The sequence below is a fragment of the Lactuca virosa genome, chromosome 5, assembly GCF_052849685.1.
Source record: "Lactuca virosa cultivar CGN04683 chromosome 5, Lactuca_virosa_CGN04683_v6, whole genome shotgun sequence".
In the NCBI taxonomy this organism is placed as follows: Eukaryota; Viridiplantae; Streptophyta; class Magnoliopsida; order Asterales; family Asteraceae; genus Lactuca; species Lactuca virosa.
Window position 1 is genome coordinate 379,098,526 of NC_136430.1, and position 72,089 is coordinate 379,170,614.

Genomic DNA, 72,089 nt, shown 5'->3' on the forward strand with positions numbered 1-72,089 from the left:
TTGTTGATAACCTTAATAATGGATGCAATAATAGGCTCAAATCTTGTCCATTTCTTTCAGTTTCAGAGGAAACAACAGATCCATTGGTTTCTATAAGTTGTTGTTCATCGTCAAGTGATTCATAGCTAGTGAGTGTATTACCTATGTCATCTTGTTGGCATTCATATTTGTAATCAACTATGTCATCTTGTTGCCTTTTGGATACTCTACCTAATTTTAGCAATCTCACATTGTGAATCTACACTATGCTAATAAGAAAAAAAATTTGAAATATATATTAGCAACAAAAAATCTACATTTATTGAAAATAATAAGAAGAATTAATCAATTAATTACTTGATTTAATGGAGTTCACATGTAAATGATTCTCAATTTAATGGAGTTCACCTATAAATGATCCCCAATCATAACAATTGTTTGTCCAAAACTAGCACTGAAAGACATTATGAAGGGAGTGTACGGACAATGTTGTATGTCATTTATATGCGAGATACTTTGTGACAACTGGCAAATTTGGAGTCGAGCAAAGTCTAAACGTGTATTATGTAATAGCAAAACCACATCTTAACTTTGTTGCAATAAATCATTTATAACCAAAAGGCATCATTTGTATAAGTATTTATATATGTTGAAAATCATGTTTGTAATGAAACTTTGAAAGCCAATCAAATTAAAACAAGTCAACATAAGGCAACACAAGATAACACAAGTCAACATAAGTCAAATAGTTAAGACTTAAGGCATGATTTATGCTTTGCTTGGAGAGTTATCGGTTTTAGGACCCCTACACTATGAGATTTTGGTTCGATTGGACTGAAATCCCTTGCCTAGGCCGAAAACACACCTAGGCCGAAATCCCTAATGAGTGGAAACCTTGCTAGGACCGAAATCAACAATTATGAGTGGTGTACAAGGTGATTTCGGTCATGCCTTGACCGAAATCACGCTTGGTTTGGCCGAAAACTCCATAAAAATCTAAATATTATATGCCACTTGATTGGTGGATTAATTTCCCAAGAAGATAATTACACATATCAAGGCAAATGTCACTTCACCTTACCTCTTATCCTCCTATATAAACCACGATTAGAACTCCTTCAACACCTTCATCAGTCAAACATTGTCACATTTTAAGTTTTCTCTCCAAACTCAAGATCAAATATCCCCAGGAAGTTATCTTCTTCAAAGTTAGTCTTAAGAAATTTAATTGTAAGTTCCTTTGTGAATCTAGTGTTTAAAACACTTTCATGTTATTTCAATTAATTTACACACATTACTATGTGTTTAAAATTCATACGATTCGAACACCATCAGGTACTCTAACTCGAAGATCATCGTTTATACCTCGTTATCTAGCCGCAAACACACATAAGGTGAGTTCATACCCCTACATTTTTCAAGACTTTTTCTATATTTTAGGGGGAGAGGGGAATACAAGTAAAACACAAGAAAATTTACGTTAAAACGCAAACATTTAAATACGTTTATTTCCTATTTTTACGAAAAGTGATAATGTAACGCCCCGATTGTCAGGTATTAATATTGCAGTTTTAGGCCTTCAAGTTTTAAGGCCCACTCGACGAGTTAGATGCTCTACTCGTCGAGTAGCAGCGGGTTTGGGCCACATCATTAAGTGACCGACTCGCCGAGTCGGAAAGGTGACTCGACGAGTAGGAGCTGGCAGAGGAAACCCTAATTTACGGGGTTTTGCACCCTATTTAATGGACCATTAGTGCCTCCCTCAGTTCCCTACAGCCCCTGAGAACCCAGAAAACCCTATTTCGTGTGTGAGCCTCATTTGAGTGTGTTTGAGCTTTTGGAAGGTGAAGCTTGTGAGGGGAGCTTGAAGATTAAGAAGCTAGCAGCAAGAACTTGTGTGAACCTACAAAACCTACCTCCTCTAGTTTCATTTTGAGGTATCAATTCGTGATCTTAGCTTTATTTTCATTCTAGATCTCATTGGGTGAAGTTAGGGCTTTTTGCCTTGATTATGGAGCTATATTGGGTGCATGAGCTAGATCTGAAGTTGAAACTTCAGATCTGGACCCTTCTTGGGTTCCAAGTTGATAAAGTTCCGAGCCTTGCAATGTATGAGCCCTTCCTTAGGAATTAAACCTCATTTCAAGCTTGAAAAGTGCCTTTTAGCCTATAAAGCCATGCAAGCACGTAAAGGTGGCAACTTTACGTTGAAAACACACCCTAGGAACTCAGATCTACTGTTTGGAACGATGGGTTAGCTTGGGATCGGTTTGATTATGGGCATAGATCGCATGGACTCGGCGAGTCGAATAATCCGACTCGACGAGTCAATGTAGGGTTTACAGGACAGGGGTTACGATTGAACTCGACGAGTCTGGGAGATGACTCGGCGAGTCTTCTGGGGTTTTTCCCGATTGGATTGACGCACTGGACTCGACGAGTTGGAAGCTACACTCGACGAGTCAGGTCAACAGGGAGGGTTGATCGTTGACTTTGACCAAAGGAAGGACCAGTACCTTGAGAGGGCAGTTTGAGTAAATTGGAATTTATGATGGGAACTATTGGTGGAATAGGTGTTGGTGTTCGGGAGCGTGGTTTGGAGGAGTTCGATATTGTATCATCGATCCACTTGTCAGGTGAGTTATCCTCACTATACTAAGGGGTCGAAGGCACCAAGTGTGACAACCATCAAATTTTAAAGTCAAACAAAGTCAACTAGTCAAACCGGTCAACTCCATTAACCCTTGTATGATAGGGTTTACGTTATGTAATCACTGTACAATTCGCTATTTTAATGAGAAAACATCATTTGGAAAGTTCATGTGTTTGATTTTCCTTAGCCTTAACAGTGCTAAACAATGAACCAAAGCGATAAAACACTATTGCACAATCATCGGGATTGTGTAGGACACTAAATCATGGCTTAACGGGGTCTATGGACCTTGCGTTGCGAAGCCGGACACTCAAAAAGATCACAAACGAAACCTCTCGCAATCTCATTCAAACCCTACTCAAGATTACTTGACGCTAATAGGATCGAAACTCATACACTACGATATAAATTGACGTTAATAGCAACATAGTATAGTACAACGTTATAACTATAATCAAATTAAATTATGATACCATATTAAAATCAAATCAAAGTATAATGCTCTAATTAAATTTAAAAGAATCAAACTTGAATGCTATAATTAAATTTCAAATCAAAGTAGATTGTTATAATCAAATAATAACTCATCTTTTATAAAACTCCATTTTTATAAACTTTACATTAAATTTTATAAAACTCTATTTTTATAAACTTTACATTAAATTTTATAAAACTCTTATATTAATTATGTAAAAGATGCTTGTGTTAGTGGGAAATTATGAAGACCACAAAAAGCAAAAAGATTATTCCCATGGTCTCCCACTCACACCTCCCATCCACTTTCCTTTCCTTTTTCTCCCAACACATTATTCTCTTCACCACTTAAACCTTCTCTATTCTTTCTCTCACTCTCAATCTCGAAATTTCCTCCAAGAACAATCTATTATACTCAAATCTTCATCCCTCTTGAAGCATTCATCAAGGTATGTTGTTAAAAGTTTCATATTCATACAAGAAACAAATTAAATCCACCAAAATATCTAAAACTCATTTTGTGCATAAACCTGATTTTTCTCAGAATCCCATCAATAAAATAAGAAGTTCTAGAAATTTTCAGAAATTAACTTATTTTTATTGAATTACTATAATTATTGCAATAAAGTAGGGCAATAATTCACATAAAATACTTTTTGCATTCAATAAATTTTGAGAAAATTCTGGGATGACCAATATATTGATTAAACATAAGTTATGAAGTTTCATGCATTTATATTACTGTTTACTATTATTTATGATTTTATTGACTAATTAATAATGAAATATATAAAAAATACTTCCCATAGTCACAAATATCTGAAACTTCTACACTGAGCTCTACATCATGTTATAAAACTATGGTTAATTTTACAGATTTTTTGAGAATCATTTACTATTTTTCCCGAATTTTGTGTTGTTTAATCATTAAAATATTAAATAAATACTAAAACAGTTCAGAAAAATATACAAATTTTACAGTAATTCATATTGTATGAAATAATCATTTCCTAATAATTTCATAATTTTTCAATACTGTTTACTATTTAAAACTATTTTCCTAAGTATTTAAGCATGTAAAAATGCATTTTAATGATTATTTCATATAAATAATTGTTAAAATCTGTAAATAATTATAATTGGACAAGTTATTATTTTAATAAGAAATTATTAAAATCTGGCCTAAATTGAAAATATAAATTAATTATGCAAAGTAAGTAATTCAATTTAAAATTCATTTAACAAATAAATACCTTAATATTATAATCAAAATGAATTATTGTTAATTCATCTAATATAAGAATATGTGTCTAATTATTTGTATTAATACTCCATTCTCGTTTAGCAGTTCCTAAACCAAAACTATTAATTATATTAGGTTCTACGCCATTTTGACTCGAATCGTCTATCGTACGACACACGCATTTCGTTTTGTGACTAATGTGAGTAATCTACCCCATACTTTATAATTTTCAATACTTTTGGGGTGTATCATGTGGTTCTAATATATTCCAACTTCATTTTATTGTTTTATCACAATTGAGACATTGTTGGGACATTTATACGTGAGTCATTAATTGTATAACTATTGTTTGTTTACGCTACATGTACTTGTAGTGCATTACTATTTTTAGTCTAATCTCCATGACTATGCCCGTATTCTTGAGGTACGTTATGGACAATACTAGCGCTATTGGGTTGACCACCCCGCCTTGGGACGCTAAGGTGATTGATCGCACGTGGTTGAGTGTGTATGTTGATTAGATGCTCCATCCTATATATATTTATATATATATACATATGTATATATAGGGTGAGGACTTATTGTTGTTGTTATCATTTGTTAATCAATTTTTGATTTATAAACCGTTATCTCAAATACAAGTGTTTGCCGACTTCAAAAGAAAACAAATTTCAAATTATAAATGTTTCAACTTCACAATTTTCTCTACTAAAATTAGATTACTCACCAACTCTCGTAGTTGACCTGTTTTTACCCATGATGCAGATTTGAAGAATGAAGTTGATGAAAAATAGGTTGTGCCTTAGAAATCCACAAGACTATTTAAATTTGATGTAATAAATGTTGTTCGTATTTGGATTTGTATTTATATGTTATGGATCTTGTTTGCATACTTAGTACTTAATTGAATCTAATCATATTATAACATAGTTGTCATGAGACTTTGAACAATATATCACGCCTTGATCGATTCCGACAAGGATCGGGGTGTGACAGATTGGTATCAGAGCCCTTGACTATAGGGAATTAGGTTAATTGCCTTGACCTAGTCTATAGCCTCTAGGGTCCTCTCGTATGCTAGTTTATAAAATACACACACAACTGCATGCAATTTACACTTAGAAAATCCTAGGAATACCTTTGTGTGTTAATTGCTCCCTTAAGTGCATACGTATTACTCCTGACACTTATATGTGTGCATACACTGGTGAATATTCTCCTCTTTCTCTAAAAATCACACACATATTCAAGTGGTTTAAAAAAAATGTATATACATATATATTCCTTAGAGCTCATAGGAAATTCAAAGTCATCCACTCTAGTCGGGTAGGATCATAGTAATTGACGCGTAGTAACTGGAAGGGGGAGGTGTCGGTAGCCCGAAAGTCCTGACTAGGTAAGCATTCGTATACATCCCAATCAACCGAGGGACCAGTTTGCTTATCTGGGGACCAAAGGCGAGAGTTCCCAAACCTATAGGCCAAAGCGCGTCATTCACATTACTTTTGAGCCATCAAAATACCCGACCTTATCAAACGTATCCGAAAGGATACACTCCAAAATGGCCAACTCATTGGACTATTAAGTTCCCTAATGGGCCTAGAAGTGGGAAAGAAATGTGAAAACTTAGTTTTGTGGGGGCCCACGCAAGTGCTACATGTTTCACATTTAGTAACCATGGAAAGCCCAAAAGGTGCCCAACACTCCTAACAATGGCCCAACAAGTGTTTTACAATTATTTTACCCAACAATGTCTAAAAAAAAAACTTTATTTCCATAATCAATTTACAAATAACTCACAAGTCCATATGCGCGTTTCTCATAGTTGACATGTTCCTTGTTTGGTTGTGGACTTAGGGTAGACTCATTAGGATCAACAGTCTAATAAAATTTTAATTACACATAACTGGGGGCATGTCGAGTGAAGCTTAGGAGTGGATCAGACATGGAACAAATCACAAGATTATAATCAAGTTATTCCTACTAAATTCATAAGTCTATTTATATAGACCTCTGGTATAGAGTCGTCAGCGTAGTCGTGTCGGCAATCTAGAATATAGCTAAATACATAATACAAACTATAATACCCAAATTGTACAAAATTTTCTGCATTAAAAATCAATAGACAAACACAATGAAACTAAAAAGGGTATCAATCTATCAAGAGAAAAACACATACAATGTAGATTAAAATCCACTAATTATAACAAAATGGCTAAAAGAAAAGGTAAAGACTAAGGATTGTTAAGTCCTCTCTTCTTATAAATAGCTTTGAAGCAAGCTTGCCTAAGCTTCTTTGTTCTTTCTGTCAATTCCATACCTGGCAATTTCTCCATCATCTTCTTGTGCCCTGCTAACGTCTCTACCTCCTCCTTTAATCCCAACTCCTAGTTTTTTTAGGTAGATGCAATATATTTTTCGTGTGAGTTCACAAAATTTACAATGAGTTAAGTTTATGTAAATATAAATCAGAAATCGTAGTAAAATAATTGATTCGATGTGGGATATGCCTAGGGTCTATGTTTATGTTCTAAAGAATCTAATAATTAAAATTTTAGAAAATACCAAAACTACTTTGGTTACCAAGTGCATGCATACATGCATGAGTAATGTATAGAAGGTTATTATCGTAGTTTACCTTGGCATTTTGAATGAGGGATTGAAGGCTCTTAAGTTTTCTATGAGGCCATCTGTTTATGTTTAGCTCTCTGCATGTTTTCTTCAACAATGTTAACCCTATCCCTAGTTCCTTTGCTGCCATGATTATCGGCATCTCAAAGTACTTCGCTATCTCTTCAAACTCCAATGGTCTCAATCTATTTGCCACCTTCCGGCCACCGTGATCAGTGGTGGCAGCACTAGAACTACCTGTAGCCTCACCACCGGATTTACAGTCTTCACTGAAACTAACCAATGGTAAATTACCATCCTCCCAACAATCCCATAAGCTTATGTCTTTAAGGGGATCCAAATCGTGAAACTCATTTCTAGAAATGATGTTTTGATCTTTGTTAAGTACTGTGGAAACGTTCTGATCGAGCACTTCATGCAATTTTTCCGACAACTCGTAATCATGATGGTCGAGCATGTCACCACTGCAAAAATCCAAAAAAAAAAAAAAAAAAAAAAACTCAAGATAATCAAATCCAACACGATGAAAGACTCTTTTTGATCACTACAAATCCAAACCATGTTTTGATCAATATAGACAAAATCACTTTTCTGTGCGAAAGATGGGGTAATGAGTGACGTTTATATATACCTGAAAAGATCTTGATGATCAAAGTACTGGAACCAATCGAGGTCATCTATGGGGTTTTGATGATCTGCAGGTGGATCCATTTGTGAGGGAGAAGTTAAAAGTTGCGGTAAGAATGTGATGATTTATATAAGTGAAGTGGGAGAAGTAATTAATAACAAATAAAGAGGAAATGAATATATATGGTCTTTGAACTGTAACCTTCTTCTTCAATTCACACACATATACGTATATGTTGCCGCAAATTATGACTTATGTGCCTCATGCATTTAATACATCACATGCCTACCGCATATTCTTGACTTTGAAGCTACGTACCAGTTTCAAATTTCCCCAGTAGCACACTTTTCATTAGAAAGTACTCCAAGTCTTCACACATGAACCAGTTAGAAAGTACTCCAAGTCTTCACACACGAACCAATTAGAAAGTACTCCAAGTCTTCACACATGCAAATTATGACTTGTGTGTCGCTATAGGTAACTAATAAAATTTTATTTTTTAACCCCTTAAATATCAGTACAAGCTTCTAACCTCGACGTTTAAATTCAAATTTTCTTTTTATTACTAAAACTAGCATCGATTCAAGTATATAAACCATGAATCTTGAGAACACGGCAAAACCCAAATAAGTCTTATCATCTATGTAAAAAAAAACTCAGGGTTTTTACTAGTAAATCTATCAGTGGCGGAGCTTGAACAATTAACTTGGGGGGGGGGGGGCGAAAATATTATAAACTGAAATTAAAATTTAAAAAAAACAGATTGTTTTCTACAAATAAACATCAAAAACACCTAGAAAAAGAATTACAACTCAGCCCGACAGCCTTTAATGTCTTTAAAAACAGATTATGAATGATATATTAGTAAGCAGACAACAATTTCTCTTTCAATGTTTTCATCTTTCCCATGATTATATCTAGAAAAATCAAAATGAAGGAACAATTGATCCAATCAAAACAAAATCAAATTCAAAATTAGAACAATAACCAATAACTCATTTAACAATAACCAAATCAATCTTTGTTGTCACTTTTCAGTTTTGTTTGAAGCTGACAAGCTGTTAAGCATAACCAAATCAATAACCAAATCTATAAGTTCATAACTTATAAATCAAATTGGCAAATCGCCAAATCGCAAATGACAGCCAAATTAAAAGGAAACTCAGTAAGACAGTAGTAACGCATAAATAGGCAACAAATTGACAGAAAACAGCAGCAGCAGTGCAATACGCCAACACCAACAATCAACAATCTTACAATCAGAAAAGAAAGAACATCTGAACAGGATTTGGGTCTCGGGATTACATACCTGATTTCTGTGAAGTGAGAATGGGGACTTGGGCACTTGGCGATGGCGATTGGCGAGAGTGAGACCAGGCGACTGACTTGGCGAGACAGCGACAAACGAACAGCAGGCGAGATAGGCAGCGAATTGGGAAAATGGGGATGAATCGATTTTAATTTCTTGATACCGCTTGGTCGTTTGGAGAATTGGGAGTATTGGACCATTCTGATTAGGAATCGGGAGGGGCCAAAGCCCAAGTTTGAAGATAGCAGTCTTATAACTATTTTATTTTGAACTACAATTCCTACTTCTAGCCCAATAATACTACGCCCCTGGAATCTATGAGGGCTAGTGTAAACATTATGGTCATATATCATTAAGATTCTATGGACTTAGAATGTGTGATTCCGCCTCATTCCCTGTTCCTTGTTTGGTTGTGGGCTTAAGGCGGGGTCACCCATCCAAAATGCCGTTGCAATCTTAATGATATACGACTAGTTTACGTCAATCGACTATAAAAGAACTTGTAGGACTTATAATGCAAATTTCGTCAAAATTTGTTGAAACATTCGTAATGATGGAACTCGCTAACTACGTTATAAAATATTCATAGTGATAATACCAAGGATAAAACAGGGAGTATAAAAGCACACATAGAATACTCTATCATCCCAAAACAATAAACTCCTTTTAAATTGACTCAGTTCAAGTTACAATAAGAAATTTCCAAGGTCATCATGTGACATCAGGAGGGTTGTTCCTCACCATAATCAATTTCTTGTACTACGAAAAGTTTTCCACATCTTTTTCCAAACTCTTGAAGTCCCAATCAAAATGCAAATTTCGGGACGAAATTCCCTCTAACGGGGGGATGATGTGACAACCATCAAATTTCAAAGTCAAACAAAGTCAACTAGTCAAATCGGTTAACTCCATTAACCCTTGTATGATAGGGTTTACGTTATGTAATCACTGTACAATTCGCTATTTTAATGAGAAAACATCATTTGGAAAGTTCATGTGTTTGATTTTCCTTAGCCTTAACAGTGCTAAACAATGAACCAAAGCGATAAAACACTATTGCACAATCATCGGGATTGTGTAGGACACTAAATCATGGCTTAACGGGGTCTATGGACCTTGCGTTGCGAAGCCGGACACTCAAAAAGATCACAAACGAAACCTCTCGCAATCTCATTCAAACCCTACTCAAGATTACTTGACGCTAATAGGATCGAAACTCATACACTACGATATAAATTGACGTTAATAGCAACATAGTATAGTACAACGTTATAACTATAATCAAATTAAATTATGATACCATATTAAAATCAAATCAAAGTATAATGCTCTAATTAAATTTAAAAGAATCAAACTTGAATGCTATAATTAAACTTCAAATCAAAGTAGATTGTTATAATCAAATAATAACTCATCTTTTATAAAACTCCATTTTTATAAACTTTACATTAAATTTTATAAAACTCTATTTTTATAAACTTTACATTAAATTTTATAAAACTCTTATATTAATTATGTAAAAGATGCTTGTGTTAGTGGGAAATTATGAAGACCACAAAAAGCAAAAAGATTATTCTCATGGTCTCCCACTCACACCTCCCATCCACTTTCCTTTCCTTTTTCTCCCAACACATTATTCTCTTCACCATTTAAACTTTCTCTATTCTTTCTCTCACTCTCAATCTCGAAATTTCCTCCAAGAATACTCATATTCCATCCAAGAACAATCTATTATACTCAAATCTTCATCCCTCTTGAAGCATTCATCAAGGTATGTTGTTAAAAGTTTCATATTCATACAAGAAACAAATTAAATCCACCAAAATATCTAAAACTCATTTTGTGCATAAACCTGATTTTTCTCAGAATTCCATCAATAAAATAAGAAGTTCTGGAAATTTTCAGAAAATAACTTATTTTTATTGAATTACTATAATTATTGCAATAAAGTAGGGCAATAATTCACATAAAATACTTTTTGCATTTAATAAATTTTGAGAAAATTATGGGATGACCAATATATTGATTAAACATAATTTATGAAGTTTCATGCATTTATATTATTGTTTACTATTATTTATGATTTTATTGACTAATTAATAATGAAATATATAAAAAATACTTCCCATAGTCACAAATATCTGAAACTTATACACTGAGCTCTACATCATGTTATAAAACTATGGTTAATTTTACAGATTTTTTGAGAATCATTTACTATTTTTCCCGAATTTTGTGTTGTTTAATCATTAAAATATTAAATAAATACTAAAACAGTTCAGAAAAATATACAAATTTTACAGTAGTTCATATTGTATGAAATAATGATTTCCTAATAATTTCATAATTTTTCAATACTGTTTACTATTTAAAACTATTTTCCTAAGTATTTAAGCATGTAAAAATGCATTTTAATGATTATTTCATATAAATAATTGTTAAAATCTGTAAATAATTATAATTGGGCAAGTTATTATTTTAATAAGAAATTATTAAAATCTGGCCTAAATTGAAAATATAAATTAATTATGCAAAGTAAGTAATTCAATTTAAAATTCATTTAACAAATAAATACCTTAATATTATAATCAAAATGAATTATTGTTAATTCATCTAATATAAGAATATGTGTCTAATTATTTGTATTAATACTCCATTCTCGTTTAGCAGTTCCTAAACCAAAACTATTAATTATATTAGGTTTTACGCCATTTTGACCCGAATCGTCTATCGTACGACACACGCATTTCGTTTTGTGACTAATGTGAGTAATCTACCCCATACTTTATAATTTTCAATACTTTTGGGGTGTATCATGTGGTTCTAATATATTCCAACTTCATTTTATTGTTTTATCACAATTGAGACATTGTTGGGACATTTATACGTGAGTCATTAATTGTATAACTATTGTTTGTTTACGCTACATGTACTTGTAGTGCATTACCATTTTTAGTCTAATCTCCATGACTATGCCCGTATTCTTGAGGTACGTTATGGACAATACTAGCGCTATTGGGTTGACCACCCCGCCTTGGGACGCTAAGGTGATTGATCGCACGTGGTTGAGTGTGTATGTTGATTAGATGCTCCATCCTATATATATTTATATATATATACATATGTATATATAGGGTGAGGACTTATTGTTGTTGTTATCATTTGTTAATCAATTTTTGATTTATAAACCGTTATCTCAAATACAATTGTTTGCCGACTTCAAAAGAAAACAAATTTCAAATTATAAATGTTTCAACTTCACAATTTTCTCTACTAAAATTAGATTACTCACCAACTCTCGTAGTTGACCTGTTTTTACCCATGATGCAGATTTGAAGAATGAAGTTGATGAAAAATAGGTTGTGCCTTAGAAATCCACAAGACTATTTAAATTTGATGTAATAAATGTTGTTCGTATTTGGATTTGTATTTATATGTTGTGGATCTTGTTTGCATACTTAGTACTTAATTGAATCTAATCATATTATAACATAGTTGTCATGAGACTTTGAACAATATATCACGCCTTGATCGATTCCGACAAGGATCGGGGTGTGACACCAAGGCCGACCCATTGGCTTTGTTATCCTAGCAGTGTTAGATGTTGAGTATGAGTTAGTGCTGCATGCTAGTGATTATGTCGGTTAGGTAGATTGGTAGGACTACCTGTGTTGTTATACGATTATCTGCATGCTCAGTAATTATGATATATGTTGATATGTTATTGTTGGATTAGTGTCTAAGTCCATAACTATTGGTATGTACTTGACCCGATGGTGCATGGTCCTTTTGGGTTGCCTTCACCAAAGCAACTTGATAGGATGAATTATGGAGAGAAAGGATTAAATATGATTTATTAATATATTATGAGAATAATATATTAAAGGAGAAATCATATTGTTTAATTAATATTAGTCAAGAATTAATTAATATTAGTTTTGTGACTAAAAGAGATTAATTAAACTTAAGGGACTGGAATTGTAATTATAAGATAATTGCAATTTGGGCTATGGATTGTCTTATATTAAGGAGTGGACGAATTCTATGGGGAAACCCATTAGAAATCGTCCAAGGCCCTTAAGGAAAGGAGTCCATGGGTTGCTTAGGGCTTAAGCATCCAAATTAGGGTTTCCTTGTTAGATAACCCTAATAGCCTCACTATATATAGAGCCCTTATGCCTCAAAAACGTGGACAAGCTTCCTTCTAGGGTTTCCATACGTTTTTGAGAGCCTCCTTCTCTTCTCCTCTTCATCCTCTTGCTCTTGGTGTTTGTGAACCATTAGAGGAGTGACATTTGTGACTCTAAGCTTTCTAAAGTCAATACAAGAAGGATTTGAGATTGTTATTGCTACATAACAATTAAGGTATGATCTAAACCCTAATTTATATGTTATATTGATTATCATATTCTAGATCTAGGGTTTATAGTCTTGGATGACTTGCATGTACAATAGAGAAACCTAGATCCAAGCATTAGGGTTTGTATGAGCACATAAGATGTTCTTATGATCAAAACCCATCAGTGGTATCAGAGCCTAGATTGGTTCCTATTGTATTGATGCCTTTGTTAATTTGTTCATGCTTGAAAAAATCGTTTTTTGCCTCCTGCCTGATGTACTCGGCGAGTCCCATTGTGGACTCGGCGAGTAGGCCTCTACTCGGCGAGTCCATAAGGGGACTCGGCGAGTTTAGCTGTCAGACAGGCGGATTTTCGGGATTTTTTACCTGTTTTGACTTAGGATAATTGCCATAATTGTTTAAACTTAATAAAATTCGAATTTTGTTAATCCCTTATGATTATCCTTGTCAAAATAAAAGATTTTGGTCATCTAATTAGATAATTGTTACCTTATTTGATATATGTTAAGTTATGGAAATTATTTGATCATTATCTTGCAAGAATTTGAGCTAGATCTAATTAGATAACCACCAATTATAGTTAATTGCCTTATTTGAATTATGTGATCTAGAATATTCTTGACGAAGTTTGGAATAGTTTCAAATTAATCCCTTTAGGTTTTATAGTTTTAAATTTAAACTCAAAAGTTTAGTTTTGAAATTTAAATAGTTGAAACCCTAATGTTTTGAAAAGGTTTCAAAACTTGTCCTCAAGTTTTGGAATTTAAATTTTGATTAAAAGTTTAATTTTGATGTATATTTAAATTCTAAACCCTAATGTTTTGAAATGTTTCAAAACTTGCCCTCAAGTTTTTGGAATTTAAGAGTTGGTTAAAAGTTTAATTTAAAATGTTAAATTCTAAAACCCTAGTATTGTTTTGAAAGGTTCAAATCACACCCTTATGGTTTTATTAATTAATTAAAGTGTATAATTAAAAGAGATTTAATAAATCCATAAAGTTTTGGTTTACAATTTAATTTAAAAAATTAAACCACCTAGTATTTTAAAAGTGTAAAATACACCCTATACTATATATAACATTAAAAGTCTAATATTATATATGTATAACTTAAACTGCTAGTCTTACCGTTAGTAGGCCTCATTCACGAAGCTGGTCTATAAGGGGTGTTTAAGGAAATTACCTATAAAATGGCGATTGAATGGGTATCTACTCTTACCCACCGCACTCTTGACTGGTGGAGGGTCGTTAGCCGAACGGGTAGGATAGGGCGAACCCTCTCCTCATTAAAAGTATAATGAATAAAGTAACTAAATGTTTTTACTAAATCCCCAAATCTTAGTTACTTTAGGAAAAAGTGAAATCGATGCAATTCCATGGAATTACACTTTGTACCCTTGTCGAGACAATTAGTGGAGCGTGTGTGGCTAACCGGCACACTAAGTTGGGTTTGGCATTGGTAGCGAAGGGTGACTCGATGTTTGTCATAGATCGATGGAGCGTGTGTGGTTAACCGGCACGTCGATTAGGTGACTGTAACATTGAGGGCATCATGTACATTCGCATGGTTATTCACACCTTATTTGTGATCCTCGGCATCCCAGTCACAAATGAAGGGCATAATCGAGATTAAACATGACATTGAAAAATTCAATGAATCTCAAAAGATCTAGGAATTTTCAATACATTTAAAACTTAAATTCTTTTTCGTTTTTCATGGTGGAAAATTAGTGAATCGTCATTCACTTACCTTCAAATATTCTGCGAGTTGGATTACGGCATCCCTCTTCCAATTTGTAGGATATTGTGTTGGGTCCTAGCCTTAATATCTCATTTGGGTGTTTTATTGAGGACTCAATCAACTAAACTTGAATTTTCTCCCGTCTTATAGATGTCAAAGTCTGACAACTATGGTCTTCCTAAATCCGTTGGAAAAAGTTTTCCAAATGAAGATGATATTCCATGATTGGATTGTGGAAATAGAAATCATGCTTCTATTCCTCCACCTCCTCCAATAATTCTCCCTGAACCACATGTTCGAAGACTTGAAAAGTTCAAGGTCACTCAAGCCCTATTGGAAAAAGACATGAAAATGGAAAGTCTATATGTGCTCATGTCTTGGATAAAAGGTTACATATTGATAGATTGGGATTGTTAGGAAGTTGGCTGTTCAGTCACTTCCCGAATCATATGGTAAGTTCGTTAGAGAGTACTATATGATGGACCACGACATGACCCTTACTGATTTGACTCATTTGCTTATTGCTCCTAAATCAGAAATGATTTGGTGCACCGGTCAGCAAATATGTCTGGTTAATCAATATCCCAACCCTCTATGGGAAATGGTAACATTGGAAGTCCATAAAAGTTTTCTCTACGCAAGCGAAAGGCTGAGTCTGAGATAGTCCCTTGTACCATTCCAAGAGAATCCATATGTTTCTACTGCCAAAAGAGCGAGCATTGGTTACGAAGCTGCCCTGACTACCTGAGAGATCTAAGAGATGGGAGAGTCAAGATGTATGACTTTGCATCAGGTAAAATCCACTATCCTACTCCATTAAGTTCATTTTAGATTCTTAACACATGATTGTTTTGTAGAATCGAAGAAAAGGGAAGCTTAAAAGGAAAGAAGTGAGCTAAATCTGGTAATGAAGAAATGGATTTTGATCCCATGATTCAAAGATCAGATTGTTTGAGCTACTACTTTAGAGTTAGGATAGATTGCTAAGTAATATTTACATAGTTTTCATTTGTAATCGTGTTGTAAGGACAATATTTTCCGCAATAAAATAAATTTTGATTTATCTTATTTATATTTCCTTGCGATGGATTTTATGAGAATTGGTGTTTAAATGGTTCTACTGTTAGCAATATTATGAATGGATTTGATTCTTAGTTACGTTATTTGTGGTAATGTCAGAAATTTACCAAATGAGGAAAGTTTCTCATCACCCAAGTTTCAATTGGATAGAAACTTGGAATCATGCAACTAGTATTGTGTGATGAATGAGAACCTTCGTATTTGGGAAATTTAGACTAATTCCTTGTTCACATAAGTATGTGAGTCAAGTAAAGGACTAGAAAATCTGGTACACAATGTTGTGCACTGGTCAAATCCACCACAAAGAACGATAAGTTTATTCGTCATGATTTACTAAAAGTCTAGTAAACATGATTATGCTTACAAGATTAAGTGTAATTCTGAATTATTGAAAAGTTTCAATGAATAGCAGAACGAATAAGAAGAATCGATGAAGGCAGAAAAGATAAAGGGTTCTCCAATCTAAGAAGAAGGGAGAGTACTTTTGTATCATGTTTTATGATCGTGTTACAATTCATCCTCTAAGGATACCTTAGTTCACTAGTTTGGCTAAGAAGAGGGATGGTGAATTGTAGAAATGGTTAAGTCGATAAGATGTATCATACTTCGTTCCAATATCAAGTCTTAGAGTTATACTCTAAGATTGTGATGTAAGTGAGATAATCTTAAGTAGAAATGTTCTTATACTTGCACATTTTTGTAAGTTGTGATGTCTTGAATAAGACAAAGACCAACTAGTAACCAAATTGTAAGTAGGTTTGTCTTGATAAAGACACACACTAACTCTTGAGTATTTGTTTGTCAATAGATGTTTCTTGACAAGAGAATCTTATATGTCAAGAGGTCAGTGGGAGCCAAAGGATCTTGAAAAGTTTCAAGAACAAATCAAGAAGAAAACCTATTAAACACTAGCACACGACTCGAGGATTGTAACCTATCGTGTTGACAAAATTTTATTTCTGTGCCAATCCAGTTGAGTGATTATGCATATGAGTTCTACGAATTCTCAATTAAATGCATAAGGGCAAACACCTTGATCAATGAAAGTACATTGATTGGCATAGGTGAGCTGCTAAATAACTTGGAAGCAATGGTGGGACCCTTGATGGCAAGAAATTAAGAATGAACAAGTTCTGTCCATAAGAGGTTGAATTTGTCACGAACATTATCTTACGATTATGATTATGACAAATTTGCATGGATAGTAACACATGCACCATAAAATCTAAGTGTCATAAGGTTTTTCTCCTTCATGAAAATGATTGTGAGGAAACGCTTTCGCTAAGAGAGATTTTAAGGAGATAGCGATTATGTAAATTGCATTCTCAAATTCGATTATGATTACGGCATCCCTTTTCATAGTTCGAATTCTGAGATTTGACAATTAGTTTGAACAATCGAGACTTATTGCTAAAAGTTCTGGAATTGTTTAGACACACATGCGAGCTGTCTAAAGAAGGGTGTATGAGTTTGAGATGCTTAGATAAAAGCTTATCAAAGCATATCGTATTAGAAACAATGAACTTTGGAAGTCAATAAGTATTGTTTTCTCGAAGTTTAGCTAGTTTCTGAATACGTGTCAAAGCTAGTGGGAGCATAAATGTTATGCTAGTATGGATATAATCATCATGTTAGTGGGAGCATGATTATTATTGCAAGATAGCAATATTAATTATAGAAAACACAAATTTCACTTTGCAAAGTTGCATAGGTTGAAAAGTTGTTTTGCTATAATTAAGGGAGAGAATGTTATACTTTGTTTCAAATCTAAAGGCTTAGATCGATAAATTTTGATCAAATTTAGTCAAAAAGATATATGGATGTTATGTTGAAAGGATTCAACGTAAGAGAATTCTATATATGGAAATATTTGTTGCATTCTCACACTCGATTATAATTACGACATCCCTTTTCATAGTTCGAATCGTGAGAACATGGCAAATAGAAATATTATAGCAAAAGACTGGTAAAGTATCATGTCATTGTAATATTCGACCGTTCTAAAATTTTCCGAATGCCTAGGGCATTAAGAGGGAAAAAGGACTAGAATCGGATTTGACTGAATTAGTTAAACCACTGTCAAGGATAATCTAAGGTTCGCCAAGGATTGATCACTTGTGAACAGTTGGAAGTATAATAATGGAAGGACCATATTGACATTATTATCATTAGATATGATTCTATTAATAATGAGTTGTTATATGGGAAATATGGAAATGTTTCCAGATTGGGAGTTGGACGTTAAGAATCTATATGTCTAGATTAGAAACTTTTATGCAAGAAGGATGTTCAAAGGAATGTACTTTGAATGTGAGACTTCATGTCTATGGAATTGTCTTGTAAATAGAGCATTTTGTGATTTCATTGGCCGAGTCTTTGTGACTTTTGTGCCATGACATTACGAAAGGACTGTTGCATAAAGTGTTAGAATCCAACATGTTCTATAAGTGGCAAGAATTTGGTATTCTTACATTTGTGGTAAGGATTGGAAATTGTAAAAAGAGTGTGATTGAAAATGTTGTTCAATTATATTATTTTACAGAGTAGGGACCATAAGTAAACATGGTGTGCATGCTAAGAGCATGGGATAATTGTCGTTATAATTCAAGTAAGCAGTTGATTAACCGAAACAACAAATAATGAGTAATCAATATGGTGATTAAATAAAAGTGTTTTATTTATACTCAAATTTTGGGGCCATATAAGATTAGTATTATTCTTGTGTTTCAATTTGCATGTTTTGACTTCCTAAATAATTGAGTTATTGAGAATAATCGAATTATTTGAAAGTTCCACAATCACTCATACTTTGGGAGTAGGTATGAAAGAAGATTGTCATGAATTGGTGTGTAGATTGTCTAAAGTGTATTAGACATAGCAAAAGGTTGCTATAACGTTCATGAGTGCTTACGAATATGATTTGAGCATTGGATTAAACCCACGCTCACTTGGATCGCTTCATGGATTTTATCACGAGTGATTGGTGAGACGATAATATCTTATATTCTTGAAACCGAGATGTGTGAGTTGTATCTTGTGAGTCGGTTGCGCATTGATAATATGTAAACGCACCAGTAACTTGGTGTTATAAAACGTATTGTTGTGTGTGATTCGGTGAGTGAGTACAAGCGAGCATTGAGTCAAAGTTTATCCGTTCCTTTTACCCAATGTGGGATAAAAGCGATATCTGTGGGCCCCTCGATGATTTAGTGATGACAAAGGAAAGTGCTCGGCCGGGCCAGGGCTAATTTGATTTGTTCAATTAGTCAGTCGTCGTAAATCAGAAATCGGGAAACAACACATAGAATGAGAGAATGATTTCAATCCATGTCTCACGTCTATATGATATCTAGAATGGAGGAATATATGATCCCTTATCTAAAGGACACGCGTATCTGATAGGATCAGAGTTGACAGCGGCTTTGGAAAGCTACGATTGCAGATCAGGATCTGAAGTCATACGCAGAATAGTTATTAGACTTATCCAAGTGGGAGACTGTTGGATTAGTGTCTAAGTCCATAACTATTTTGGTATGTACTTGACCCGATGGTGCATGGTCCTTTTGGGTTGCCTTCACCAAAGCAACTTGATAGGATGAATTATGGAGAGAAAGGATTAAATATGATTTATTAATATATTATGAGAATAATATATTAAAGGAGAAATCATATTGTTTAATTAATATTAGTCAAGAATTAATTAATATTAGTTTTGTGACTAAAAGAGATTAATTAAACTTAAGGGACTGGAATTGTAATTATAAGATAATTGCAATTTGGGCTATGGATTGTCTTATATTAAGGAGTGGACGAATTCTATGGGGAAACCCATTAGAAATCGTCCAAGGCCCTTAAGGAAAGGAGTCCATGGGTTGCTTAGGGCTTAAGCATCCAAATTAGGGTTTCCTTGTTAGATAACCCTAATAGCCTCACTATATATAGAGCCCTTATGCCTCAAAAACGTGGACAAGCTTCCTTCTAGGGTTTCCATACGTTTTTGAGAGCCTCCTTCTCTTCTCCTCTTCATCCTCTTGCTCTTGGTGTTTGTGAACCATTAGAGGAGTGACATTTGTGACTCTAAGCTTTCTAAAGTCAATACAAGAAGGATTTGAGATTGTTATTGCTACATAACAATTAAGGTATGATCTAAACCCTAATTTATATGTTATATTGATTATCATATTCTAGATCTAGGGTTTATAGTCTTGGATGACTTGCATGTACAATAGAGAAACCTAGATCCAAGCATTAGGGTTTGTATGAGCACATAAGATGTTCTTATGATCAAAACCCATCAGTTATGTCGGATGGGTTGAGGATGTACTGCTTCGTGCGGTGACCAACAAACCCTAGGAGCATTCCAGATATGAGCTGTGGGCCCGGTAGGCAATCCAGACTCGTACTATGGGCTCGGGAGCATTCTAGATACGAGCTGTGGGCCCGGTAGGCAATCCAGACTCGTACTGTGGGCTCGGTGGCAATCCAGATGTGAGCTGTGGGCCCGGTAGGCAATCCAGACTCACACTGTGGGCCCAGAGGTATTCCAGTCTGTAAAGTTGTGGACCCATTACATGCTGTTACTTGTTCCTGTGTTATTGGATTGTATGTGTATCGATATTTTGGGGGTAACTCATTAAACTTTCGGGCTTACAGTTTCAGTTTATTATTTCAGGTACATCAGGGGATCGCGGCAAGGCGAAGGCGTGATCGTACAGCTCCTCACTTTTTATGACTTTGTTTCTGGGATACTCTGATATGATACATTTTGAAAACAAGTTTTGTAATGGTTAATGGTTTTGGAAATGTTTTAAAAGTTTTAAATTTGCTTGAATTTTATGGGTGTTACAGATAAATACGTGAAACGACTTTACTACCAAACTTGCATACTCTTACATGCAAAGTTTTGATAAAAACGTAATGATATGAAAAACGAGTTCGAAACGCCCCGCATTATTCTTAGAAAGATATATAAAAACATATATATTTTGGGTACAAATTTTTTATTACAATAAACTATATAAAGTATAGTTTACAAAAACTTTATCAACTTTGTAACTCGTTGAGCAAAGGGTGTAATTATATAAAGTACATATATAATTGTTTTACGCCATTCCTTAACTATCCTGGAAAAAGGGGATAATTACATATACAAACGTTTTCATTTCAAAAACACGTACTCTCGTTGAATAAATTTGTGAGACATTGTCTTCATCGTACCTAACTGAGGTATACACGACGGTCCTGTTTTATAACCGGAATCTCCCGTAAGAGAGCGTGATACTTGTGTATAGATCTATACGGAACTGATGATCCCACACCCTGATTGTTAGCTACAGTCATACCGGCGGATTATGGGTGACAAATGTCATAAACGTTTCGACGCCTGAAGAACGTCGCGGCAGGCAACTTCATTTTTAGCACGGTTATGAAAACTCGCATGGGGAAACGACAATACGTTTATTTTACACGAAAACACATTTCTTCAAACGGTTATATACGAATAAAACTACTTATTACTATTTTAAGTATGGAAAATACTGGTACATTTCGGTCTTGGAGCATTTCAGACTACAACTCATTTTATGCAAATATCGGATTTTCTGGAAACAAACACGATTACTTTATACGGAAAGGCTTACAACTATTCATACAAACTCTTATGAACTCACCAACTTAATTGTTGACACTTTTTCAAACAACTTGTATTCTCAGGGAATTAGTAAAACAGGTAACCACCAGCTTTTGAGGATGGGGCGCTAAGGCATCAAACAAATCTTTTGTCATCATATTGTAATTGACTTTTGAAACATGTAACACTTACAATGACGTAACTTTTTCAATTATATATATGATGGTCTTGTTTGCTTTGGTTACTATTATGTATGTTATGATACAATACATGAAAGTCATCCACCCCCGGACGTTTCCGTCATCCTGGTTTGGGGGTGTGACAGATTGGTATCAGAGCATTGTTTATAGTGAACTAAGTATATCAAACCACATAAGATATACAAACTATAAATACAGTAGGACTAAAACTCTCCGACGTAACATTTTCGTACAAGTATACTTTAAAATATTATGATTATTTTTATAAAAGTATAAGTACATTCATACTTACTAGTTCAGTGTCATAACAATAACAAAACCAAAAAGTATTAAGATAAGTTGAACACTACGAGTAGGCCTTGGGGTATGTAATCAAATATGGGATGAATATAGCCTAATCAACTATATTTATCCAGGATGTGACTAGCGTATGTCGAGGAATGGTCGTGGTGAACGACAAGTCTAAAACTTACCAACAAACCATACAAAGAATCTCAAAATTTAAAATACTATAGGAGTAATTTGTGATGCTATAAAACCACACACTTACATTATTTATGTGCCTCTTACCCCTATTCTCGAACATACTCTATGACAGGATTTCACCTACCTGGAGATCCCTACTTCCTTAACCAGGGAAACGGTGGCTGGATAGAGGAGGATCCTGAAGAGAATTCAGAAGAAGAAGTCGAGGAAGACATTGACTTAGAACCCGAAGTTTACTATCCACCACACGCCGCCCAAAACCCCAGACAGAACTTCCAGGGCCCGACACCCCGATGGGCAGTAGATTTGAAGAGATGGAGCCAAGAGCAGGGCCAACGCCCACCCTATGGTATGGAACGGGGTTTCTACAACCTCGATAGAGGGGGTTCAACAGACAGGGCTCTCCCTGTCATGGTCCGTCGCATCGCCCGCCATGGCGAACAAGCTAGGGCATCCGCCAACCAGATCATGGAGGTTGGTGCTACCACCGAAGTTACTGCAGTTCGTCTTCGTCGTCTAGACGAAGATCGTGGTCGAACACGGGATCATATCGAGGCCCTTCAGAAGGAAGTTATCGTAACTCGAGCTGAGATGAGAGAATATCGGGAACGTCAGACCATAATAGAGAGGCGTGTTATTGAGGCTGAGCACTGAGTGAAGGAGATGCAGACCTTCATGACTTCATTCCAGGGCTCACATGATACCATGCACCACAAGTAGTTCCTATACTACTCATGTTTTGTTATAGATTAGGTGTTTTCGAGTAAGCGTCAATGCTACTCTTTCTTGTATGTAAGTTCGACCCTATGAATAAGTGATTACACTATTCAAGGGAGTCAATATGCTGTCAAAATTTTCCCTTACATTGATGTATTGTAGACCTGCTTAAAAGGTCAATTTTTTCCCAATACTATGTACTAAAATATATCAATGAAATTGGCATGTATTTTATTTCATGGAGTGTCACTATTAAATTCATAAATTGATTGAAATCGTTTAATTTACTATGGAAGGTCTCCATCATGAATCGCTTACAAAATACACTAAAATCGGAACATAAAACGCATAGAATAATAAAAAATCTAGTCCGTTAACACCCGACTTGTGACCGCTATTGAAAACTCATCATCGTTTCATCTTTAAACTTTATGGAAGAAAAATGCCACCGTGCAAATCTAACATGCGTTACAACAACACAACAACAACGCTAACACCACCACCACTGTCGCCACCCCCACTGATGGATACTACTGTCTTTCAAGCTGCTGTAACAACCGCTGTAACCGCTGCCATAGCACATATTAGCTCCAACGGTACCAATGGGGCTGGAATTTATACTAATAGTTCTAACCATGGCGATAGCCATAATAGCTAGGAAGAAAAGTATCGACAAAACAAGTTGAAAATAAAAACAAAGAAAACTAGGCGAAATGCACAAACAATGTAAAGGAAGCTAACACCTATACTACTCATGTACTGCTATACGACCCTGATCTTATGCATCCTCACTCTCTAATCAAAGTCTGTGTCCTTGTAAACCTCATTCAAATCTAACACCACGTTATCTTCACACTTCTTTATCCTATGTTCTCGTTTCCTCGCACGATCTACAATGACTGAAACCACCATAATCTTTTTTCCGTCATTTTTTATGTGATTAGAGCTGCTTTTACTGTATTTTTAAGTGTTGTTTCTAGTACCTTATGCAATAAAGGTATATCACGCGATTACTACAACATCCTTACTTTTGTGACCTCTATATTCCCTTTGTGCTCATTCTTAATAACATATAGAACCATTTATGGGAGAATGACTTGAAATTGTAACAAATTTTTAATTTTGTTTACATTTAATCATTGAATTTTTTTCATATTTGATTTACCCTTGAATTATTTAAAATGTTCACATTTTACCCTAATGGCCGGTTTGTAATCGGTCATACGGGTAAAATAGGAACAATTTCAAATAATTCAGAAGTAAATCAAGTACGAAAAAAATTCAATGACTAAATACAAACAACGTTAAAACTTTGTTATTATCCCTCATTCTTATGTGTAAAATCTAGTTGGATCATGGATGTCCGATTATATAGCCCTTAGTATCATTGACCTTTTTATCTCTATTGAATTGGGTATTATTGCTCTTAATATTCATAATCGCGACCATTTGGTCAAAATTTTGTGCTAACATATATTCAAATTTATTATTATTATTATTATTATTATTATTATTATTATTATTATTATTATTATTATCACATGTCCTTTGCTATTTAAGATTTTGACATTTAGCAAATCTTGGAGATTATAGTTTGATTATCATCTAATTTTAGAAGGAAAAGGGATAATCCCAAACTGATTTCAAGCGAGATGTCTTTTGTTTTATTTATTTATTTATTTTATTTTATTTTACTCACTTTTGGTACATTCTGGTTCACACAAATCCTCTCACTTGTTCATCGAAATTTTTTGCAGAGTCCTCATCGAGGTCGGGTTTCTTCCCAAAATCCCCAAAACCAGAAACACAGTTTCTTCCATCGCGTCTGATCTTCCCACTTCAATACAAACACTCCAAATAATCATATAAACACCCTTGTAATCAATTCTGTCTTTATATACCTTTGTAATCCAATCTCTGTTGCGTCTGTGCAATGGCAGCTTTAGTTCGGTTGCTATCGTTCAATTCGTCCTCGTTATCTACGTCATTGAATTCTCTTCACCAAAATCAATTACTGTACAAAAGCAACAACAAGAGGGTACTGTCAGTTGATGCTAATTCTTGTTTATCTTCTGATTTTATTGTTAATTCTCGATTTGCAATCAACCCCAGAAAGCAAGCGTCGCAATTCAAGGTGAAGTTTCAGGAATCTTCGTTTTCTTTTCAGCACTTTAGGGTTTTATTGTGGGGTTTGAGAGTAATTCAAAACCCATTCGGGGATATGTTCGATTACTTTGTTTCTGTTCGAAAATTGAATGATTGGAATGACGTTAGTTCACTTCATTTCTGAATTATTTCTGGAACTCAAAAGGGGTTTAACCAATATGTGCAATGAAATTGACAAACCATGAAATACTTGGCTTCGATTTGAATGAATCTATACACAATTATGTGAATTCATCGAATTGGGAATTCAGGTTTTGATTCAATGATAAGTCTTGGCAGATTTGATTCTCAAATAGGCTAAATAGCTTTTTTCTTGGTGCTATGAGTGAGAAATTAGGTTGCATTTGCTTTTGAATTTGAGAATATTTTATCTGTTGGCTCTCCTTTACATTGTAGAAATAACATTACAATATCCCACGTTCCTGTCTATTTATCCTTTTCTTTCTATTCGTTATCTTGTTTTTTATAGCAGAATTGATATTGGGAATAAGTTGATGAAGCTATGGAGCTACTTTTTCAAGATTTGTGAAATCATCATGAAAAATTTGAATAACAGTTATGCTTGTTTGATTCATGTTTTAGATACACGCAACAATTACAGAAACTGAACAACCAAAATGGTGGGAGAGAAATGGAGGACCAAATATGATTGACATCCATTCAACACAAGAGTTTTTGAACTCCTTGAGTGAGGCTGGAGATAAATTAGTTATTGTTGAATTCTATGGGACATGGTGTGCTTCTTGTCGTGCTTTATTCCCAAAGGTAATTTTATTTTTACTTAATCTTACTTTTATTTTGCTATTAACGTTTCAGGTATTTCATAATCAGTATAGTATTAATGTAATTTATCCTAATCAACTTCCAAACACTCTCTAATTCCCGTTTTCTTTTCATTGTTGAAGAACTTGTTACACACATCTTATGTGTAAGATAAAGAAATCATGGCCCATTTTTTGTTATATTTTTTTTAATCATGGTTGATTGATGTTATTATTTGATTACTATTTTTCAGCTTTGCAAAACAGCACAAGAGCACCCTGAAATCTTGTTCTTGAAAGTCAACTTTGATGAGAACAAGCCAATGTGCAAGAACTTGAATGTGAAAGTTCTTCCTTATTTCCATTTTTATCGTGGAGCTGATGGACAACTTGAATCTTTTTCATGTTCACTTGCTAAAGTAAGCAACTTTTCGACTACATTTGGTAAAAATCTGAAAACAAGGACCAAATTTGAAAAATGTTTTAGTTTTGGATTAAATTCGATAAAGATAAGAAAAAACAAGGACCAGTTTTGTACACCCTGTGAATGCTTGTGGAATTGCATGAAAAATATTAATCAAATAATAACATCAATCAACAATGATTAAAATTTTATGTATTACTGCATTTTGCAGTTTCAGAAAATTAAGGATGCAATTCAGACACACAACACGGATCGTTGCAGCATTGGGCCAATAAAAGGTGTTGGAGATGTAAACCTTGAAACCGTGTCAGCTCCAAAGAACAAACCAGCTGTGTAACTCATTGATTCTATTATGCCATTTTTATATCATGTTTATAGCTTTTTCATCACTAATTCTGTAATGTTCATGGGAGATTATACATATATTGTTAGTATATATATATATCTTTTTGTTTCGATAAAGTCTGAGTATTTGTCGGGAAATTAAAGGGAGTTATTCTTCTGTTGACACTCAAATTTATAGCATATATGTTGATATAGGATATAGGACAACAGAAATGTGTGGTAAGTTTTCTTATATTGAATAAATCAGAAATATTTGTAATCAGCATGTGTTGAAGAATAAGGTGTTAGGATATGGATTATTCATTAACATCTTTCTCATAGCATCATTAGAATGGCAAAGCTAATAATTTGTCTATGAGAAATCAAACACTTTCAATCAATAAATGTTATTATTATATGTGACGTTGGCTGGAGGGTGTGGTGTCATTTTTACCACACTCCATCTTATTTTACCACTAATAATAATATACATTAGGCATGGTATACCATTTTTGCCATGAGAGAGAGAGAGAGAGAGCGAGAGAGAGTTGCATTCATCAAACAACATGGCACAAACCATGGACAAGACGTGGTGTTCACTGTTGTAAAACATCCCACTCTCTAGCGGTTAGGAATAATGGACCTGCATATTTCAAAGTATTAGAGAGAAGAAAAAGAATTGAATTCGTCATGTATTGATTGAATGAACAAAAAGAACATATACAAAAGATTAATGGAAGATAGCGTCAAACTAACTCTATCAATTCTAAACATATTTACATTTTTGACCATGTATAATTTACAATTACAAATTGGTCCTTCTAACAAATGACTTGTTGGTGATTTTAGGGTCACCATGTCATTTTATGTAATTGGAATGAACATGTGAACTAAGGGGCTTCATAATTTGTACTCTAATATATGTACGGGTTAGTGCGAAGTGCACACATGATAAGATCGAATTAGAAGTCGGTTCGATGACAAGTCGGGGGCAGAGCCCCTGGGTCCGGGGTTTCCAAAGGGTCGGCACCCCTTTGGCGGGGTCTAGGGGCAGCGCCCCTAGCGGGGTCCAAGGGGCAGAGCCCCTGGCTGGGGAACATAGTGGAAAATTCAGATTCTTGAGGGTGATTATGGTAAAACTAACGAAACTCGTTAGTTTTGGTAACCCTAAATCCTCATTTAAATTCGGATTACCCTGACTTGCTTCCAAAACAACTGATGACGGTCCAACCCTAATGAAATCCTAATCTCGTTTATTATATAAACAACTCTTCCTTTTGGGAAGAAAAATACACACAAAATTAACTCTCAGTTTTCATACACTCACAAAATCTTTCTAGCAATTTGGCTTACGATTTCTATTCCTAGAATTGTAAGTGTCAACTTGGATTATCCTATGCTGAATTTCTTGCAACCTAGACATAGATAGAAATATCAGTTCAGAAAGTGTTCAAACGATCCAAGTTGGTATCCAGATCTCCACTACAAACCCTATATTTTCCAACATGACTTAATATTCTTATTGCTTGCGTGGACTTTTTTTTTGATCTTGCGTTTGACTTCTCCTGATTGAAACTTTAATATCCTCCCCTCAAGATGAATTTTGATGAATGTCATCAAGATTCATCTTGGATAGAAGAAATTGAAATTGGGGTCCACAAAGGCCTTTTGTGAATAGGTCTGCTAGCTGCTTATCTGTTGGAACATGTTATGGTATAATGAATCCATGTTTGAACTGTTCCCGCACTATATGACAGTCAATATCAAGGTGTTTAGTCCTCTCGTGAAAGATTGGATTTTCTGTTATGTGTATCACAACTTTATTATCACATCATAGTGATATAGAAACCTTGAATTTTACTTTCATATCTCTAAGGATGTAGCTTATCCAAAGAAGCTCACAAATAGTAACCGTAAGACTTCTATATTCCGCCTCCAATATTTTGATTGTGGTTTCGTACTTTTAGCGTTATTTCCTTTAATTAAATTGATTTTTAGTCAACTTATAAAAAAAACAATTCAGTCATCTCTTTCTCAATCAAATATTCTAACTAGGGCTGCAAATGAGCCGATCAGAACCCGAGCACCCTCACGATCACCCTTTGATGAGTTGCGGCGATAACAAAACTCTAGAATGTAATTATATTATATATTAAAAACTTCCACCGGTTGGCCCCTATAGTTCAAAAAATTATATATTCTATCCTTTTACTTTTTAAAATATTTTGTAGAATAATATCGTATTCCCTCTACTTTTTAAAATATTACTTTGATCTCCTCTATTTTTCAGCTTTATAAAATATCATTTTCATCCCTCCTTTATTTTGTAAACTTTCCTATTTATTCCTCGTATCATGTATAATCTGATTTTTCCTTAATAACTTTTGTTCGTTAACTTAAAAAAACTAATGTTTTACGTGCTTATTTTTATGTATGTGTTGGTGCAAATTCGAGGTGGTTATCGCTTTGACGTAAATTTAGAACTTTCGGTTTTTTTTTTCTGCTTATTTTTATATACTCTTACGACGTATGAATCGTACGTTTTTTATTATTTGAACTTCCGTTCGTTAATTTTTAAAAAATAAATCGTAGTTATTTTTATGTACGTGCGAGCATAAATTTCAGTTTCTTTACGTTTTCTAGTTTATTTTTATATACATTTCCTACGTATGGATTTGGTCATATATAATACGTTTTCATTCGACGATATATATTAGAGTTAGTTAGTGGTAACAACTTTGTTTATTTATATACAAACAATGCAACGATACCTAACATTTTTCATTATAACCGTCAAAATCCAATTTACAAAACGAATCCGCCGCAACGTATGCTAGCTAAATACTAGTTTATATAAATAACAAGTATAAGTATTAATATTATGTAGTATGAACAAAGGACGATATATATGTAAAAATTGTTAATACATGATGGATTATTACAAAAAAGGATAATATATAACATGATAGACAAAAAATATAAAATGTGTTTATATCGATTATGGATTTGGTCCTAAAGGTGGAGAGTAGATCTTTTCCGGTCCATTCAACTCGTTATTACATCAGAGTTATTATTATTATTATTATTATTATTATTTTTTACTTTTCTTTTGTTTTTCTTCGACCCACAACACATGAAAATAATATATTTTTCAACTCATTCAACCCACCTGCCACATCACTATTTTTTTTAATTAAATTAAAATAGAAAATGCAAAAGGAAATAAAACATAACATTTTTTAATTAAAAAACTCTAGTATAAATAAAAAAATACATGATAAATACTACAAAAAGAGATGATTAAAAAAAACATAATAAAAAACAACATTAAAAAGAAGAAAACGACAATTAAAATTAACTAGTGGTCACGATAATTCTAAAACTCTCAACCATATTTTGTTGTAATTTGTCGTTTCCGTTTAAGCACAGTTCGTAAAAGCCCTTCGGTCAAGTGATGATGTAGCTTGAGAAAATACTGCATGTCTCTCTCCTCTATCCCCAACCGGCCAACTCCAATAATTTAGCTTTTCGTTCTTCATTTTCTCGTGTAAGTCGTAAATTTTCATCCCGGTATCATTTTTTCTCTCCTGACTCCACTTTGTTCAAAATGTGGATGCCGACAATTTCGCTGACCAAATCAACGATTTCATTTGATGTTGATGATAGGGATGCCACTTTCTTTCCTTTTAGTTGTCTCCGAGGCGGTGGGTTTATTTCTTAGTGTTGTTGGTCGAATCTGGATGAAAATTGTGCATCTGAAGATGTAGTGTGGGTGTTGGATGAAGATGTTTCGCTAGAATCTAATGACTGTTAGTTTTGAGTAGTCATTTTGTTCACGTTAACTAGTTACAGTTCCTCGTTATCTTGTTTGGGGGCGGGCCCGTCACTAGAATCTGATGATTCTGAGTTTTGAGCATCAAGATATTAAGATACCCCGGGCGAAGAACTTTGGAATTAGGTTTCATGAACCCCTTGAGAATATTGCATGTATTGAGTAAACCCATATTTTCCTATGAAATACGAAATGAGTTGTAGGCTTTTTGTACCGGGTATTGTTGATAGTTTGAGTTTTGTCGATAGTGTTGGTATTGTTGATATTGTGGATTTTGTTGGTAATTTTGGGATTTGGAAGAAGAAAATGAGATTTCTTTACTAGAATCATCTTGCTTGGATTTGTGTTTTTGGCTAGAACCGCCTTGTCTTGATTTGCCTTGGGCATCCATTGAACGAAATTGAAGAGGTATGGAATGGAATTGGATGAGGGTATTGAGAGAATTGTAAAATTAATGGATGGTTTGAATGAAAGAATGAAATTAAATATATAGGTAAATAAAGGTTTGAATATATATATATATATATATATATATATATATATATATATATATAAACCTATTTGACTGGTTATGATTAAAAAGGCCAAAAGCCTTCACACATCAAGATTCTTCATGGGTTAAGCTACCAGCCAAACGCCCCTCATGTGGTCCCATAAGTTGGTCGAAACAATTCCCCCGATGGTACCCTCAGTACCGTCAAACCCAAGGTTGAAGCTCGCTATTACTCTGTGCATCCTAATGATGTGTAGCCAAGTCAAAGGTTTTTTTTTTTTTTTTTTTTTTTTTTTTTTTTTTTTTTAACTTTTATGAATGGTTTTCACCCTGGTTTGGGTGTAAACCCCTCTTCCTCCTGTTCTTGTTGATCGATGAATTCCACCATCAAATTAAGCACCAAGGAAGAAGACTTCTTTCCTATCTAGAGGGTGTTTGGGATTTCACCAAAAAATGACTTATTAACTTATTGACTTATTGAAAAGTCAGTTAAAAAAATGTTTAGGTATATAAGAAGAACTTTTAAGGGGTGTTTGGGATAACTTTTTAAATTAAAAAGTCCTTTTTAGAAAATGACTTTTTGATTTATGTCTTTTTCCAAAAGATAGTTTTAAAATATGTTTGTATAAACTTTTGAGGGAGCAAAGGTAAAAAGACAAAAGTTGCTAAAAGTCACAGATTCATGACTTCTTAACCCCTTATTTTTCTTCTTTTCAAAAAGCTAATTTAAAAGATCTTTTGAAGTTACCAAACAACTTTTTAAACTTTTGACTTTTTGAAAAAGCCAAAAGCCTCAAAAGTCATTTAAAAAGGAAAGCCAAACACCCTCTTAAAACAACTTTTTGTAAACTCTTTGAAAATAAAATTTTAAGAAGTCGTGATTTTTAACTTCTTAAAACAACTTATAACTTATTAGGTTTGAAAATGAGATTTTAAGAGGATTTTTTTTTGTCATTTTACATGTGTAGGCTAAGTCAAACAATTTTTAAAAAACAACCTATTGACTTATTGACTTTTGTCATTATAAAAGTTAATTCAAACATTTTTTTAAAACTCTTTTCCCCTCATTCATAAGTCAATAATTTATTTTTTTTTGCCTAAAAGTCTTTTTGGAGTTCAAAATGAAATCACAAACACCCTCCTAAACTGTGAGAGTCCCGTCTAGTCAGCATCTTTGTCATTTCTTTAAGGTTCTTGCATCTTGATTTTGGTTCTCTACTATTTGTGTAAATTATCTACCTTCCTATTATAATGATTTTAAAGGATAAGTTTTAATTTATGACTCCTTATTTGTTTATGATATTTGGTTGATTTTAAGGGCCAATCATCAGAATAACCAAGGGCAGAGTTTCCTCAACATTTAACGAAGTCAAATGCATCCTAACTGGAATAGGGACCTAATCTGATGAAATTGCCGACCACATGGACTGCTGATGTCAAAATTGTAAAACTAGGACTAAAACTACAGATATGTACAAACCACAGTGACCAAAACTGTAATTTACTCTTTCTAATATTTAGGAAATAAAGATACGTTTGCAGCGAGTCGAAAAATAGCAAAGGTATCGAGCTCCGTCTTCTCAGCGGCGATCAGAGTCGCCGGTTTCTTCAGTCTTTCCGGCGGTTCGTCTTCTTTTTTCTAATAACTTCTTTAATTAACAATATGTCTTAGTTTCTATAATTCGTTGTTTTCATATACGTAACTAGTGAAAATGATAATTTGAGTGCAATAATTGGTTTTGAATTTAGTAGGGTTTTGAAGAATCCCATACGCTGAAATCAATTAGTTTCCGTGAGCTTAAAAAAGTATTGATTTGCCGATCCTTTGTGACGTTCCTGATGTCAACTTGCTGTTTCTACTTTCCCTGTCTTTACGGATCTATGTTTGTTTGTATATATGCCCACCACCTGTTTGTAGAAATGCCCAGCTAAACCAAATATCCAGTTGTCCGCACTAATAAATGCATGTGTTTTTTCGAGTCATTTGTACAACTAGAAAGTGTATAATTAGTCATCTCATTTTCATTTGGAAGGCAGCTAGCGCATGAATATTGAATAGGACACACTCTTAAAACTGTTCTGCTTTTAGTTATGTAGTTTTTGACAAACGCTTAAGCTCAATAGTCCTTTACTTGTAAGAATCTTGTATTAACATATAGATTTGAATTGGGTATCTTACTTGATGAAGTTTTCAAGTTTTGATTTTTGAAAAGCCAGGGAAACATAAGCTTCAACATCACCATTCAAATGGCTGATTCCCTTAGAAAATGAATATAATGAAACTCAAATAAATAGAAGTATAAAACTTGAGTTTAAAGTGGACTTGATTGCTTTCCATATTGTGGTGTTGTTTCTTGCTCTAATACCTTCTTGACTTGCTTTCAACTTTTCAACTTTGATCATAGGATTGTAACATATAAACTTTGGTTTCTATAAAATCAGGTAATCTTTTATAAATTTCACAAATGACAACCTATTTGTGGAGAAAATATTCTGACTACTTGCATACTAAATGGGAGAAAGAAGTCCTATGGACCATGGTTGATCCATTCAAACGCCCAAAATCATTTACTCCTCTTGTTATAATTTATGTATCTGCCTTTTATACTGGAGTCATTGGAGCTGCAATCACTGAGCAACTCTACAAGGTCAAATAGTCAACTTTGAATAATCAATTCAATATGTTATAATATATATATATATATATATATATATATATATATATTCTGAAATCTGAATGAATTTAACTTTTACAAGCAGGAAAAATACTGGGAAGATCATCCTGGTGAGGCAGTGCCAATTATGAGACCTAAATTCTATGGTGGGCCATGGAAGGTTAACAAAGGAGGTCTTCTTCCACCAAACAAGTGAAAGTTAAAAAGTAATGAAGCTTCAATTTTCTTGCATATATAATGTTCTTGATATGTTTATCTTACATGACTTGTACTAACTTCACGTAATTCTATGCTATCTTCTAATAATTTAATCTATCAATGTTGAAACGGGATCTTTTATAGTTTAATCACCATAGGATTCTATTCCATGTGTTATCGATTTTGAATCTCGTTGGATAGAACAAGACAAAACAGGACAACCTTGTATTGTGTTTGGCGTGCGTTTAACTAGGATAGTTTGTCTGGTCATGTCCTGTGTAACAAACACTGTAAAATTCTTTCGTAATTTAATTGGTGGTTTTTTGGAGAGCTTCAAGGGCTTCTCGGGTGATGCTCCGAACCCAATCACTGAATTTCTCTACCTCCGGGTCTCCACCAACCATCTCTTTAAAGCAGTCATTACACGTGTCAACATTGGTGGCAACTGCGCTAACATCAAAATTAGCCTTCATTAGGTTTAAGTTTTCGAGGCTGTCAATAGTATTCCTGATATCATCGACAGCCGCACCGAAAACCTCATCGCATTCCGTGAGACATTCTTTGGTTCCGTGTGATGTATTAGGGTTTTCCATTCGGGCCTTGAGTGATGCGTTGAACTCATCGATCTTTTTCCCAATGACTTGCATTTGTTTGGTGACCCTGTTAGCCACATCGGCGTCTGTCCCACCAGTTTCATCAGGTATTATCTCTGTGATGTCGGGCAACGGGAGGAGGTCAGATGGGTTAGGTTCTATATCTGACTCTTCGATATCAGCTGCGGCCGGTGCGCCAGCATCGGCCGCAGGCCAAGGTGCGAAACGAGCATTCACATGTATTGTAGAAATGATGTGGGCGGAAATGAAAATGATGGTTAGGGTTTGTTTTACAAGAGCCATTGTCTCTAAAAGAGACAATGGTGGAAGGTGAGAAAAGATGGTGGATGGTAGTTTTTATGGCATTATGCATTGGCAATGCTTGAAGATAGCTATCATTTCCTAAAATTAGAAAGGTCATGGTTGAAGGGATATAGACATCTCTTTTCTCACATACCATAAATCACATACCATAAAAGGAAAATAATTAAAGGGGTGTTTAGAGTTTAGACTTAAGATTTACGTTAAGACATGGTTAAATGAATTGTAATAATTAAGTTTTTAACATTTAAAAGCAAAATGATTTTGATTATTTATGGCTCAAATAGTTAGTTTCATACAAGTTGTATGAAAACTAATTATTCAAGTAAAAAACTAAAATCATTTATTCATTCCTATTATGACTATTATCTATTGTATTGTTTAATAACTTCATCACAAACAAGTAATTGTTGAAACTATAAGTGATATTTTAATAAAAAAATATTCATGTATAATAAATTTTTAGGACATAAATTTCTTCGGTTGGACTTTCAAGCTTCCAGCTTCAATAAGTTATGACATCACGTAGTGCATAGGATTGGTTTCAAAGATAAACAAGAGTAGTTGAACATATGATATAATAATTGTTAATTCGTCCACAGTTTTAAAAGGTTAAATACTTTTTTATTTAAAATTGAGCATCCATAAATTACAACTTTATATGAATAATAAATAGCACTATATCACCTTACATACGTTCGCATTAATAATTTTGCATCATAATTTGTTGTTGATTAATTTAAGTACAATAGATAACCTTCAATTCACATTTTGGTGAAACATTTTTCAACATTAACCTAGCAGTGTCCTCCTGCCTCACCATCATCCCCTCCTTCTCCACCAGCACCGCCGCCACAATCCGCTCATAGCCACCACCTCCGGCCACCATGTACGCCACCAGCGCCGCCTGTACAGGCATCATACTAGGGTTATACGCAGCTGACTCCATGTAAGATCCTTTATACACCTTCCCTTCACAGTCCATTAATGCCACTCCAGATGGACACCCACTGTATGGCGCGTGTGATGCACGCGCCGCAGACAAAGCCTCTTTCTCCAAGTTTTTTTTATTCTCTTTGACCAATTCCGTGTACCCATTTGGTAATTTCGATGATTTTTCGTTGTGGGAAGAAAGGGAATAATCGACCAACAACAATTCATTTTCATGTTTTTCAAGAATTAGAGGCATGTCGTGATCTAATAGATCAAAAGGACCAAATGCGTCTGGTAAAATCGAAGAAATGGGTTTGTAATCAGGGTTTTCTTGGGGTTGATCAGTGATTACGATCTGGGTATCGGAGATTCCCCGGAGTTCTTGGAGAAACTGGCGGCAATGGCCGCAGGGGGCAGCTGATACGGCGATGTAAAGGAGTTTTGGGCCTCCGCCGTGTGCGGCGAGGTTGGTGATCAGAAACTGCTCTGCGTGAATGGAATGGTTGAGAGGGAGACCAGGAAATTCGATGTTTCCGCCGAAGAAGATCCGGCCATCGGAGCCCAACCCGACGGCCCCGACGTGGAAGTTGGAGATCGGCACCCGGGCAATATCTTGAGCTGATTTAACTAGAAATGGGAGGAGTTGAGGGACAGTGAGACCTCTGGATTTCGCCATGGATTCAGCTTCTGAAGCAGGAATTATGTATTTTGGGATTTGTTCATTCATCGTTTTACTTTGAATGTATGATTAACAGAGAGATTAGAGAAGATGTAGGAGGGGGGAATGGAAAAGGAAGATCGGATTTATATATAGGGATTGAAAATCACTAGGGTTCGGTAAAGTTATGGCAGAAAGCGAGTTAAAAAAGTTTTTTTTTTCCTTATAAATTATACGAGTTTTAATTTTGTTACGCTCCACACTCGTTAAACAATTTATTATTTATTTATTTATTTATTTTATTTATTATTATTGTTTTTTTGAAATGGATTTTGCACGAGGATTTTCGGATCAGTGCGACTAATCATCCGATGCGAATATGAGGATATGTATTATGCCTTAAGTCATTGTAGGCAAACTTCCATGATCACATGAGCTCAGTATTTTTATTATTATTTTTCTTTTTGAAACAACCAATATATTAAAAAGAACCATCACTTGAAATCAATAATGTTAGGATTTGAACATAGGTGAATGAATTACTCATATTGTCTTCCACATACCTTACCAAGTCACCACAATTAAAGTGGTCAACTTTATTAAATTTAAATATTCACAGACGAGTTTTAAAGATTCGAAATCAAATGTAATTACATAAAACGTTTATATTAACGTTTTTACTAGATTTTTTTTCACATCACATGATTTTATATTTTACCTTTGTAGAATATGTTGGTGATTTTTGTGTTATCAACATATTTTAGAGTAGTTATTATTATTATTATTGAGACAAGTTGGGTTATATTTACTCACCGAGACTGAATGTACGGGATGTACACTCGGAGTGATAAATATAAACTCGAGAATACGGGGGGTCATGATCAGCGCCCCTGAGTACAGGATTCCAAAGGGCAGCACCCCTGGCGGGTTTAGGGGCAGCGCCACTTGTGGGGTCCAAGGGCAGAGCCCCTGGAAAACTAAACGGATTTATATATCAAGAAAGAGTCCAGCCGCATTTTCTCGCCAAAAATAGGTTGTGGCATCACTATATAAGAATCAGTTATGTCTAAATAACCATATTTCTAACCGTCATTTTGGCACCAAAATGCATGTAACCACCATTAACTACTTTCCTCTTTGTATAAGAACATTGTGATTCTTCCTGAAAAGGGTTACTTTCCATATATACGAAAAAATCACTTATCTGATTCTCTCTATCTTAGCAAGAACACAAAAAAAACAAGGTATTATTTTGTGTTTCAGATTTAGAAGTGGTCTGACTTCTAAATTGTCTATTTTGGATTATTACAAATCAGATTTCGTGATACCCTAGACATAAGGGTCAAAATCATAAATTTTGAAAAATGATTGCAATCACGATCCTAGACATTATCCAAGTAAATATTGATATTCTTAGACCCCGAAATCTAACATAATCAAATTCAAATTTATTTTATTGTATATAGATTTTATAGATATGAATGCAATATATATTTATCCCATGTAACCTTATAGCAAGGGTAATTTCTATCCCAACTCTCCTAACATGTAAAAATAAACTACAATGGAAACAATATAGAATCTATCGTTTGTACTAAATTTGAGAAAGAAAATTTTGGCAAGAAAAAAAAAATACACAATGTGTTTGTATTGAATCCGTACAAGACACCTAAAATCTACAATATAATCAATACCTAATTAGTGCTCGTATTGAATCTGAGAAAGGAGTATCGACATGGAAACAATATGCATATCTCTTCTCGATCATGCACTCATGTATGCTATCCTAGTCGTATGTAAATACTCGTCTAGAATGATCAATGGATGGCATCGTACTCCAACGATGACTAGACCGCAAACACTGAAACATATTCATTATAATGACATCTCACATCAAGTAAACTCATACCCCACAAATGATAGGAAATGACATTATATGCAACTACCATGACAACAGATAACAACCACCTAACATGGAAACTAGATAACATAAAATGCATGACATTAAACCATAAACAACCAACAATATAATCATGACGACTAGACATAATCGAATAACATCAAACAACAAACTAGTTATGACAACTAGACAACATATCCCACAAACGTCATTTTGGTACCATTACAAGTTGTGATATAGTATACTATAATTATACCACAAATTCTATGTATAGCAACAACCAACACATAACAACTTAGTGAAAATAAATTACCATATAAAGTTATGTGTTAAAAAAAATCTATGCACACACCTTGCGTGCAATAACAACGAAATCTCTCTTAATAGTTTGTAGGTTCGAGAACAGTAACAAGTACCTATATAATCAACTATATTATTTTTTGATGCTAATATATATTTTAATTGTCAAAATTAGAAATACTAATTCCGAATATTCTACAACAATTACATATCAAACCATAACGTCTAGAAACGCAAAAAGACCAGCAAATGATCGAACCCCCTAATTCTAAGAACCCCGTAATTCCAAAAAGTCGACCGACCAAGTTAGCAAACTCTGTCGAATGAACCATTAGATTGTGTTTGCCAAGTTTTGGTTTTTTACCGGATTTCGGTAAGTAATCGATGTTGTCCCCGGTGATCAAGGGGCTTCTTGTGATTTTTTACGTCCTCAAGTCGTTTCCAAGTCCGTTTTTGGTTCAAATTTGATAATAATTGGGAAATACCAAAAATGCCCTTGATATTTATCGGTTTTAGGCTAACATATATACCGGGTTTTTTGTCCATATTATAACATTCTACATTCATCAAAACATTAGACTTTTAAATAACATATTTGCATCTTACATGGATGATGACATGACACAGAAACTTGTAGTAAAGAAAAATACATTCATATTTGTTGCATTTGGCTCCAGATTGGACTAATTGTAAGGATAAAATTATTTGTATATTTGTAATCACTAAAGGCATAAAAACCTGTAAGAATGTAGTTTTTTAATCAACACTATTTTTAGTTTTGACACAGTGAAAACAGGTTTGGCTAAAAAGAGTAAGTTTTAGCAGCTGTCATGGACATGCGTTTCCCTTGAGTAGTTCTAGAGCTGTAAACAGAAACAAAACAGTTAAGTATAATGACAAAAATACCCTCAAAGAAAAACTTTGCTAACATATACAAATCAATAAGCAAAGTGACTATTATTTTTTTTATTTATTTTGGTAAACTAAAACAACTAAAGCTGATGTGAGATCAAACCTTCAACAATATCATGATTGATCATGATACTCTTTATTTCTTTAAAACTCTTTCTTTGTCAACCTCTTCTATCGCACAAATAGACATCTATCTTGCTTCCGCTTCCAAATAAGCTGGCTTTCTTTCGGGTGTGAGTGGAGCAGAATGTGTGAAAATTAGAAATCTTTGTGTCCAATTCTTCAACAATGCCATACGATTCTTAATAAAACTTTACCTGGCCGATCTGTCTTGCATTTTGGTTTTGACTGTTGACATTGGCTGCATTGCCGGTGATGTTGTCTACAAGCTAACATAGGTAAAGTTACATAGCATTCATAGTTTTACCAGTGGAATTACAAACTTGCATATCCAAGCTAATGTTAAAAAGGTGAAAGAGAGGGTTGTTATGAACCAATACAAGATAATCTAACCTTATTGACGTGGAACCATCTGTAATAAGGCAATGTTTACATATAAACCGACATGGTCCTCTAGTGCCCTCTTTCCATCTTTTAGGAATATCCTGTTTTTATATAAAACCCAAAAACCAACCATCAAATCTCATGATAATAAAAGTCAAAATGTTAAGAAAAATACTTTTCACTTAAGCATTTTATCGAATAGATGGCAGACAAAAAAATTATTCTAACCTGGCCACATCAAAATCTCAAACCCAACATTCTGATAAGCTACAACAATATGATAATCTGACATAAATTAATTCTAAAATCCAACCTTTTCATCAGTTGATTGTGGTGAGAAACATGTTTCGTTATTCATTGTTTGATCATCTCTAAATTCTAAAATCCCATCTCACTGTGCGTTCTTATTTCATTTTATTTCCTCTCCAAGCGGTAATAAGAATCTAGGAAAGTTGTAGCATCAGATACGGTAAACTTGGATTTGTTCTCTTCCTAGATTCTTGTTACCCATCATGAAATGCATCCCTTATAAACTGTATTAAAAAAAAACAACACATGAAGATATAACTTCCCTTGACATTATATCGACAACCTGGTAGACCAGAACTGGTAGCGACTTTCATCAGTGGCAACAAATAAAATCGAGAGGAGGATACCTGGGATTGGAACTTTGGGAACGATTTTCTGGTCGATTTTGTGAAGACAGTGAATCGACCGTCGTCAGTAGTTGCTTCCCCGGGGCAGCAAGCTTGAGAAACGGTGGAGAGAAGGCGCAGTGTGTAGAGTGAGCAGTGAGATGGGGTGGTGGTCTGGTGGACATGAAATTGTTGGGTTTGTGTAAGTGTTAGATCGGAAGAATGGCGTTTGAGGGATCTAGAACAAAAAAGAAGCTGCGGGATTCAGCAAATGTAGGGGTAAAATTGTAAAAGCAGACTGTAGGGACGAAAACTATCAAAGTCCCCAAAGAATGGTGACGGAAACCTAAAGTGGTAAACTATACTCTTAAAACATCCCATGTGATTTTATATATATATATATATATATATATATATATATATATATATATATATATATATATATATATATATATATAAGAGTGATCGGTATGGGCCAAAACGAGTAACGACGCGGGTGACGTGGCCGTTCTCGACGCCGTCGTAACGGGGGGAACACCCCCCCCCAACTCGTTGCATCTCGTCGTCCGCTTCTCGTTGCCATGGAAACGAAGTGTAACGCCAAAAAAATTAACCGTTGTGACTTTAGACAAACGGTCAAATTCAAACCAAAAAAAAAAAATATTTTACCTTTTTACCTATATATATATATATATATATATATATATATATATATATATATATATATATATATATATATATATATACTCATTTTATTTCAAATTTTACATCTTTTTAAACATTCTATCTACACTTTTATAAACTTTCTTACTAAAAAAATGGAGCAAAACCCAAACACCTCCCCATCATCAAACCCAAACACACAACCAAACAGAACCTCGCCTCTCGGATTTGCGGGGTATGAAGGTTATTTCAACTTTTTATCGTCTCAAGGCTCACCACAAATCTCATACCAAGGCGCAGCTTTCAATCCCGCTTCACCACCACTACAGTTTCCCAACTCACCTTACCTTCAACAAAATCAATTTGGTCAAAACCCAAATTTACAACAAAATCTTTTCCCTTCTTTTGCTTCGATGCAACAACCAACCAACCAACCATCGACTACGACACAACAATCGGGTGAAGTGGAAGCGGGAGGTAGTAGGAGAGGGAAAGGGAAAGGAAAAGGAAAATCGAAAGGGAAAGCAATAGCGGTAGAAACAGAAAATGCAGACGTTCCACAATGGTGGACACCGGAGGAGGAATACGCTTTGACGACAGCTTGGTGTGCTACTTCAAAAAACGAACTTCGCGGAAATGGAATGAAAAAATGAGCTTATTGGGGGGCGGTGCTCGACAAGTTTCACGCTATTTTAAAGAAAAATTCGTATCGCAACAATGACATGTTGAGCAGCAAATGGGGTATGATAACTAAGCGGTGCAACAAATTCAACGGTATTTACAACCGACTTGAGGCGCAACAACAAAGCGGAACCAACGACTTCGATTTGTTCAAATCTGCTAAGGAACAATATCGGGTTGAAATGGGTCATGTTTTCGACTTTGAAAAATCATGGGAATTGTTGCGAGCGGATCCAAAGTGGAATAAAACGCCTACATCGTCGGAGGTTCAATCCAAAAGGTCTCGCAATTCTAGCTCGGTCGACGTGTCAGACGCACAGACTAACATCGACCTAAACGCCGACGATGATGAGATCCCGGATGATATCCAAGAGATATCCCCACCACGACGACCGCCCGGACGCGACAAAGCGAGGCGCGCTGCAAGACATGCGGAGGAGGTGGAGACGAGAGCAAAAGATGCGGCGGAAATGAGAGCGAAATTCGACGAGCACAATTTATTAATAAAAGAAAAAAATGAGTTGAAACGTCGTCATTTGGAGTTCCTGGAAAGCCAAGCACGGGAGAAGCAGGAGCAAAAAGAGAGGGAACTAATGACACATCAGTTGTCAATTCTTCGGACGAGCGAGGAGGGTCTGATGTCTGCTGATCTAGCGGTGCTACAAGCGATGAAGGAACAAATTAGAAAGAAATATTTGGGTTAATTATGATTGTTATGTGGTTTTAGTAGTAATCTGAATGATATTTTAGTTATAATATTAGGTTGAAAATTATGTTTTTTTAATTGTAATCGTAATTTTAGATTTTAAATATTATGTCTTTTTTTTGTTTTTAAAATTTTATTTTTTATAAAAAATATATTCATGTTAGTGATTAGAAAAATGCAAAAAGAAAAAAAAACGAAAAAGAAAAAAAAAGTAAAAAAACGAAAAAGTAAAAAAAAAAACCCAATTTCGGAAAAAAAATAAAAAAGAAAACATATTTATTTTCAAAAAGTTGGTGTTGCATCTTTTTGCTCATTTCCCTACTTGGTGTTATAACACCACTTGCTTATGTGGCATGTGAGGTCGCACAACTTGGTGTTGCACCTTGTTGCCCACACCTAATGTTCTAATGGGTTTCTTTGATATTTGGATGATAACTGAAAATTGAAATCTCATGGAAATAATCTTTTGTTTTTCACCCACGGTTTACAATTCTCATTCCAAAACACACAAAAAAATAGATATCGTACGTATTTTGTATTTTCCTTCCTTCGTCCTCTATAAATGTGACCACGTCCTCTCTCCCTCCATTTCTCGATTTTTGCAACAGAAAACCCTAATAGGATTACTAATCCTTTATTTATAATGTTAAGCAAAAGCCTTTTTAAGTTAAAACTCATTAATCAAGTCCATAATCTTTTAATTCCTCACTAAGCTCATCCATGGCTTTTAATTTAATTAATTTCACCATTTTAATTAAATTAAATGATCTAGATAATAAATGAACTAAATTATAATTATCTAATATGCATGTCAACATCCAAAATTTACATCTCGCACCGAGATAGTATTTTGTCATCAAAATCTATGATGTTGATTAAATTGACAACTTTTCAATAAGCTCGAAATATCCAGCCATAAATTTACATGTATTACATTTATCTCCTACCTATAGTGATTATGGTTTTAGAACTCAACATCGACAAGTAGATAAGGGTAATATCCTTTTCATTCTTCATCTCCCAAGTCAAGTTTGGTCATGTATATTGCATTTCTCTTACCTCAAGCCAACAAGATAAAGTCCAACAGTCCTTCCTGTAAAATGTCTCATAAGATTAATCTTGATGCTCGATTGGTAACTGTTTTTATAATCAAAACTCCACGAATGGAATGGGTATCAATAGCTACCCATAGACTCCAAAGCACATGCCCCTAACATATCTTTAAAGATCACTAATGTATTCAAGTTTTCAACTTTTACATTCACAAACACTAAGACTTGTCTAAAGCCTCTTTATCATTTCTATAATCATAGATACAACCTCTATCCTCAATGATCTAACCCTTTTTCTTTTTGGGGATTACCTTTCTACTTAGTGCATCAGCTATAATGTTAACTTTACCTTGTAGGAAAACTATCTCGATATTATAGTTTTTCATCATTTATATCTAACATCTCTTCCTCATGTTATGTTCCTTATGATCATAGAGATATTGTAGAATCTTATGATCAGTGAACAACTTGCACTTGACATCATAGAAATAGTTTCGCTAAATCACCTTTGCAAACCCACTGTCGCCAACTCTAAGTTGAGATTTGGGGTAATTCAATCCATGAACCTTAAACTATTATGACATGTAAGGTATATAATCCCCCTTCTTTTTAGGGACACAATCCAATACAGATCTAACACATCACTATATACATCAAGGTTATATGTCCCCTCAAGAAGAGTGAGGATTGGTGTTGTGTATAACCGCTTCTTCAATTTCGTAAAGGTTACATTCTTCTTTTCATTCACTTATAATCATGTCTATTATCATCGTTAATAATTTATGCATTCCTCAAGATGTATCATGTAAACTTTAACTTATAACATCATAATCCCTTTCTGAAGAGAAGTATGTCCACCATATCAACACAACATCGTTCAGGTTACCATCGAAAAGAAACCTTCATGCGTCAACATTGTAAGCGATAGGATTCCTAAATTTTCATTACATCTTAAAACACATCATTGACTTCTAAATAAAAATAATTTATATAGATCAAAATACCCTAATCTTGCAAGCGGATTAAAAGTGAAAGTTTATTGGATGTTGTACACAACTCTGCGACCCTCTGAATATATCTTCCCAACATTTAACACTTTGAATAATCCCCTAGATTCTCTAGCTCTTTAAAAATCTAAAATACATCCATAAACAATCTAAGACCCCATATCAATCCGACAACGCCCCTAATGCTCACAAGGAACATGATATGAGATCTCGCACGAACTCCATAACATTGTTCATAGCTTTGGTCCTCTTATGACCGTCTTTTAGTTTATGGGCCATAACTCAAACACCCTAACTCTAATCAATCTAATTCAAAGTTACATAGAAATAGGATTTTATTACCTACAAGTTTTGTGTTTAAAGTTATATTACCATTTTGCATCGAATCTTCTCAATAGTGTGCCTAATATCAATGACATAGTTATGAATGCCTAATTTGGGATGCCGACGACAATTCTTCATTCATATAGCCCCATTACACCATCAATTCATCCAATAGAAATACATAACCACTTGCTTTCTTCTTTAAATGTAATTGGTTATATAATATCGCAAATTATTTTTTGAGTAAGTTGTGCCCTAAGGGAAATCTCACCCTAGAAAAAGTACCTCAGGATGATCCACAAAGCGTTACTAAGGATGATACAAGTGTTGAGTCATGTGAAAATGTACCAAATGTTAAGTCATGTGAGAAAGTCCCAGATGTTGTGTAATATGATAATTTTTGGATTAAGGTATCTAATACAATAACTAAATTGGTATATTCTTGAATTAAAAGCAAAGTCATTTTTGGGTTGCCCTCAAAACTAGTATTTGGATAGAATAACTTTTGGAGAAAGAGTCTGATTTGTTAATTTTATATATGATTAATAAATTAATTATAAATTGAAATAAATGATTTATTAATATATTATACGATTAATATATTAAATGGAAATAGTATTATTTAATTAATAATTAATCAGAAATTAATTGGACTTAATTTGATTAATTAAAAGTGCAAGGACTGAAGTTGTAATTATCCAATAGTTGAACAAGAATGTATTCCAGAATCTTCCAATCCCTTCAATGAAATTAAGGAGGGTTTTTTAGGGTATTTGGAATATTCTTTATGGATAATTAGGAAACTAGATACTTCTGGATTTGAAAAATATTATTTTATTTCAAATTAGGGTTTCTAGGGTTTTCCTATCAGCTATAAATAGGTTCCTTTGGGATCATATTTTCGACCACCACATACACACATACAAGATACATAATTTTGCTCTAGCCTCCTCTCTCCTCAAGTATTCTTGCTATTAGGTTTTGGGTACAAGTCATTAGAGGCATCCATTCCTTTGGTGCTAGTTTTCCAAGATCTAGAAGAAGGATTCTGCTTTGATTATTTGCAAAAATAATAAAAAGGTATGTAACCCTAATTTGATGTGAATTTTGATTTCATAGCCTCTCTCCTAGGGTTTCTTTATATTTCATAGTTAGTTGCTATCAATAAATAAAACATAGATCCTTTCTAGGTTGCGTGTGAACTTAAGGGTTTAAGTGTTTTTCTGTCACGTGTAATTTGTTTTATAACCTAGAAAATCTATTAGTGGTATCAGAGCCTTAGGTTTTCTATTTGATTGTGCACTAAAATGAATTGATCAAAATTAGGTTTATGGAAATTAAACCCTAAATGCTTAAATTTCGACTTGGCTGGGGTTTTCTAAAACCCTAGCCACCATCCCCTTATTTTCGAAAATGTGATGTATATCCCTAGGGTTTCTAGTTTCCTTGATTATTATTTTTATTTTATTTAAATTTTGAATAATTAAAACTTCATAAACCTACATTTTTTCGAAAATTAGAAGGATAAGGGATTAGGATTAAATTTGAATTAATTAATTAATTATTTAATTGGTAAATGATTATTTAATCAATGTGTTTAAAATTATTTAATTAATTTTTTAATTGTAAATAATACGATTTAAATCATTATTTAGTTTAAAATTAATTATTATTAATTGTTTAATTCGAAAGGTTGATTTTAAACCCTAGTATTTTGAAAAGTTTTAAAATACACCTTATACTACATATATGACTAAAAGTTTAATATATTATATGTATAAGACAAGTCAGTCAAATCGCTAGTAGGCCTCATTCACGAAGCCATACTATAAGAGGGGTATAAGGAAGCGACCTATAAAATGATCTCCATTGGGTGTCCACTCTCACTCACCGCTCCCTTGTATGGTGGAGGGTCGTTAGCCGAACAGATTTGATAAGACATAACCTCTTAAAATTATGATGCTATTAAAGTAGTAGAACCTTTTGAATAAATCCCAACTCTAGTTACTTTAGGACAAAAATGTGAAGTGTATGCTAGTCCATGAAAACACACATCACTTTTTATATGTCGTTAGTGGATTGTGTGTGGTTAACCGACACACGAATTTGGGACTATAAAGTTGAGTGATGGACAAATCGAAAATTATCATTGTTAATGGAGTGTGTATCATTTACCGACACATTAATTTGAGATGATAAATGACATCGAGGCTGTCAAACGGGTTTTCATGGTTATTCACATCTTATTTGTGATCCTCGGCATCCCAGTCACAAATTTGAAGAGCATAATTTGAGATTAATGTAACACCCATAAACTCAAGCCAATTTAAAACTTTTAAAAACATCCCAACCCATTAAAAATCATTACATCTTTGTTTTCAAAATGTATAATATCAGAGTTTTCCCATTAACATAAACAAAACATGAGGAGCTGTACGATCATGCCTTTGCCTTGCCGCGATCCCCTGATGTACCTGAAACAATAAACTGAAACTGTAAGCCCGAAAGCTTAGTGACTTCCCCTAAAATACCCATACCCGCAACAATACACATATAATCATAAACAACATACTATGGGTCCAGTCAACCATCGGGTTGGAATACCCAGGCCCTCAACCATCCGGTTGGAATGCCAACATATTATGGGTCCAATCATCCTCGGGATGCAATACCCCAGGCCCACAACTAACAGGTTGGAATGCCCACAAACTACGAGTCCAATCATCCTCGGGATGGAATACTCACGGCCCACAACCTACAGGTTGGAATGCCCAGGTCTATTGGCCTCCGCACAGAGCAGATAAGCCTCAACATCTAAACAAACATATGCACATATAACAGATAATCACATAACAGTCTATAGACAATAATTGATCTAACAGATCATACCACATAGCACATAACACCATCCTATCTACCAGGATGCCGATCTAACAGATCGTACCACATATCATATAATATTATCCTACCCTCTAGGATACCGATCTAACAGATCATACTAGCATAACATAACCAGATAACAATCCAAAGGGCCGGCCTTGGTGCCTTAGACCCTTGAGTATAGTGAGGAAAACTCACCTCACAATGTCGCACTGAAAATGATAGACTCAACTCTCGAATCACCAACACGAACTCCACCACCTATAGTTACCATAAAACCCTTTTTCCATAAATTTCCAAATTGTCATAATGCCCCCAGAGGTCAACTGGTCAATCCTTGGTCAAAGTCAAAGTCCACAGTCAAAGTCAACAGTCCATGTTGACCTGACTCGTCGAGTGTAGTTCACCGACTCGTCGAGTCCTTCCTGAACCCGAGAAGTCGTGAAATCCTTGGTTGACTCGTCGAGTTTCCCCATAACTCTCCGAGTTCATGCGTGTCCAAAGGTTGGGAGAAACCCTAGCCGAATCGCCGAGTCATTCGACTGACTCGCCGAGCCCAAGGCAATCTTCATCGAACTCGTCGAGTTGTTCATCAACTCGTCGAGTTCATGCCCATCTTCATATGACTCGCCGAGTCGACCTTGAGACTCGTCGAGTCCCTTCAATCCTTCATCCATACAGATGCTTTTTAAGCCATGCTAAGGCTCCATATTGTAGATCCAGCTTCCCAAGGCATGTTTATCACGTAAAGTTGCAAACTTTACGTACATGCAAGGTGATAATGACCTAAAACAAGCTAAAGAAGGGGTTCTAGGCAAAAGAGCTTCACCAACATGCTAAAGACCGAGACTTTATGATGATAAGGGCCAAGATGAGCCTAGATATGAAGTTGCAACTTCAGATCTTGGTTCATCACTCGAAATGCAACACCAAATGCCCAAAATGGTCCCAAAACTCAATATAGAAAAGGGTTTAACTAGAAGAAGCTCAAGGTGATGACTTGATACCTCCAAATGGTGATAAACTGAGGTAGACTTCAGATCCCCAGCTATTCCTTGTTCAAAGCTTCTTGGTCTTCAAACCTTTCCTCACCAAATCCCTCTTCCAAGCTAAGAAGCACACCAATATAGAGAACAACACGAATTAGGGTTTCTGAATTCGAGAGGAGCAGTAAGAGAGGCTAAGGGGGGATAAGTGATCCTTAAATATGGTGCAAATCCCCCGAAATTTAGGGTTTCATCTGCCAGCTCCTACTCGTCGAGTCCCCTATTGGACTCGACGAGTAGGTCACTAAAACACGCGGACCAACCCGCTGCTACTCGACGAGTAGGGCAACCTACTCGTCGAGTAGACCTTGAAAACAAGAAAATTCTTATATTAATTCAATACCTGAGAATCGGGGTGTTACAATTCTCCCCCACTTGAACTAGACTTCGTCCTCGAAGTCTGTCGCGGCGAACAGTTCCGGATAGTGCTCCCGCATCTCTGCCTCTGGCTCCCAAGTCCACTCGGATCCTCTCCGATGCTCCCACTGTACCTTTACCAAAGGTATCTCCTTGTTCCGTAGAACCTTCCTCTTCCTATCCAGAATGGCCACAAGCCTCTCCACATAATTCAGGCGCTCATCGACCTGAATGTCGTCCAGTGATACCACCGCCTCCTGGTCCATAACGCACTTTCGCAATTACGAAACGTGGAAAGTGATGTGAATCCGACTAAGCTCCTCCGGAAGCTCTAACCTGTATGCCACCTTGCCAATCCTGGCAATGATCCTGAACGGCCCAATATATCGGGGACCCAATTTTCCCCTCTTCCTGAAGCGGATCACACTCTTCCAGGGCGAGACCTTCAGGAGTACCATATCACCGACCTGAAACTCCAACTCGGATCGGCGTCGGTCGGCGTAACTCTTCTGCCGACTCTGAGCGGTCTGCAACCGCTGCCTAATCTGCTGAATCTTCTCGGTAGTCTGCAAGACTACCTCCGTCTGGCCCATCACCCTATGTCCGAACTCACCCCAACAAACCGGGGTGTAACATCTCCGCCCCTACAACAGCTCGAAAGGCGGGGCGCCAATGTTGGAATGATAGTTGTTGTTGTAGGCGAACTCTGCAAGCGGTAGGTGGGAATCCCAGCTCCCACCGAAGTTAATGACACATGCCCTCAACATATCCTCGAGGGTCTGAATGGTCCGCTCGCTCTGGCCGTCTGTCTGGGGTGAAATGTTGTGCTGAAGTGCAACCGCGTGCCCAGTTCCTCGTGGAACTTCTGCCAGAAGCGGGAGGTAAATCTAACATCCCGGTCGGAGACAATGGAGACCGGAACCCCATGGCGAGCAACGATCTCGCGGACATATATGTCGGCCAATTTCTCGGCCGACGAACTCTCCCGTATGGCCAAGAAAGGGGCACTCTTGGTCAATCGATCCACGATGACCCATATAGCATCAAACCCCTTTGCCGTTCTCGGCAGCTTGGTAATAAAATCCATCGTGATCTGTTCCCATTTCCACATGGGAATCTCCAGGGGCTGCAGTTTGCCATGCGGCCTCTGATGCTCGGCCTTGACCATCCTACAAGTCAAGCACCTCTCGACGTACCAAACGATTTCTCGCTTCATGCACGGCCACCAGTAGCTTAAACTCAAATTCCGGTACATCTTGGTGGCCCCCGGGTGAATGGAGAAGTGAGACTTATGAGCCTCCTCCATGACCATCTGTCTGAACCCACCAGTCATCGGAACCCATACCCGACCGCATCGGGTCAACAACCCCCGGCTATCCTGCACAAATTGGGCGTTTTCGCCCCTGATCCTCTCCAGTTTCCAATTCTCTGGTCGCATACCCTCCACCTGAGCATCTCTGATCAGGCTCACAAGCGGGGAATCCACTGCTATCCTTATACATATCGCTGGGGTGGGAATCCCATCTGACTTGCGGCTCAGAGCGTCCGCCACCACATTCGCTTTACCGGGGTGGTAAAGGATCTCGCAATCGTAGTCCTTGACTACATCCAGCCACCTGCGCTGCCTCATGTTCAGGTTCGGCTGATCCATGATATGTCTCAGGCTCTTGTGATCTGTGTAAATGGTACAATTGTTGGATTAGTGTCTAAGCCCGTAACTATATTTGGTAAGTACTTGACCCGGTTGTGCATGGTCCTTTTGGGTTGCCTTCACCATAGCAACTTGACAGGTTGATTTATATAGAGAGAAGAGATATTATTATATTAATATGTTATAAGAATAATATATTAAAGGAATAATAATATTATTTAATTAATATTAGTCATAAATTAATTAGGAATTAATTTGGTGACTAAAAGAGGTTAATTGAATAAAGGGGCTTAAACTGTCAAATGTGTGATAGTTGTGTTTTTGGGCTATGAATCCTTATGGATATTAGGGTGGCCGAATTTTAGGGTTAGGATATCTTAAATTCGTCCAAGCCTCATATCTAGAAGGATCTTTGGATTGCTTAGGACCTAAGTTATTCAATTAGGGTTAAGGATGTAACCCTAGTAGCTTATAGTATAAATAGACCCTATGGGTGAGGGAAATCGGCCACTCTTGTAAGAAAGAAACCCTAGAGCCGATTTTCTCATCTCTCCCCTCTCTCCAAATCATCCTCTTGCTAGTTGGTGTTTGTAAGTCATTAGAGGAGTGACAATTGTGACTCTAAGCTCCAAGAACAAGAAGATTCAAGCAAGCAACTTAAGGTATTCTTCTAGATCTGATTTCATGTGTTATGTTTCAATTGTTATCTCTAGATCTAGCATTGTAAGCCTTGGAAACATTGCATGTTCAATTAGAGAAACCTAGATCCAAGCATTAGGGTTTGCATGTGCACATAGGAAAGTTCTTATGGCTCAAACCCATCAGTGGTATCAGAGCCTTGATTGATTTCTATTGAATTGATGCTTTGGTTGATTGTTTTTTGCATGGAAAAATCATTTTTTGTGCCCCTGACTGATGAACTCGGCGAGTCCCATTGTGGACTCGGCGAGTAGCTCCAACTCGGCGAGTTCATAATGGAACTCGGCGAGTTCAAGCGTCAGTTAGAGTAGATTTCGGGATTTCTTGCTGATTTGCTTGAGGATACTTGCCTTAATTGTTATGGGTCATTAAAATCCGAATTTTATCATATATTTGAGTATATCCTTAACCAAACAAAAGATAATTACCATTTGATTGAATAATAATTTCCTTATATGATTATAATAAATTATTTGAATTAAATTGGTAAATTGTCTTGCAAGTAATATTGACTAGGTCAAATTTAGATAATCATTAAATTAATTAGTTGATTTATATTATTTGCTATTTGATCCTTTATGTTTTGAAAAGTTCAAAACATGCCCTCAAGTTTTGAAATTTAAGTTTTGTGATTAAAAGTTTAATTTGAATAATTTAAATTTCAAACCCTAGAATTTTACAAGTTTTAAAATTCAACCCTATACTTATAATATTATAAGATTAACATATATATGTATAACTTAAATGCTAGTCTTACCGTTAGTAGGCCTCATTCACGAAGCCAATCTATAAGGGGGGTATAAGGTTATGGCCTATAAAATGGCCGTTTAATGGGTGTTCATTCTCACCCACCGCTTCCTTGATTGGTGGAGGGTCGTTAGCCGAACGGGTAGGATTGGGTAAACCTTTCCTCATTAAAATTATAATGAATCTATATTAAATAACTAAATGTTTTTACAAAATTCCCAATCTTAGTTACTTTAGGCAAAAAGTGAATTGATGCAATTCCATGAAATTACACTTTGTACCCTTACTAAGACGTTAATGGAGCGCGTGTGGTTAACCGACACATTAATTGGGTTCTAAGCAAAGGTGGCAAAGGGTGACTCATTGTTTGTTATAGTTCAATGGAGCGTGTGTGGTTTACCAGCACATTGAATAGGTAACTGTAACAATGAGGGCACCATGTATATTTGCATGGTTATTCACACCCACTTTATGATCCTCGGCATCCCAGTCACAAACGAGAGGGGCATATCGAGATTTAAACATGCCATTGAAAAGTTCAATGTATCTCAAAAGATCTAGGAGTTTTCAATACATTTAAAACCTAATTTCTTTTTCGTTTTTCATGGTGAAGAATTAGTGAATCGACATTCACTTGCCTTCAAATTATTTACTTATTAGATTACGACATCGCTCTTCTAATTAGTAAATAATGTTGTTGGTTCCTAGCCCTAATTTTTCATTTGGGTGATTAATTTGGGAAATTCATTTCAAACTTTGTTCTTTTTCCATTTCAGATGTCGAACGCAAACAACAACACTTCTGGGTCAAACTCCTCTGGTTCATTCTCACTCATGAACTTATGTGGGAAAGTGATCTTCGATGGGACCAATTTCAGTAATTAGATCCGCAACATTCGCATGGTCACTCGCTACGAGGACAAAGAGTATGTCCTCGACGAGAAGCTTAAGGAGATTGACATTGAAACTGCTACTGCCGATGAGATCGCGGCCTACGAGGCCTACGAGCGTGATGCCACGAAAGTCCATTGCATCATGCTCGCAACTATGACTGATGAACTTCAAAAGTCCTATGAGGACAAGTACCCCTACGAGATGCATCAGGATCTGCTGGAACGCTACCACCAGAGCGCCAAGCAAGAAAGGTATGAGATCATCACTTCGATGATCACTACCAAAATGGGAAATGGAGAGTCTCTTACTGCCCATCTGCAAAAGATGCAGAGATATGTTGATCGCCTGTTGAAGTTGAATGTGAGCTTCGATGAAGAGCTAGCAATTGACATTATCCTTCACTCATTGCCTTCCTGCTATAGCCAGTTCTGCATGACCTATCACATGAATAAGGAAGAAGTATCTTTGAGCAAGCTTCAGGGCTTGTTGAGGACTGCTGAGAGCAACCTCAAGGATAAATCTGTTGCATCACCTCCCACTCCAGCTGCTGCCCCTGTCTTGGAAATAGGGCAAGGGAAGGGTAAGAAGAGGAAGGCCTCCTCAAGGAGCCACCACAAGGGAAAGTCTCAAGATGGCACCTCTTCTAGTGGAACCAAAGTTGGTTCTGCTAAACCCAATTCAAACCCCAAGGAGGCAGAGTGCCACCACTGCCACAAGATAGGGCATTGGAAGAGAAGCTGCCCAGAATATCTGCAGGCCATCAAGGATGGAAAGATCAAGCCATCTTTTGCAGGTATTTACACAATTAAATCTAATAGTTTGTCACATGCTACTTCTTGGGTTCTTGATACAGGATGTGGTTTTCACATATGTTCTGATTTGCAGGGACTAAGAAGAAATAGGGATGTGGAGCGTGGAAGGATGAATCTGATCATGGGAAACAGAAGATTGTCGCCTGTGACCAAGATTGGAGTTTATTCCTTAGTGCTTAGTAATGGTTTAGATTTAAATTTGAATAATTGTTGCTATTCGCCAGATATGGCTAGAAACATCATTTCATTTCATGGTTTATATAAACAAGGCTTTAGATATTCATTTGATAATGAAAAGGGTTCTATTTATGCTTATTTTAGTAATGTTTTATATTTTGAAGCATTGCCTTGTAATGGAATATATGAAACTGTGATGGTTGTAGACAACTTAGGAAATGATGTACTATGTGTAGATTCTTCCAATAGTATGGACAAAGCATGCTTGTGGCATTGTCTCCTTGGCCATGTTAACAAGAAACGCATAGCCCAACTCCAAAAGGATGGAGTTTTGGAGTCATTCGACCTTAGGGACGATGACGTATGCGAATCTTGTTTACTTGGAAAGATGACCAAGTCACCCTTCACTGGCACTTGTGCGAGGAGTGAGGGTTTATTGGATCTCATACATACAGATGTATGTGGACCCTTTAGATCCACCACAAGGGACGCAAATCGCTTCTATGTGACTTTCACAGATGATTATAGCAGATATGGGTATATCTACTTGATCAAGCACAAGTCAGAAACCTTTGAAAAGTTCAAAGAGTTTAAACAAGAAGTGGAGAATCAATTGGGCAGGAAAATCAAGATGCTTCGATCTGATCGAGGTGGAGAGTACCTAAGTCTTGAATTCCACGACTACCTCAAGGAATGTGGAATAGTTTCACAATTGACGCCACCTAGGACACCATAATTGAATGTTGTAGCTGAGAGGCGTAATCGAACCTTGCTAGACATGGTTCGTTCCATGATGAGTCGTGCTTCACTACCTATCTCATTCTGGGGGTATGCCTTAGAGATTGCCGCCCATATCCTTAACTTAGTACCTACGAAGAAGGTTGCCAAAACACCTCACGAGATGTGGACAGGGAAGGCTCCCTCGTTAGCACATATCAAGGTTTGGGGTTGCGAGGTTTTCGTAAGACGGGAAACTCACGACAAGCTCGAACCTCATAGTGAGCGATGTATTTTCATCCGCTACCCACAGAAATCCTTTGGATATCTCTTCTACAGACCGAGTGACAATATTGTCTTCATTGCGAGGAGAGGGGTTTTCCTAGAGCGAGAACTCATAAGCCAAGGAGACAATGGGAGGCAGATCGATCTTTAAGAGCTTCAAGAATCGATCGATTAAGGAACCTCTAACACTGGCGATCAACCCGAGGAGGAAACTCCAGTTGAACCGATTGACGAATCCTTACCTCTTAGACGTTCCGAAAGAGTTAGTGTTCCACCCCAGTTTTATGGTTTTCATATTACTATGGGAGGGGATACGTTCATTAGTGATAGTACACTAGTGAATATGGACGAACCTAACAGCTATAAGGAAGCCATGGCAGGCCCAGAGTCTGCAAAGTGGAAAGAGGCTATGGATAGCGAGATCCAGTCCATGTATGACAACCAAGTTTGGAATTTGGTTGACAATGTACCAGGTCGTAAGACGGTCGGGTGCAAGTGGATCTTCAAGAAGAAGACTGACGTGGATGGAAACGTGCACACTTATAAGGCGCGATTGGTTGCGAAGGGTTTCACTCAAACTCCTGGAGTTGACTACGACGAAACCTTCTCACCAGTTGCGAAGATAAAGTCTATCAGGGTGATGCTGGCCATTGCTGCATTTCATGACTATGAAATATGGCAAATGGATGTCAAAACCGCTTTCCTTAATGGGAAGTTGGCTGAGGATGTTTACATGGCTCAGCCAGAGAGTTTTGTCAATGCGAAGCATCCCAATAGAGTGTGTAAGCTTGAGAAGTCTATTTATGGACTTAAGCAAGCGTCTCGCAGATGGAATCTTTGTTTCGACGAGAAGGTCAAAGAGTTTGGTTTTCTGCGAAGCGAAGATGAGTCTTGTGTATATGTCAATGCCAGTGGGAGTGTAGTAAGCTTCCTCGTATTATATGTCGATGACATACTACTCATAGGAAACGACATCCCGACACTGCAGGAGGTTAAGTCCTGGCTCGGGAAGTGCTTCGCTATGAAGGACCTCGGAGAGGCTTCCTATATTCTGGGAATAAGGATAGTGAGAGACAGAAGTAAGAGACTAATAGGAATTAGTCAGAACACTTACTTGGACAAGGTACTAAAACGTTTTAGTATGGAGAATTCAAAGAAAGGGGAGTTAACAATCCAAAGTAATGCCAAGTTGAGTAAGACTCAGAGTCCGAGTACTGAAGTCGAGATAGCAGAAATGAGCCGAGTACCTTACGCTTCCGCAGTCGGCTCGATCATGTACGTTATGACTTGCACTCGCCCTGATGTGGCCTTCGCTTTGAGCATGGTCAGCAGATATCAAGGGAACCCTGGCAGAGCGCATTGGATCGCAGTCAAGAACATTCTTAAGTACCTTCGGAGGACCAAGGAATGGTTTCTAGTCCTCGGTGGGAGTGATGACTTAAAGGTGCGAAGGTACAGCGACGCCAGTTTTCAGACCGACAGGGACAACTATCATTCGCAGTCGGGCTGGGTCTTTACCCTCAATGGAGGAGCAGTAACTTGGAAGAGTTCCAAGCAGGAAACTGTAGCTGATTCAATGTGTGAATCAGAGTACATTGCAGCAAGTGAAGCGTTAAAGGAGGCAATATGGTTGAAAAACTTCATTGGAGACCTTGGAGTTGTGACAGCCGTAAAGGAGCCCATGGAGATTTTCTGTGATAATGAAGGAGTGGTTGCCTTGACCAAGGAACCAAGAGATCACGGTAGATCTCGACATATCGACAGAAAATATCACTTTATTCGACATCGGGTGGAAGAAGGACTCTCGTAGTGAAGAGGGTAGCGTCAGAAGATAACCCAGCAGATCCGCTTACGAAGGGACTGAGCAGGGTTAAGCATTTACAGCACGCTAGGAGCATTGGGCTAAAGGACGATATTAGTTTAGATTAGATAGTTTGGAAACATGTAATAGATAAGTTGTTATTAACATTTGATGATTAAATAAAGGAGTATTATTTATTAGTAATGTTACTGTCTTATGTTAATATTTTACCTATTGTTTCATTTTGCATGTTTTGACTTCCTGAATAATTAAGTTATTTGATAATAATCTAATTATTCGAATGGTCCACAGTCGTTCATATGTTGGAAGTAGATATGAATGAAGACTGTCATGAATTGGTGTGTAGATTGTCTAAAGTGTATTAGACATAGCAAAGGTTTGCTACAACGTTCATGAGTGCTTATGAACTTGATTTGAGCATTGAAATAAACCCACACTTGCTGGAATCACTTCATGGAATTTATCACAAGTGATCGCAAGATGGTAATATCATATGGTCTTAAAACCTAGATATATGGTTTATTGTTTGTTAATTGGTTATGCATTGATAATACGCAAACGCATCAGTAACTTGATGTTATAAAACGCATTGTTGTGTGTGATTTGATTAGTGGATAGTAGATGCATATAAGTCGAAGTTTATCTGTTCCTTTAATCCTAAGAGGGTAAAAGCGATATCAGGGCCCCTCGATGATTTGATTTGACTTATGTGTCGGGCCCGGTCAGGACTGAATTGATGTGTTCAATTAAGTTCTATGTCAAATGAATCTGAGATCGAGAAACCAATTGCAGGACAATAAGTATGACCATGTTCCATGTAATTGTCCGCACGATATCTAGAACAGAGGATTATACGATCCCTTATCTGAAGGACAGGATATTGATAAGATCAGAGTTTAACAGCGTCTTTGAGAGCTACGATTGCTAATCGGATTGTGTTTGCATTTATAGTTACTAGACTTATCCAAGTGGGAGACTGTTGGATTAGTGTCTAAGCCCGTAACTATATTTGGTAAGTACTTGACCCGGTTGTGCATGGTCCTTTTGGGTTGCCTTCACCATAGCAACTTGACAGGTTGATTTATATAGAGAGAAGAGATATTATTATATTAATATGTTATAAGAATAATATATTAAAGGAATAATAATATTATTTAATTAATATTAGTCATAAATTAATTAGGAATTAATTTGGTGACTAAAAGAGGTTAATTGAATAAAGGGGCTTAAACTGTCAAATGTGTGATAGTTGTGTTTTTGGACTATGAATCCTTATGGATATTAGGGTGGCTGAATTTTAGGGTTAGAATATCTTAAATTCGTCCAAGCCTCATATCTAGAAGGATCTTTGGATTGCTTAGGGCCTAAGTTATTCAATTAGGGTTAAAGATGTAACCCTAGTAGCTCATAGTATAAATAGACCCTATGGGTGAGGGAAATCGGCCACTCTTGTAAGAAAGAAACCCTAGAGCCGATTTTCTCATCTCTCCTCTCTCTCCAAATCATCCTCTTGCTAGTTGGTGTTTGTAAGCCATTAGAGGAGTGACAATTGTGACTCTAAGCTCCAAGAACAAGAAGATTCAAGCAAGCAACTTAAGGTATTCTTCTAGATCTGATTTTATGTGTTATGTTTCAATTGTTATCTCTAGATCTAGCATTGTAAGCCTTGGAAACATTGCATGTTCAATTAGAGAAACCTAGATCCAAGCATTAGGGTTTGCATGTGCACATAGGAAAGTTCTTATGGCTCAAACCCATCAACAATGGACCCCATAAAGGTAATGTCTCCATATCTTGAGAGCGAACACCATCGCCCCCAGCTCTAAATCATGTGTAGGGTATCTAGTCTCATGCGGCTTCAATTGTCACGATGCATAAGCTATCACTCGTCCCCTCTGCATGAGGACTGCCCCTAAACCTGTGATGGATGCATCATAGAACACCACGAAATCCTCAACTCCCTCCGGGAGTGTCAAAACTGGAGCCTCACACAACCGCTGACGGAGGGTCTCAAACGCCCTCTGCTGCTCAGAGCCCCACCGGAAATCCACCCCTTCCTCGTCAGACGAGTGACGGGTACTGCAATCTTGGAAAAATCCTGTATGAATCTCTGGTAGTACCCTGCCAATCCCAGAAAACTCCTGATATCTGAGGGAGATTTCGGAACCTCCCACTGCATGACTGCCTCGATTTTGGCCGGGTCAACCAAAATCCCATCCTGGTTAACCAGGTGCCCGAGGAACTGGACCTCTCATAACCAAAACTCGCACTTCGAGAACTTGGCGTATAGCCGCTCTCGTCTCAGAACTCCCAACAACTCCCTGAGATGCTCCTCGTGCTGCTCTCGAGTCTTGGAATACACCAAGATATCATCTATAAACACGATCACCGAGCGATCCAGCATCGGTCTGCAGACCCGATTCATCAGGTCCATAAATACTGTCGGCGCGTTGGTGAGCCCAAACGGCATCACCACGAACTCGTAATGACCATAACGAGTCCGAAATGCGGTCTTCTCCATGTCCTCCTCTCTGACTCGGACCTGATGATACCCCGACCTCAAATCTATCTTGGAGAACCAGGATGCCCCCTACAACTGATCAAAGAGATCATCTATCCTCGGGAGTGGATAACGGTTCTTCACCGTCAACTTGTTCAACTCCCTATAATCAATGCACATCCGGTACGAGGCGTCCTTCTTCCTGACGAAGAGGATCGGTGCGCCCCATGGAGAACTACAAGGTCGAATGAACTGCTTGCCTAGCAGCTCCTGTAGCTGTGATGACAGCTCCTGCATCTCGGGTGGCGCCAAACGGTATGGCGCCTTGGCAATAGGGGCCCCACCTGGCACTAGGTCGATCCTGAACTCGACCTGCCTTTCCGGAGGCACTCCGGGCAACTCCTCCGGGAACACGTCAACAAACTCTCTAACCACTGGAACCTCTGGAGTCGGATCCCTAGCCCGCGTATCCACCACATACGCTAGATAACCCACACACCCGTGCTGAATGTACTGTCGATCCCTGGCAGCTGAACAGAACCTTGATCCCACTCTGGTTCCCTCGCCATATACAATCAGTTCTCCCCCACTTGAGGTGCGAACTACCACCTGATGACCCTCGCAATCTATCATGGCACCAAAACGGCTAAGCCAATCCGTCCCTACAATCACGCACACCTCCCCCATGGGAATCGGTATCAAGTCTATCGGAAAGGACACTCCGAAAATCTCCAACTCACATCCTCGGTAGACCGAAGAAGCAGAAATCCCGTGTTCGTTGGCGATGGAGACTCGCAATGGACACTCTAGCTCACCTACTGGCATATTGAACTCCCTACTGAAAGTCTGAGATACAAACGACCGACTCGCCCCCGAGTCAAATAACACCAATGCGGGTAAGGAGTTTACTAAAAACGTACCTAATCACAGGTACAACAGATATAACAAATGGGAGTAAGAATAGAAACATACCAGCAACCACATCTGGTGCTGCCCTGGCCTCCTCGGCTGTAAGCTGGAAGGCACGACCCTGAGCCTTCAGAGGCTCTGCCCTGACTGGTCTCCCATCCGTGATCCTCAAAGTAGTCGGTGCTGGAGCCTGCGCCGGCTTGGCGGCTAGTAGAGGACACTGGGCCTTCATATGGCCCACCTACTCACAATGATAACAAAGCCTGACTCTGGAAGTCGGAGTCGGCTGCCTGCAATCCCTGGCCAGATGGCCCTGCTTGCCACATCGGTGGCACCCACTCCCTGGTCGGCATGTCCCTGAATGAGCCTTCCCGCACTTTCCACAAGTGCGGCATGGCTATCCCCCAGTCCTGGTATCAGCGGTCTTGGACCGCTTCGGCGCCAGCTGCGACTGTGCCGGGGCCTGCCGCTAGTCCCTCATCTGCACCTCAAGCTCTAACTCACGCCGCCTCGCGGCCTCCTGTAACTCCAGTAGAGTATCGCATCTCTGAGTGGCAACAAACTGACGGATGTCAGTCTTGAGCATGCTCAGATAACGTGTCATCTGAGCCTGCTCCGAGGCAAACTCCGGGCAAAACATCGCCCTCTCAGTAAACATATGGGTGATCTTCGTCACCGTCTCAGTACCCTATCTCAGCTCCAAAAACTCCTGAGATAACCGCTCACGCTCGGAATGTAGCGAGCACGGAACATGTCCCTGAACTGCTCCTAAGTAACAGCAGCTCTCTGGTCATCCGTATACGACCCCGTCATCAATCTCCACCAGTCCTTTGCCCCATACCTCAGCAGGTTCAGGGCACATCTGACCTTCTGGTCAGTAGGGCATGAACATGTAAAGAAACACCCCTCCACATCGGACAGCCACCTCATGGCTACAATGGGATCCTGAGTACCATCAAAAGTCGGGGGCTTCGTGTTATCGAAGTCCCGGTACTAGAAAACTCGCCCCGCTCCCCCTCCTGCCGTTGTTACAGCCGCGGTGGCTGCAACGGCAGCTGTCTCAGTGAGGGCTGCATATCTGTCATCAAAGTACTCCATCATAGCGGACTTGATAGTCCCGAACAACTCCGGAATCTGACCCCGGACGATCTCGACCGCCTCCTCGCGGATGATCTCCCTGACCCGATCCTCTGTCAATACTGGCCCCTCCTGGCCAATAATCTCAGGTGCCGCTGCGGCCTCCTGATCACCCTGTCCTCATCCCGATCCGGATCCAGTCGTGAAACGCCTCGTAACCACCATACTAAAACATAACAGGAGGATATCATACAATCTGCATAAATAACCAGGAACCAACTCCCGACTAAACCCTATGGGTTGTGACTTCCTTGCTACGCGTATGGGTCATGTGCTTTCAGTAGTATGGGCCCCTACTACCTTCCACACCTACCCATATTTGTCTCAAGTATCACCACAACACCCTAACAATATACATACATCCGGTGGCCGCTCAACCTCACTCCTAGAGGAAGGCTAACTGTCTCATAACTGACCTACCGGTCTCGCACAACCCATCCATCCATGAAACTTCCACCAACCCTGCAGCACTAGTGTATGCTAATCATACATAACGCTGGACCCTATAGACTTTCGAATACCTGATCCTACCCTAAGCCTTTCATCAAACAAGAACAGGAAATAAGGCCAAACCAAACATTCTCAGGCTATAAGATCTTACTTATGTACGACCGTGATGCATACACTAAGCAACTACAGTAATGATGTCAATTTCATATAAGGAAAACCCTAGGCTACCAGGCATCATGTAATCAGGCAATTCTATCATGCAATTCTTGAAGATCCCTAGCCTACCACTAGCATGCTGTTCTAACATATCACATAATCAAATAACTGTATGGTATTTTGGGGTCACTTACTGGCTCCGGCTGATCGTACACCCTGCATCCTCCTTTACTTATTTTGAAAACCATTTGAGAATCATTTTGAAAATCTTTTCCTTGATTTGAGACTGGAGTCACACGAGTGTTCTTCCAATTCACTCAAACCAAGGCTCTGATACCAACTTGTAACACCCATAAAATCAAGCCAATTTAAAACTTTTAAAAACATCCCAATCCATTAAAATTCATTACATCTTTGTTTTCAAAATGTATAATATCAGAGTTTTCCCAGAAACATAAACAAAACATGAGGAGCTGTACGATCATGCCTTCGCCTTGCCGCGATCCCCAGATGTACCTGAAACAATAAACTGAAACTGTAAGCCCGAAAGCTTAGTGAGTTCCCCTAAAACACCCATACCCGCAACAATACACATATAATCATAAGTAGCATACTATGGGTCCAGTCAACCATTGGGTTGGAATACCCCAGGCCCTCAACCATCCGGTTGGAATGCCAACATACTATGGGTCCAATCATCCTCGGGATGGAATACCCCAGGCCCACAACCAACAGGTTGGAATGCCCACACACTACGAGTCCAATCATCCTCGGGATGGAATACTCACGGCCCACAACCTACAGGTTGGAATGCCCAGGTCTATTGGCCTCCGCACAGAGCAGATAAGCCTCAACCGCTAAACAAACATGTGCACATATAACAGATAATCACATAACAGTCTATAGACAATACTTGAACTAACGGATCATACCACATAGCACATAACACCATCCTATCTACCAGGATGCCGATCTAACAGATCGTACCACATATCATATAATATTATCCTACCCTCTAGGATACCGATCTAACAGATCATACTAGCATAACATAACCAGATAACAATCTAAAGGGCCGGCCTTGGTGCCTTAGACCCTTGAGTATAGTGAGGAAAACTCACCTCACAATGTCACACTGAAAATGATAGACTCAACTCTCGAATCACCAACACGAACTCCACCACCTATAGTTACCATAAAACCCTTTTTCCATAAATTTCCAAATTACCATAATGCCCCCAGAGGTCAACTGGTTAATCCTTGGTCAAAGTCAAAGGCCACAGTCAAAGTCAACAGTCCATGTTGACCCGACTCGTCGAGTGTAGTTCACCGACTCGTCGAGTCCTTCCTGAACCCGAGAAGTCGTGAAATCCTTGGTTGACTCGTCGAGTTTCCCCATAACTCGCCGAGTTCATGCGTGTCGAAAGGTTGGGAGAAACCCTAACCGACTCGCCGAGTCATTCGAATGACTCGTCGAGCCCAAGGCAATCTTCATCGGACTCGCCGAGTTGTTCATCAACTCGTCGAGTTCATGCCCATCTTCATATGACTCGCCGAGTCGACCTTGAGACTCGCCGAGTCCCTTCAATCCTTCATCCATACAGATGCTTTTTAAGCCATGCTAAGGCTCCATATTGTAGATCCAGCTTCCCAAGGCATGTTTATCATGTAAAGTTGCAAACTTTACGTGCATGCAAGGTGATAATGACCTAAAACAAGCTAAAGAAGGGGTTCTAGGCAAAATAGCTTCAGCAACATGCTAAAGACTGAGACTTTATGATGATAAGGGCCAAGATGAGCCTAGATCTGAAGTGGCAACTTCAGATCTTGGTTCATCACTCGAAATGCAACACCAAATGCCCAAAAGGGTCCTAAAACTCAATATAGAAAGGGGTTTAACTAGAAGAAGCTCAAGGTGATGACTTGATACCTCCAAATGGTGATAAACTGAGGTAGACTTTAGATCCCCAGCTGTTCCTTGTTCAAAGCTTCTTGGTCTTCAAACCTTTCCTCACCAAATCTCTCTTCCAAGCTAAGAAGCACATCAATATAGAGAACAACACGAATTAGGGTTTTTGAATTCGAGGGGAGCAGTAAGAGAGGCTAAGGGGGGATCAGTGATCCTTAAATAGGGTTCAAACCCCCGAAATTTAGGGTTTCATCTGCCAGCTCCTACTCGTCGAGTCCCCTATTGGACTCGACGAGTAGGTCACTAAAACACGCGGACCAACCCGCTGCTACTTGACGAGTAGGGCAACCTAATCGTCGAGTAGACCTTGAAAACAAGAAAATTCTTATATTAATTCAATACCTGAGAATCGAGGCGTTACAATTAAACATACCATTGATAAGATTTAATGAATCTCAAACAATCTAGGAGTTTCATGCTAGATTGAAATTGGTAAATTTTTATTACCTACTTGATAAATTCGCAATTAGATTACGACATCCCTATTTTGTAATGTGAATTGTATTTTGGATCCTAGCCTTGAATTGGTTTAAAATATTAAGGATTTATATCACTAACTAAAAACTATGTCTCATTTTATAGATGTCTGGAAACGGTGATCTCGTTACTACTCAAGTCGGCTCCTCCAACTCTAATTTCTCTCTACTCTCGATCTTGTTGAAAGAGTGGCTCATTGGTCCCAACTACATGGACTGGATGTGGAACTTGAAGATGACTCTTTGATATGAGGGCAAGGAATATGTCCTCGAAAATCCTCTTGTCGAGATCAATCATTCCACCGCCACTCTTGAGGAAATTGTGTCACAACTAGCCTTTTTGGCTAGGAAATTCCGCCCTCAAGTAAGCAAGGACTATTGTGAGACTTGTGTTAACACTTCTAAGTGTACAATATGAGTTCCTAATGAGCCATGTAGAGTTAGAATACAAATCTCTCCCAAATCTCTCCAAGTATGTGAAATCTCTCCCAAATCTCTCCAAGTATGTGAAATCTCTCCAAGTATATCTAATCTCTCCAAAATATCTTCAAGTATGTGAAATCTCTCCCAAATCTCTCCAAGTATGTGAAATCTCTCCAAGTATATCGAATCTCTCCAAAATCTCTCCAAGAATGTGAAATCTCTCCCAAATCTCTTCAAGTAATCTCTCCCAAATCTCTCCATGTATGTGAAATCTCTCCACGTATATCGAATCTCTCCCGAATCTCTCCAAGTATGTGAAATCTCTCCTAAATCTCTCTAAGTATGTGAAATCTCTCCCAAATCTCTCTAAGTATGTGAAATCTCTCCTAAATCTCTCCATGTATCTCAAATCTCTCTCAAATCTCTCTAAGCACCTTCCTTAGTCGAAAACAGCTCAAAAGCAGAAGAGGAAACCCAAAAGGACCCTCTTGGTCCGGAACCCTCTTGGTCCTGAACCTCTTGGTCCGGAACCTCTTGGTCGGAACGCTCTTGGTCCGGAACCCTCTTGGTCCGGAACCTCTTGGTCCTGAACCTCTTGGTCCGGAACCCTCTTGGTCGGAATACCCTAGTCACCTTCGGAACTCCCCTATTGGCTTCGGATCTAGCCTGCTCCGGAATGGTGAATTCTTGCTACGGAACCTTGCATCTCGGAAGCCTCTCATCCGGATAAGTTCGCAGCTCCGGAAGATCTAGCCTCGCCCCGCTTCGGTCCGGACTACTGACTTCGCCCCTGATCCACCTCCTGACTTCGGAATCCGAGAAAGTGCTCCGGACCTCTCATATTGACTCCGGATCTTGCTGAATGGCTCCGGAACTCCTCCTATGCACTTCGGAACCTCGCAGACCCTCCCCTCCCCTCCAAAATTTGATTTAGAGCTTCGGAAATCACCCCATGACTCCGAAATTCACCTTTTAGCTCCGGATTTTGGACTATTTCGGACCTTTTCATCATTTTAGGACATTTTGACGCCGGAAATCACACCAAACTCTCATTTTTCCTATCCTAAACCCCTTAAACCCCTATTTTATGCCAAAATTAATTATTTTAAACATATTTACATAAAATAAATGTTTGGGATTTAGGAAGATCTTATCCTAAATCAAGATAAGGACAAAGAGGTTGACCTTGTGATTTGATGAAATTCCCATTCCCCATGCAAATCACAGTATCCCATGCTTTACCCACCAAATAACAAAGCTTGGACCATCAGATCCCCATGCACCAAAGATTCCCTCCCTTTTTCTTAAACTCCTAAAACATCGACAATAGAAGAAAGATTGGGCTATCCATTTCCTCTCACTCCTCTCATTTCCTCTCAAAAGCTTATCCCAAGGGCAAGAACAAGGATCTTGCTGGAAGCAAAATTTCTCAAATCTTCGCTGGAGTTTTTCTAAAGTAAGTTCTCCACTCATCTAAGATTTTACATAATTTTCAAGATGAATCCATATTATTTTATTCATAATAATATGTGATAATCAACCTTAGGATAACATCCTTCCCAGAGAAGTTCCTCATCTCAGCCAAAGGTTTAAGCTTGAGATCTTCACTCTATAAATCCAAACAACTCCTCAACCAACTCAAGCTGAGCTTCATACCCCACCTTTTTCCAAGTTTTTATTGTTTTTGGGGGAGAGTACAAGTCAAATCTTGCCTAAATACTTGATTAATTGCATGTATACGTATGTTTGTATGTGTGTGTGAAATATTATTAAATCATTATTTTAGTAATATTCTCATGAACGTAAGATTTCATAACTTCATAAAGAACAGTGGATACTTTGTGTACAAAAGAGTCTCCCAACTATTGGGTGTGTCCAACTTAACCGCTTTATCTATGCTTTCATGTCTAGAGATAAAACTTATAAAAAATGGACCTTGATAAGTTGACACTATTTCTAGTAATTTTCGAAAATGGGAACTTTGTGACTATTTGCAAACTATCAGGGAGTATTTTATAAATATTCAATATAAAAGTCTGCGTCAAGAAAATTCACAAATAGAGCGTTTATGACAGAAATATTTGTATGTCATAAACTGCTGTCGTAAAAAGTCCAACAACATAAGTAATGTTCTATATGTCATAAAACAGAAAATGTGTGTCATAACCGGCAGTTATAAATTTATACAAATTATAACTTGACATTTTTTCTCTTAACTAAAATGACTTATTTTTCAATAAACAAAAAGGAACGAACACGAGCACCCAGTTAACGAGCACAATCAACGATATGGAACGAGAACGATATTTCTATTCAATAAGTACGAATTTCATTATTTATCTAACAAATAATGGATCTCTAACGATTGCTCAAAAGGTTGTTAATATTCTAGTCAGAAAAATCTCAAAAGTACCTAAATATAAAAATATTAGTGTACGTCTAAAGTCCTGTAGGGAGTTATAGCCAGAGTCTCCTGGAGGGAGAGCGGGAATTTGTGTATAGATCTATACGGGGTTGACACCCCACACCTTCGCTGTTTGCTACAGCTAGACAGGCCAGTCTACGGTGATAAATGTCTTTTCCAAACCGAGGGCGCCTGAGAAACGCCAAAACAGGCACTCCGTCAGATTAGTATGGTTGTAACGACTCACTAGAATATGTTATATTAACTAGAATATTATGTAAGGAAAAACCTCATAAATAAATTTTGGAACGTTGTGTCGACCGTCCTATAGGTGATAAGTGATGGTCCGCATTTGTTGCGTTGACTGTCCTTTTTCATAGCGTAGAACGTCCACAATTGCCATGTTGATTCTTTCTCCTAACAAGTATAGAGTCGTAATACTGCTATTTTACAAATTAAAAAGCGTATAACCCTATGGAAAACGTTTGTAAACAGTTTTGAAAACGATAAACTAACCCACACATATACATAGTTGGAACTAGAACTTACAAATATTTTATAGCAGAAAATATAGGATTTTCTGGAGAAAACGATTTTCTACGATTTCGATAACGATAAACTAGAACGCACACTCAATTTTACTCGATAAGAGGAACAAGATTTTCAACCATATTCTCTTTTTTTGAAAATAAGGGATTTTTCTGGAAACGGTTGACTATTACTATTCAAAAGAACTATTCTCGTACACAACTCGGTTTTACAAATCACACAACTTTTCAAAATCACTCCTTATAAGGATGAATAAAAGTAATGACATGCACACATATATCCATGATTTTCAAGGCAAGACTTCAAACGATTTCATAGAAAATATCAGATTTTCTGAAAGTATAATAAGAACGATTCTAAACAAGTGTAAACGATTTTATACAAAAATGCTTATGAACTCACCAACTTTTTAGTTGACGCTTTGAAAACGACTTGTATTCTCAGGGATCTAGTAAGCAGGTAACGAGGGACGCGGATGCAGGACTATTTAGCTGTAGCTTGTAATTTTCTACTTATGTCTCTTTTGTGTAACTCGAAGAACAAATACAATATGTAAACAATGTAAGTTTGTTATCTCAATGTATGATGTTTGGATTGCTCTGTTTCATTTATATTCAATTGTTATGATATTGCACAATGAAGTCACCCGCCTCTGGACGTTTCCGCCGTCTGGTCCGGGGGGTGTGACAAATTGCCTCATACAAAAAACACTATGACGATGACACAAAGGTTGCTTGCATCATGGTTGCCACTATGGCACCTAAACTGGCCAAGTTATATGAAGAATACTGTCCATACAAGATGGATCTCGACCTTGCTGGAAAGTTCCACAATAAGGCAAGACAAGAGCGTTTTGAAGTGGTCAAAGCTTTCATGGCATACAAGCTTAAGGAAGGAGAGTTTGTTTGCCCTCACGAACAAAAGATGCAAAGGTACGTGCAGCAACTCTATAGGCTCAATTTGTCATTTGATACTGGCCATTGACATGGTCCTTAACTCATTACCTCCTAGTTATGATCAGTTCGTTCTGACTTATCATTTGAACAACACAGAGACGACATTGACTAAGCTCCACAATTTGTTGCAAATTGTGAATCGGGGATGAAGAAAAATCATGCCTCTACTGCGCCAAATGCTCCTATCCTGGCCATTGGATCTGGAAAAGGGAAAAAAAGAAAGGCACCTTTCCAATCCGGCAGGAAAGTGAAGACCCATGCTGGAGGGTCTAGCAGTGGGTCAAATTCGAAGCCGAACTTTGATGTCCCTGCAGTCAATGATCCAAAGGAGGTCACTTGCTTCCATTGTGGTGAAAAGGGCCATTGGAGAAGAAGCTGCCCTAAGTACCTGCAGGACTTGAAGGATGGCAAGATCAAGGCATCCTCTTCAGGTATTTACACTATTCAAGTTAATACATACAACTTTCTCAATCATGTGTCCTTAACACAGGACGTGGTTTCCATATTTGTTCTTATTTCCAGGGACTAAGCGAAAGTTAGGAGGTGGAGTATGGGAAGCTCAATCTGATTATGGGGAATAGGCTATCTTCACCTGTTACCAAGATTGAGACATATGGGCTTGTGCTTAGTAATGGTGTTAGGGTTAATTTGATTAATTTTTGTTATTCGTCAGATATGATGTGAAACATTGTTTCATTTCATGCATTTTTCAGACAAGGTTCTTGATATTCATTTGATAATGAATTTGGTTATATTTATGCTTATCATAATGGTATTTTTATGTTTGAAGGTTTACCTTTTAATGGTGTGTATGAAACTGTGACTTGTGTTGATAACCTAGACAATAGTATGTTTCATATTGATTCGTCCAATGGTGTAGGCAAAGCATGTTTATGGCATTGTCATCTTGGGCACATAAACACGAAATGCATAGCCCAACTCCAAAAGGATGGAGTGTTGGAATCATTTGATCTTAGGATAGATGATGAATGTGAATCTTGTCTCTTGGGCAAGATAAAAAAAATCACATTTCACTGGAACATGTGAAAGAGGTGAAGGATTGTTGAACCTAATCCATACGGATGTGTGTGACCCATTCAGATCCACCACAAGAGATGTTAATCGGTACTACATGACATTTATAGATGATTATAGCAAACATGGCTATATATACTTAATCAAACATACATCGGAAACCTCTGAAAATTTCAAAGTGTTTAAGCATGAGGTCGAGAATCAATTAGTCAGGAAGATAAATATGCTCAGATCTGACAGAGGTGGTGAGTATCTTAGCATTGAGTTCCACGACTATCTCAAGGAATGTGGAATCGTTTAACAATTGACACCTCCCAAAACGCCACAAGTTAATGGTGTAGATGTGAGGCGTAATCGAACCTTACTACATATGGTTTGTTCCATGATGAGTTAAGCTTCTCTTCTTATTCATTTCTGGGGGTATGCCTTATAGATATCCGCCCATATCGTCAATCTTGTTCCAACAAAGAAGGTTGCCAAAACACCTCATGAGACGTGGACAGGGAAAGCTCCCTCGCTCGCACATATCAAGGTTTGGAGTTGTGAAGCACTCGTAAGACGAGAGACGCATGAAAAACTTGAACCCAGAGCCGAGAAGTGTTATTTCTTTGTCTACCCACAAAAGTCCTTTGGATACTTGTTCTACAGACCTAGTGAAAACATGGTCTTCATAGCTCTAAGAGGAGTCTTTTGCGAGAGAGAGCTCATATTCAAAGAGGACAGTGGAAGTGCTATTGATTTTAAAGAAATTCAAGAATCATCCAATGAAGGAACCTCAGAAAATGCTAGCACTCAACATGAGGAAGAGGTTTCAGTTGATCTAGTTGACAACTCATTACCCCTTCGTCGTTCTAGTAGGGTTAACATGCCACCTAAGTTCTATGGTTTCCATATTACTGTATATGGTGACACTTTTGTCACTGATCGTACACTGGTAAATTTGGATGAACCTGCTAACTACAAGGAAGCAATGGCAGGCCCTGGGCTGCTAAATGGAAGGATACAATGGACAATGAGATTCAGTCCATGTATGATAACCAAGTATGGAACTTGGTTGATCGTGTGTCTGGTCGAAAGACAGTCGGGTGCAAATGGATCTTCAGGAAGAAGACTAACATGGATGGGAAGGTACACATATATAAAGCTAGGTTGGTTGCAAAGTACTTTATTCAAACCTAAGGGATTGACTATGATGAGACCTTTTCACCAGTAGCTAAGATAAAGTCTATCGGGATTATGCTTGCTATAGCTGCATTTCATAATTATGAAATTTTGGAGATGGATGTCAAAACCACTTTCCTTAATAGGAAGCTATTTGAGGACGTCTACATGAGTCAGTCATAGGGTTTTGTACATGCCAAGTTTCCTGATAGGGTGTGTAAGCTTGAGAAATCCATTTATGGATTAAAACAAGCATCTTGCACTTGGAATCTTTGCTTCCATGAGAAAGTTAAAGAGTTTGGGTTCTCTAGAAGTAAAGATGAGTCTTGTGTATATGTCAAAGCTAGTGGGAGTATAGTTACTTTCCCTAGTCTTGTATGTTTATGACATACTCCTTATAGGAAACAACATTTGATGTGCACAAAAGTACCTACTAGTTTTAAATTTATAACCTAACGAACTTAACTAGCTAAAATGCACCTAGGCAGTGTACCTAGTCGAATTATAAAATAGTTTAGGTAAGTCGGGTGTCGATAACAGGGAAAGGATTTAATTAACTAAACTAATTATAAAAAATTAACCTAAAATAAGCAAAGATTTAAATTAGTTTTTATCTGATTTTACAAGTTCAGACAAACTTTAACAATTAACTGGTAGTTTTAATCAATATTCTAAAAACACTTTCGT

At 37.1% G+C, this 72,089-nt stretch overlaps 3 protein-coding genes, 1 long non-coding RNA gene and 1 pseudogene across 8 annotated transcripts; 2 read left to right on the forward strand and 3 right to left on the reverse strand.

Moving 5' to 3' along the window:
• The first annotated feature begins 24,815 nt into the window (after positions 1-24,815).
• On the forward strand, positions 24,816-26,942 carry LOC145117491 (thioredoxin-like 2, chloroplastic). Its single transcript, XM_079053776.1, has 4 exons — positions 24,816-25,263; positions 25,878-26,060; positions 26,311-26,475; positions 26,692-26,942. Exons 1-4 carry the CDS (start codon positions 25,063-25,065, stop codon positions 26,815-26,817), a joined length of 675 nt encoding a protein of 224 aa, XP_078909902.1. The 5' UTR covers positions 24,816-25,062; the 3' UTR covers positions 26,818-26,942.
• Positions 26,943-32,646: 5,704 nt separating this feature from the next.
• On the forward strand, positions 32,647-34,131 carry EMB2752 (embryo defective 2752). The gene is made up of 3 exons (XM_079053779.1): positions 32,647-32,752; positions 33,572-33,777; positions 33,890-34,131. The coding sequence occupies exons 2-3, from the start codon at positions 33,595-33,597 to the stop codon at positions 33,998-34,000; spliced, it is 294 nt and encodes a 97-aa protein (XP_078909905.1). The 5' UTR covers positions 32,647-32,752; positions 33,572-33,594; the 3' UTR covers positions 34,001-34,131.
• Positions 34,132-34,161: 30 nt separating this feature from the next.
• On the reverse strand, positions 34,162-34,911 carry LOC145117493 (uncharacterized). The gene has a single exon (XM_079053778.1). It carries the CDS (start codon positions 34,896-34,898, stop codon positions 34,311-34,313), a length of 588 nt encoding a protein of 195 aa, XP_078909904.1. The 5' UTR covers positions 34,899-34,911; the 3' UTR covers positions 34,162-34,310.
• A 708-nt stretch (positions 34,912-35,619) lies between these two features.
• LOC145117492 (cytidine deaminase 1 pseudogene) lies at positions 35,620-36,656 on the reverse strand (annotated as a pseudogene).
• Positions 36,657-39,391: 2,735 nt separating this feature from the next.
• LOC145111964 (uncharacterized) lies at positions 39,392-41,046 on the reverse strand. Of its 5 annotated transcripts, none has more exons than XR_013710393.1 (5): positions 40,780-41,044; positions 40,133-40,656; positions 39,937-40,008; positions 39,723-39,843; positions 39,392-39,570 (listed from the first exon to the last, which is right to left on the reverse strand). It is a non-coding gene; the product is annotated as an uncharacterized LOC145111964 (long non-coding RNA). The 5 variants fall into 5 exon arrangements; XR_013710394.1 differs by having other exon boundaries at positions 39,723-40,008; positions 40,133-40,224; positions 40,352-40,656; positions 40,780-41,043; XR_013710395.1 differs by having other exon boundaries at positions 39,723-40,008; positions 40,133-40,224; positions 40,437-40,656; positions 40,780-41,037.
• Positions 41,047-72,089: the final 31,043 nt, after the last annotated feature.

Coding starts and splice junctions, on each gene's coding strand:
- LOC145117491 (XM_079053776.1), top strand. CDS start 25,063: ATGGCAGCTTTAGTTCGGTTGCTATCGTTCAATTCGTCCTCGTTATCT. Junction 25,264..25,877: donor AGCAAGCGTCGCAATTCAAG/GTGAAGTTTCAG, acceptor TTCATGTTTTAG/ATACACGCAACAATTACAGA. Junction 26,476..26,691: donor TTTCATGTTCACTTGCTAAA/GTAAGCAACTTT, acceptor TGCATTTTGCAG/TTTCAGAAAATTAAGGATGC.
- EMB2752 (XM_079053779.1), top strand. CDS start 33,595: ATGACAACCTATTTGTGGAGAAAATATTCTGACTACTTGCATACTAAA. Junction 33,778..33,889: donor TCACTGAGCAACTCTACAAG/GTCAAATAGTCA, acceptor TTTTACAAGCAG/GAAAAATACTGGGAAGATCA.
- LOC145117493 (XM_079053778.1), bottom strand. CDS start 34,898: ATGGCTCTTGTAAAACAAACCCTAACCATCATTTTCATTTCCGCCCAC.